General features: G+C 36.6%; 1 protein-coding gene across 4 annotated transcripts; it reads left to right on the forward strand.

Moving 5' to 3' along the window:
- Positions 1–24,646: 24,646 nt before the first annotated feature.
- On the forward strand, positions 24,647–53,037 carry LOC144366911 (uncharacterized). Of its 4 annotated transcripts, XR_013426088.1 has the most exons (5): positions 24,647–28,052; positions 28,152–28,586; positions 35,294–42,363; positions 47,858–48,013; positions 52,256–53,037. XR_013426088.1 is itself a non-coding variant. In XM_078021980.1 (3 exons), exons 1-3 carry the CDS (start codon positions 27,892–27,894, stop codon positions 35,455–35,457), a joined length of 408 nt encoding a protein of 135 aa, XP_077878106.1. In that variant the 5' UTR covers positions 24,647–27,891; the 3' UTR covers positions 35,458–42,122. The 4 variants fall into 4 exon arrangements, 2 of the variants coding, with proteins under 2 accessions (XP_077878106.1, XP_077878107.1); XR_013426089.1 differs by lacking the exons at positions 35,294–42,363; positions 47,858–48,013; positions 52,256–53,037 and adding an exon at positions 32,513–33,166; XM_078021980.1 differs by lacking the exons at positions 47,858–48,013; positions 52,256–53,037 and having other exon boundaries at positions 28,504–28,586; positions 35,294–42,122.
- Positions 53,038–72,089: the final 19,052 nt, after the last annotated feature.

A 72,089-nucleotide genomic window follows, 5' to 3' on the forward strand; every position in this document is an offset into this window, starting at 1 on the left:
GTCATCAAACTATGGCTTGGTCCAAAAGTGTCCAGCTACCTTTTGTTTGTGATCAGAGCATTGTTGGAACACAGCTGCCCCCCTTTGCTTGCTGTGCTCACAGGCTGCTTTTTCTCTGCAGTAGCAGAGTTGAGAAGTTGCAGCAGGAACCTGCTGGCGAGTGAAGCCAAAAACATTACCTGACTGGACAGTTCACCTACTGATTTCTGATCTAAATCAAAGTTGCTGACATTTGGCAAACAAACTGGTTTCCAAATGCCAGCAATTACCCAAATAAATGTTTCCAGCTATGAGTTAAAAGAGTTGAGGGACTTTAAATACAAGAAGCTGTTTCTCATTACAATCACCTTTCTCTCTTTCTGACATATCTCAACAATTTGGATTTCCCCAATCATTTACGGACTTCAGTTGAAATTGAAATAAGCCAGAATTCTAAACTAAATGATCTCTTGAAGTCCCATCTTAACTTACATTATGATTCAGAATTCTCCACATCCCATCTTATTTTGCATTTAGTTATACATTCTATTATGCTATATTGGGGGGGGGGGCTTACGTGTCCTTGGTATCCTCTTCCTGCTTAAAAACAGTCCCCTTGATGTTCTCTGAAAGGTATTGTCAGACTTTATTATACTATATTTATTCTTCAATAATTTTCTTAAAGGAAGATGTAATTTTCCTTAACATTTAATTCTAGATGTAAAATTAGTATACCTTATTTAGCAACATCATTGTTAACCTAATAGCTGCATTATAATTAATGATAGAGAAAGGCAGATTAAGATGACAGATTTATCATTATGCTTAGCAAAACATATAATACCAAAGCTTTTAAGGGAATGCATTTAGGTACTATTTTAAATAACATTTAACAGAATATAGTCAAAGGACTTTTCTTAACAAAAATGAAAGTCAACCAGAGGCAAGTACTTGTATAATTTAAATAAAACTAATCTTTCCTTAATTCTGTAGATATTATTTAGATTATTTTTACATGTGTGATGTGTGAATGTATATGGTTTATATATATGTATGCAAAAAAAATAGATGATTGATAGATGAATAGGAGGTAGAGACAGAGAGAGAGAGAGAGAGAGAGAGAGAGAGAGAGAGAGAGAGAGAGAGAGAGAGAGAGAGAGGGGGAGCGTACAGAGTATTTACCTGGAGGATGAACTATAGCAAGTATTCAATTGATAAAGCATTGTACATTCTTTTTTTCTTGTACATTGTTTGCCTTACCTACAGATATCCGATGTTGAGAAGATCTTTAGAAAATTCTTACTAGTATAATTGATGAAAATATACAAATAGGGTAAATATGACCTTAAAGATTTTATGTTAGATCAGAATTATACAGATTTTTATATGAACCACGCAACCTGACAAATCACCTACTTCATTTGGAATTCTAGAAACACAGGCTTAAAACAATATATTTTAGGGCCAATGAAGCCTGAGAACATTGCTGTATTCTTGTCATAAATACCATTTTTCATATTATTAACATATTAAAGGACATGTACATCAGATTCATAACAAACAGTTATTTAGCGCCTAGCAATATCAGATGCTCTCATTAATGTGTTAGTAGAATTAAAATGCAACAATGTATCTATTTTATTGTTATTAAGCATGTCAATAACATGAATATGTTATTAAATTCCCTTTGAACAAAATAAGGCCAAAATGGTTTCGTAGAGTGTGAGTTTCTAAAGAAAAGAAATATTGTATGTTACAACATGTTTCTCCAATATTTACCACAATGCATAAGATATAACAAATAATACATTTTTATTGCATCAGTGGGTGTAGCTGGAACAGATATTGAGAAGCTGATGTGACTCCATTTTTGAGAAACCAGCCTCTACTTCAGAGCAAAGCCTGTCCAAGGAAGAGGGAAACCCACAGAGCTTTCTAGGCAGATAGCCACCCTGCTGAGTTGTTTGTCTGCAAATAACAGGAGAGATCTGCAGTGCCAGGTGTCCCTGACTCAGTTAGGCTAAGTGAGGAACCATAGCAAACCCCTAGCAACCACCAATCAGCATGAGACAGGGAAAATACCTGGAATGCCAGATGACCCCCCAGTAGTTTATGGTGGTTGATAACATGTTGGGAAACCATGTAGTTTAGCATGTACACCCCTCGTAGCTTAAACCAATCAGTTCAAAGGAATCCCCCTATTGTACTAATCAATCACTCTTACCCAACTTGTCCCCACCAGTGAATGTGCCGGTATGGAATGATTTGCTGCGTGATGTTGTGATGCCTAGAGTATTCCCCAAAACCTATAAAAACAAAGGACAGGGACTCACTCCCTGGGAACAATTGTGAGTCCAGGCTCAAGCTTGCAATAAATACTCTTGTGTGATTGCTTCGGAATCGGCTCCCATGAATCTGGCATTACAATATAAACAGTAAAAAGAAGAACCTAGATTTGAAAGTCGTCTCTTGATTTCAGAGCAAGTATTTTTTTTTCTAGGATAAATAGGAGTATTCTTGCCAAGGTTAAAGGAAAAAATAATATATATATTATTATAAAACTAATATTTCATACCTCAAATATTTGTTGAGTCGATAGAGGTCACCAGGTCAGTGACAATAGACAAAATTTAGCATCTTAAAATAAAAGAAAGTACTAATGAATGGTTCAGACTGAAGTCAGAGCTACCTGTAGAAAATCATATGACAAGGATAAAGAAGTTTCTGGAAATAACATGGGACGCTTATATTTAAGGAAAAGTTGTTGCTGCAAAAAGTATGAGAGTTCTTGGCTTGACTGTTCTGAGACCATTAGTCAAATTGCTGGATATTACAAGGTTGTGCAATCAGGAAAATTCCCCTGTGCTGCAAGACACTGGGATGTTATATGGTACAGACCTGAGCTGTGCAGAAGGAACAAATAGAACTGAAGAGGAGGCTGAAATGAAAAGAAGTGGACCTAGGGAGTACTTGACATGTACCTCCTTTAGGCTTTGTCCATTATTTTGAATTTACTTGTGGGTTCTTTGAATTCATCCTGGCTTCCTGCCCATTGCCAGAGCAAATGATGTGGTTTTCCCAGCCCCAGGATGTGCTCAGAAAGCTCTTTCTGAAGCCAGAATTAGACAGGCAGTCAGTGTTAGATAAATCGAGTCAGGTGGGATTTAGGAGGCCAATTTTTAGTGAGTCTGGGAAGTTGGAGACTGTCCCCTGAGGGATCTTATCAAGAACCTGCCCCTGCTCCAATCTGTTGCCAAAGTAACCTGTCCCAGGAATTTCCCTTCCCTACAGGGAGCTAATAAGGAGATTAATGTGTCCTTGGCTACTCCACCCTGCCCTTCCCTTTTCAGCCCACCCATTTCCCACCTTTTGGCCCTCCAAGGGAGCATTCTTGGGCCCAGTCCTGTAGGCAGGAAGGAGAAAGATAAGGGGAGAAAGGCAGGAGAACAAAGGAATCCTAGGACATATAAAAAGGGCAGAACACCTCGCTTCTTGTGGGATACCATGATACCAGCTATGGCCCCCTTCTCCCTCCTGGGAGAAGTCTGTTACCTCTTTTTAAATAAACCCTGCTTCATATGCTTGCCTTGGTGTGCTTCTCTAATGTTCAAACTTCAACGTGTGCGGAAGCAGGACTCCTCACAGATAGCTGGCAGTATCATTTCTTTTTGTCCTGTTAACATGGTTTATTCCCACACTCCTTCAGTTCTCAACTTCTGGGTGATCATCTTCAACTCCTAAAATGTATCTGTTCCCCCAAATTGCACTTCTATGCCATTTTTTTCTCTTTTAGTTATACTCATTTTTAGCAATAGGATAAGCTCCATATTTATTGTCAAATTCACTTTAAATACAATATTTACACTGCACTGTGGCACAGGTTAAAGTCTTAATAAATACATGACAAATGAAAAAAGAAGATATCAAGTGAGAGTGCTGTGTAAGTTAATTTTAATTTCATTTCATGTGAGATGGGTGTGTGTGTGTGTGTGTGTGTGTGTGTGTGTGTGTGTGTGGTTGCTGTGGGGATTGGAGGCAGGGATTTGCACATGCTAGGCAAGTGCTCTACACGGAGTCACACCCCAGCCCCCATGTTTGGTATGTCCATTTAGGTTAACTGAGAAGCAAACACTAAGGTAGGATTAGGAATGAAAGAGAGTTTGGGAAAAAGGGAGCAAGATAAAGAGGGAAGTACTTTCAAAGTATGATAAGTTCTGACTTTTATTAGAAGAGAGAAAGAAGAGACAAGTATTGGGTAGAAAGAATGGTATAAAACAGTGTAGCTCCAAAGCATGCTTGACCAGGTCAGTGGGGAGTCCTTGAGTCAATGTGCCCACTGGGCAAAACCTGTATCTTACCAAAGCAGGTGTGCCAGATGACTCCCACCACAGCACACTTAGTCATTGTCTAGGAACAGTCATGGTAGCAGATCCAGAGAGACAGCAACTGGGCCAACAATCAATTATAGTTTTTGCAGGAGGAGACCAGGACAGCACATTTGGATGGCTGCCACACATGGTGAGATGGAGATCTCTGACCAAGCTGTCATTTAGGATATGCATTTATACAAAGTTTCTGAAAATATATGTGAATATAGTAAAAGTAGTCTAAGATTTATTTGCTATTCTAAGGCAAGATATTAATCATTATGTCTAATTTAAGCATTGGTATCTCTAATCTAGTGGTGATAAAGCTTTACTTCTTGTTTTTGTTTATTCAAAATCAAAATAAAATATTAAACTCTTTCTACAAGATATGGGAAAAAAAGGTCAAAATAGTATTCATAAATAATAGCTTTGGAAACTTTTCCAGAACTAGCCTGTGTTATCCATTTACTTAAGTTCCATCAGTAGAGCAGGGATTTTTATTTTCTCATTAATAATCTATGATGTACAGTTGATAAATTCACATAAAAGACAAGTTAGGACAGAAAAGTCTTCACAATACCTTTATAGTCAGTGTGCCCAGGGTATCTGGGATACCCTTCAGTCCTTGAGCATAGTTGCTGGTCCTTTAACAAACTAGATCATTTGAAACAAGACAATGCATTGCCTGTATAACTAGGTTTATTTATCCAGAAAGTGAAAATGATTGGAACCAGTGTATCATCTCCGCTCATTCATTCTGTGACCTTCAGTAAGAGGGGAATGTCCCTGCAGAAGACACCTGAAGTTGTTCTCGTGACAGTTACCAAGCGGATAAGTCTAATTTCCAAGAAGTATTTATAAGTCTACTTGGCCACACATTCACAACTATACTCTACATTCAGCTTTATCAGTAATGATCCTGGGGTACTGATCTTTGTATTTGTAGTTGTAGTTTCTGATCATATCTTTTGCTGACTTGACTGACACAACCTTCCAAGAAGACAAAAAGAAAGATAATAAATACACTGCCTTTAAGATCTTGTGAGGACTAGTAAGCCATAGGCTGACAAGGCTTCATGTAGGGATCATTGCTTTACTCCACAAGGCTTTTTAAATTCTGGCAGTCAGCAGTGACCTTGAGGAATTTCTCTCTCTTATTCTTTACCACCAAACTATATTCTCAGCCCTTTTTTATTTTGAGACAGCCTTGCTAAGTTGCTTAGGGCATCTCTACGTTACTAAAGCTGGTCTTGAACTTGTGATCCTCCTGCCTCAGTGTCCAGAGTCACTGGGATTACAGGCATGAGCCACTGTGCCCAGCTAGGAAATTCTCTATCTTATTCAGAGTGTGTTAATTACGATGATGTGGGCCTTTGTAGATGCAGCTAAATTCAAAATGCTGGATTCACTGAAAAGATTTCACATCACACTAACATGATTTGAAATTACTGCAGATTCCTTTTTTTATAGTAATTGCATGCCTGACTTTTAAATAGTCACCAAAGAAACCAAGTTCTTCTGGAAGCTTCTACTTTATTCAAGTTACAACAAGACCATGTGTACAGCGACTAATGCCTATGAATTCAAACAAAAAAAATATTAAATTTGAATATTTGATTATTTTCTTCTTAGGGAAAAAGGATATTTACAAAAATAGATATGCAAATATGATTCTGAAAGATAAGGTACATAAAAGCATCATTCTCAGCACCACTTAAGAGTATTTTTGAATTATTGCAAAGTTTGAAAAACTGAAGTATAAACAAACAAGATGCAAATTTTAATGTATTTATGACCAATGTCTATAGTTCTTGATAGCTCTATTTGCCACCCTCTTCCTTGATTGTGATTCCATGACTCCATTAGTCATTTTTTTCTTTAACTGAACACATATTTATGAATGCCAACTATGCGCTAAATACTATTGTCTGAGATGAGGATATAGTTAGGAAAAAGAACATATTCCCTTTTAGAGCTTAAATGTAGGGAATGAATATAGCCAGTACTCAAACATATAAGAAAAGAAATCATATGCCTACTGTTATTAAGGGTTCTGGAAAAAATAAAGAATGTTAGGGACCAGGGGAGGGACAGCATGGATGTTCTTGACATCCATGTTCATGACAAGAGTCACTGTGAACAGGTGCAGTCATTGTAACATTTGTGCAGAGACCTGAATTAGGCAAAAGAGAAAGATACTCATATACTAGAGAAAAGAGTGCCGAAGAAAAGGAAATGTTATACTCAAAAGCCTGGATCTAACAAGTCAGGAAATATGGAGGAGGTCAATGTGGCTAAAGGGAAGTGAACAAAAAGAATAGTGATAAAGATAAACTTTTATAATGGAGGTGAATGTGATTTATGCAATAAAATTGCTAGACCCTCCCAGTTTTACAGAACTTATGGGTTAGAGTAAGAAATCTGACAATAATTTGTTTGTTTGTTTTTGGTACCAAGGATTGAGCCCAGGAGTGCTTAACTACTAAACCACATTACTGGCCCTTTTATCTATCTATCTATCTATCTATCTATCTATCTATCTATCTATCTATCTATCTATCTATCTATTTACTTGGGGCAGGGTCTTGCTAATTGCTTAGGACCTTGCTAAATTGCTGAGGCTGGGTTTGAACTTTTGATCCTCCTTCCTCAGCCTCACAAAGTGCTGGGATTACAGGCATAGACCACCAAGCCCAGTTCTGAACATGGTATTTCAGAAAAAAGTTGAAACATAGCCTATACTACAGATAGGAAGGTGAAGATTTAGAAACTAATGAAACAAAAGCATGAGATTGAACTCCAGCTCCTGAGGTTGGTCATTCGTAGGTCCTACTTGAGGTGCCTCCCCAACATGGCTTGGTTGAAGAATTTCTCCTCCGACATTTGGTATTGCCCATTCTGGTCACTGTTGGAGTTATCATGGCATAGTGTTGCCTGATCTCTGAAAAGTTCTAAGACTATCTGCATCTAAAACAGGACCCTCTTGAGAGTGAAAGAGGCTGCAACTAAAAATTATGTCAGAGTAGCACAAAATAAGTCGTGACAGTTTCAGGAAAATGTACATCGTGGTCATTCTACTTAAGTCTAGAAAATCAATCTTTCAGGGCAGCTTGAGTTCTGGATTCTGCTGAAGCTCTGAATTCTGAGCTGAGTGCAAGACTTGTCAGAGGTACCACTCAGTCATTTCTCCAGGTTTCACTACTCTGATCAGGTGCAATAAAGGACCAGTGTACAGATCAACAGTACTAAACATCTTGTGAACTTTGCCTCTGTCCCAGACAAAAGGAACCTCATTATTCATCTCTGGCCTTGAGCTTTGCCATCTTCAAACTAGTAGGATTCTTTTATCCCTTCTTATATCCTCAAGCATTCAGACTGTCAAGGAGGGCATCATGGGGAACACCTGTAATCCCTATGACTATGAAGACTGAGGCAAGAGGATTGCAAGTTTCAGGCCAGTCTCAGCAACTTAGAGAGATCTTGAGATGTAGCTCAGTGGTAGATATTTACAAACCATACAGGGTTCAATCCTGTATGGTTTGATAGGACAGAACTGAGGTGGGGTTAGGGAGAGTTCAGGCTTTCAGAAAACAAAAGCTAGAAAGAAGAAAATGTCTTTAGATATATTTACTTTTGGCTTCATAACATAGTTTAGCTCTTTTGTGGGAGAGGCAAATTCTTCCTTTCTTCTCCTTATTTTGGAGCCATCTGAGATGTGATCAGAAACTACAAATACAAAGATCAGTACCCCCAGGATCATTACTGATACAGCTGACTGTAGAGTATGGTTGTGAATGTGTGGCCAAGTAGACTTATAAATACTTTACTTCCTAGAAACTAGACTTATCTGCTTGGTAACTGTCATGATGAACAACTTCAGGTGTCTTCTGCAGGGACATTCCCCTCTCACGGAAGGTCACAGAATGAGTGAGCAGAGATGATAAACTGGTTCCAAATGACAGAGCCTAGAAAATATTCCAATCTTACCCTGCAGATGAATTACTTCTTTTATGATGAGTGCTATGGTTTGGATGTATGTGCACTTCTATAATTCATAAGTTGGAACTTAAACCCCAACATTAGCTATGTCATGAAGGCTTTGCATGAATGGACCAGGTGAGAAAATAACAAGGGGTCCCATCTTTGAATCTGAAAGAGGCATCCTCACCAGACACCAAATATGCTAGTACCTTGCTTTTAGACTTCCCAGTCTCCCTGACTATTAAAAAAATACAATTTTGTTGTTTATTAATTACCCAGCCTATGGTATTTTTAATAGCAGCATGAATAAAATAAGACAGCTGTAATAATTCTAGTGTGGAAGGAAACAAAGTATCCCTGAGGCTCAAGTTCCTTAATATGAGCAGATGGTAAGAGAGACCTCTCTGTAGGAACACTCAGTCTATGCTTGGTTGTCAGTGGCAAAACCAAAACACAAGTTAATATCTCAGTGCATAATTTTGCCTAAAGTGCAGGATTTATCTGTACAAAGACTTAAGAAAGAATTATCTAATGTAGCTACTTCTCCGTACGTTTTTAATAAATATTAACTCTTTATGCTTTCATAGATAGATGAATTATGATTGCTTCATCATTATTTCTCTGCCCATTTTTCTGAGTGTACATGTTGCAGAGTCATATTGGTCATACAGTCACGAATATACATAAAGTAATAATATCTGTTTAGTTCTACTATCCTTCCTTTCCCCACATCCCCTCCTCACCCCTCCCTTTACTTCTCTCTACCTAATCTAAGGTAACAGTATTCTTCCCTAGTGCCCTCCCCCCGCCAATTTGCAGTTCCACCAGCAATGTATGAGACTACTCTTTTCCCCACATCCTCGCCAACGCTTATTATTGCTTGTACTCTTGATAATTGTCATTCTGACGGGAGTGAGATGAAATCTTGGAAAAGTTTTGGTTTACATTTCTCTAATTGCTAAAGATGATGTTTGTTGATTGATTGTATTTCTTCTTCTATGAAGTGTCTGTTCACTTCCTTAGCCTTGATAAAATGGATTATTTGTTTTTTTTTAGTGTTAAGATTTTGCATTCTTTATATATCATAGAGATTAATGCTTTATCTGAGGTGTATGTTGTAAAGATTTTCTCCCGATCTGTAGGCTCTTTCTTCACATTATTGTTTCTTCTTTTGAGAAGAAGCTTTTAAGTTTGTATCCATCCCAGTTATTGATTATTGATTTTACTTCTTTTGCATTAGAAGTCATTTTAAAATACTTTTTAGTTGTAGATGGACAGAATACATTTATTTATTTATCTTTATGTGGTGCTGAGGAGAGAACCCAGGGCATCACACAGGCTAGGTGAGTGCTCTATCACTGAGCCACAATCCCAGCCCCAGGAGTCTTATTAAAGAAGTAAGATCCTATGCCAACATGGTGAAGATTTGGGCCTACTTTTTCTTCTAACAGATGCAGAGTCTCTTTTCTAGTGTTTAAGTCTTTGATCCACTTTGAGTTGAATTTTGTGCAGGGTAAGAGATAAGGGTCTAATTTCATTTTGTTACACATGGCTTTCTAATTTTCCAAGCACCATTTGTTGAAGAGGCTATCTTTTTGCCAACGTATGTTTTCGGTACCTTTCTCTAGTATGAGGTAACTGTTTTTATGTGGGTTTGTCCCTGTGACTTATATTCTGTACCATTAGTCTACATATCTGTTTTGGTGCCAATACCATGCCATTTTTGTTACTATGGCTCTGTAGTATAGTTTAAGGTCTGATATTATGGTTCCTCCTGCCTCACTCTTCTTGTTGAGGTTGGCTTTGGCTATCCTGTATCTCTTAGTTTTCCAAATAAATTTCATGATTGCTTTTTCTACTTTTATAAAGAACATCACTGGGATTTTTAATATGAATTTCATTAAAACTTTTGGTACTGTGGTCATTTTGACAACATCAATTATGCCTAATTATGAGCATGGGAGGTCTTTCTATCTTCTAAGGTCTTCTTCAATTTCTTCCTTAGTGTTATGCAGTTTTCACTGTAGAGGTCTTTCACCTCTTTTGTTAGATTAATTCCTAAGTATTTCATTTTGTGTTTTGAGGCTATTGTGAATGGGATAGTTTTCCTATTTTCTCTTTCGGTAGATTTATCACTGAGGTATAGGGACACATTTGACTTATGGCTGTTGATTTTATATCCTGCTACTTTGCTGAATTCATTTATGACTTCTAGAATTTTTGATTCTATATTTAGATGATCAAAAAAAATCCACCAGAAAACTTCTAGAACTCATAAATATTTCCTTGTATTGTTGTGGGATTTTTCACTTGTATATTTCTGTTCTTTAAAAGGAATAAGATTCTTAAGGATAAGAAACATACCTACATTTTTCCTGCTTGCTATTGTGCTTACAAATGAATTGAGCAGATAATAGCTGCTAAGTACGTGTCCTGGGATATTGTTAAATAAACAAAAGCCTGATGTGTTGTATCATTTCCTGCCTGTGCTCTTCAGTGTAGTGGCCAGATGCAATTCCTTGGTAGCAATTTGTGTTTCTGAGTCAAGTCATATTGTAATCAAACATCATTCAAACTAAATCAGAATTTAAACTCCACTACTGTCTTCCCCTTTTCAAAGCACAAATGATTGTTTTTCTAAGGCAGTTCTGAGAAATTGCCCTTTATCAAAATTAGGATATAATTCCATCTCAATTTAGTTGTGCACATTATGTGATAGTTCTCCCTGATTTGACTTTTAAGTCATACCATACAGCATAAATTTTTATATTTTTTGAGGACACCATAATGGTGGAATATCACTTCTAAAAGTTTATAACATTTTGGTTAGTAAGTTTTGTTTCCTCATCTAAGAAAATGTTCAGAATTATATACATGATTTAGCTGAGGATTTTTTTTATTATGGCATTATCTGTAAGAATGGATATGTCAAGAAATAGGAGTTGATAAAATAAAATTCTGATACATGTATTATGTGTGTATGTGCATTATGCATAAAGGTAACTATGAAAACATGTAAAATAATTTTAACTACATGAGCTATGTTATCATTAAAAAAATGGTTAATGAACACCATGGATAACAAACCACATTAAAAATGTAAAGCAAGTAAACATAAACTAACAAATAAAATTTTAAAAAAGGTCTACACATTCAAACAAAAGTAAAATTGGTCTTTACCACTGAATGGGTGGAGCAATACATGTTTTACTTTTTAGTTACTATTATCTTATAAGGATAATCTTGGTTAGCTTGTGTTGCTTTGGAAATAAGTAAAGGTAGAAGCCGTTTTAGATTTATTTTTTTTTTTATTTTTTTTTTTTTTATTTTTTTATTTATTTATTTTTTTTAATTTTTTTATTGTTGGTCGTTCAAAACCTTACACAGTTCTTAATACATCATATTTCACAGTTTGATTCAAGCGGGTTATGAACTCCCAACTTTACCCCGTATACAGATTGCTGTAACCCATCAGTTACCCTTCCATTGATTGACATATTGCCTTTCTAGTGTCTGATGTATTCTTCTGTCAGTCCTATTCTCTACTATCCCCCCTCCCCTCCCCTCCCCTCCCCTTTTCTCTCTACCCCTTCTACTGTAAATCATTTCTTCCATTTGTATTATCTTGTCTTACCCCTCCATTACATAGTTCTTGATATATCATATTTCACATTTTGATTCAAGTGGCTTATGCACTCCCATATTGCCCCTTATACAGCTTGCAGAATCACATCAGTTTCACTTCCATTGCTTTACATATTGCCATCCTAGTGTCTGTTGTATTCTGCTGCCTTTCCTATCCTCTACTATCCCCCCTCCCCTCCCCCCCCTCCCCTCTTCTCTCTCTACCCCCACTACTGCAATTCATTCCTCCCCCTTGTATTATTTTTCCCTTTCCCCTCACTTCCTCTTGTATGTAATTTTGTATAAACCTAAGGGTCTCGTTCCATTTCCATGCTATTTCCCTTCTCTCTCCCTTTCCCTCCCACCTCTCAACCCTGTTTAATGATGGTCTTCTTCTTGTGCTCTTCTTCCCTAGTCTGTTCTTAATTACTCTCCTTATATCAAGGAAGACATTTGGCATTTGTTTTTTAGGGCTTGGCTAGCTTCGCTTAGCATAATCTGCTCTAATGCCATCCATTTCCCTCCAAATTCTATGATTTTGTCATTTCTTAATGCAGAGTAATACTCCATTGTGTATAAATGCCACATTTTTTTTATCCATTCATCTATTGAAGGGCATCTAGGTTGGTTCCACAGTCTTCCTATTGTGAATTGTGCTGCTATGAACATCGATGTAGCAGTGTCCCTGTAGCATGCTCTTTTTAGGTCTTAAAAGTTAACTCAAAATGGATCAAGGAGCTTGATATCAAATCAGAGACACGGCATCTGATAGAAGAGAAAGTTGGCTACGACCTACATGCTGTGGGGTCGGGCTCCAAATTCCTCAATAGGACACCCATAGCACAAGAGTTAACATCTAGAATCAACAAATGGGACTTACTCAAACTTAAAAGTTTTTTCTCAGCAAAAGAAACAATAAGAGAGGTAAATAGGGAGCCTACATCATGGGAACAAATCTTTACTCCTCACACTTCAGATAGAGCCCTAATATCCAGAGTATATAAAGAACTCAGAAAATTAGACAATAAGATAACAAATAATCCCATCAACAAATGGGCCAAGGACTTGAACAGACACTTCTCAGAGGAGGACATACAATCAATCAACAAGTACATGAAAAAATGCTCACCATCTCTAGCAGTCAGAGAAATGCAAATCAAAACCACCCTAAGATACCATCTCACTCCAGTAAGATTGGCAGCCATTACGAAGTCAAACAACAATAAGTGCTGGCGAGGATGTGGGGAAAAGGGTACACTTGTACATTGTTGGTGGGACTGCAAATTGGTGCAGCCAATTTGGAAAGCAGTATGGAGATTTCTCGGAAAGCTGGGAATGGAACCACCATTTGACCCAGCTATCCCCCTTCTGGGTCTATTCCCTAAAGACCTAAAAAGAGCACGTTTTAGATTTAAAGCATAGATATAAAAGCTTTTATTGTCATAAGAATTTGAAAAAGATCTGTATACTCAATAAGCTTAAGTCTGCTTCTGAATATGCAACTTACTGTGGTGGTAGAGTGTGAAATGAGGCAGATATGCTTAGCAAGTAAACTTGAGGTCATAAAATTATCAAGGTTTAAAAATTATTCTCCGCCTGTGTTTACTGGTGGTAAAAAAGAAAGCACTTCTTTTTTCTAGAAGCTGATGGACTCTACACAGTAATCTGCTACAGTGGTCTGCACAAATTTATTTGCTTCCTTGCATACTAATTTGTAATGAGAATTCCCTTCTGCATTTTAGAGGTCAAAGTGTTAATGATAGAGGCAGTTCTTCTTTCTTTGTACAAACAATGATAAACTCTCATGTTTTGCTTATTATAAATAACTTTGAAAATAACAATGAAAAATAAATATTTTAACAAAAGAAAATTAAGGCATTAAAAGGAAGAAACTGAATAGTATGTTTATATAAGCAGCCTGTGGATTTTATAAAAATAATGGTTATTATTTTCATAGTACCTTTTGTACTGGCTTCCTAAGAATATTTTAAACAGTAATTAATTAAGATTTGTGAGTGAATTTAAAGCATCGCGTATGACAATTTCATTCTTTAGTGCCTGGGCCATTAATTTATTCATGTTATACATATTTTTGCATATATTTTTGAGTACCTGCTGTGTATTTCCAACACTTTGCTAAGGTTTAGTGGAGATCAGTTACCCCCCTTCAGGAACTCAGTCTAATTAAGAAATGAATGAATCTCGATTTGCAGTCTATATGTTTTTCACTGTTAACTAGCATTCTTGTTTCCTATACTATTCCTGTAATGTTTGCAAGGGTTCTTTTGGTTAAAAGAAAAACTTTAGATCAATTAAATTTAACAGAGTTTATTTAAGCAAAGAATAATTCATGAATTGGAGCCCTTAAAGCCAGACGAGGTTGAAAGCCCCGTTTGCACCTGGGGTGAAGTATTTATATGGAATACTGACTGTGACTGACGGGGACACAGCTGTTACCAAAAATGCATTCCTTAATTAGGTCTGATTTATTTAATTATTAAGTTAGGTCATAGTTCTTTTCCTAAGAACTGAAATTATAGAGACAGCCACAGACTGATGTCCTTCTGCTTATTTAATTGAACTCTTTGGAAAGAAATAAAATACTATAGGACTCCCCTGGTTTGCATTTTATCATCAGAGAAAGGTCTCTAAGACCAGGCCTTTATAAATCTGAGCCCCCTGAGCATACACAGAAAGATTCTTAGAACTCAGGCTTCTGAGAAACCCTAGATTTAGCCAGTTAAACTGCTATGTCTTATTGCTTTTCCCCACATTCTGCCCAATATCCAAGCTCTTTAAGACATATTCCAATCCAGCTTCATGCTCTAGTTCTTTTGACCTAACATCCCACTCCTTTGTCCCCTCATATCCCATCTCCAGGTGTTCTCTCCAGCTCCTGTTCATTAACTCCAAGTCAGTGAGTATGGCAGGCCTTTCCTATAGTCATCAGCATCGACTCAATGCCTCAGCTTATCCACACCCCCAAACTCACTGTGGACACCCGGCTTCAATCCCCACTGCTCCCCTGCCAAAGACCTGAAGAGTCACCAAATCTAATGAGCATTTTTGATAAATTCTCTTTCACAACCCCTGAATAGCATCTGTGCTTTGCAGAACACTCTGGGCTTCAATGGGTCATGAACCATATTTCCCTTCCCCCTTGTTGTGTTTCTCTTTCCCTAATTCATTTTTGTCTCAGAAATAGGGATGCATTACTGAAAGGGTAAAGTTTCTAAGCTGGAAAGCTTGAATGTAAAAGATCAGGTATTATTAAATTCCTCTGTTACACCCAGATTCCTGAGATAGTTAAAACAACGCCCTACTGGCCATTTAGCCTAGGGCCCTGTGCAGTTCATCACAAGGCCCGAACCAATCAGTTTGAATGTGTAGCCCGCTTACGAATGACCAATCACCCCCACCCGACCTGTTCTCACCAATGAATGTGCCAATCACGTCTCAGAGTTGTTGTTCAATTTCCCCGCGCCTCATGATGATTTGTTCTGATGTATGCAAAGCCCACCGCCCTCTCCAAAAAGTGTACTTAAGCTCTGCTTAACCTTGGCTCTGGGCTCTGGGCTGCTCTCCCTCCTTGAGTGACCACAGAGTCCCAGCGCCCTGGAATGGATCCCCAATAAATATCCCCTTTTGCCAATTGCATGGAGTCAGTCTCTTGGGTGGTCTCTCCCTCCGACGTTTCGCCAGACCCTTACATTGCATTTTGCATTGAAGATCCTCTTTTTCTCTTACACTATCTTTTTCTGGATGATTTCATTTATTGCGTGGTATCCATTTCTACCTATGAAGATATCAAATCTCTTTTTAGATTATCTCTTATCTGTTACCTCTCTCTAACATCTCATTGAAATCCCATTGAAAATCCCCAATGAATAGAGTATGTATAGTACATTCTTTCTGTACTAAGTGGAATTCAGGATCTTTTCTCTAAATCTGCTTCCCTTTCATAAATCCCCATGTCAGTAAATGGTATCACAATCCATCCTGTTCCAGAAAGCATGGAATAGTATTTGATTTCTTGCTCACCCACATACTCCATCTACACTCATCACAGGTCTTATCAACATTTTCTTGTCTCTAGAATCTGTCCATTTCTCCTTGTCATCCCTATTAGACCTGGTGCAAACCATATGAGTTATTGAAACTGCTGTGAGTCCTTAGTTCTAAACGAACTCCCTTCCATTTCATCTTTATAAATTATAAATTGGATCATTTTATTTCTGTTTTAAATTCTTCAATGGTGTTCATTAACCTGTAATAAAATAATATCCTAAGGATTATAAAGTATGATAGTGGCTCCCTATCTTTCTTACTTCCTGGTTTTCACAGATTTGCACAAGTTCCTCCCATTGAGCTTGGGTGGGGCATATGTCTAACTTCTAAGTCCCAGAAATGGCAAATGTAATTTGTTTCTGTCTTGCTAGCAGACTCCCTATAGAGACTCTCCTTGCTAAACTGATGACTCAGTGGCCAATGTGGGGGAGTTGCATGTGGAAAAGAATTGCAAGCAACTTTCAGAAATTATATGACCTCTAAGAGTTGAAGGTGGCATCTGGTTGCTGTAACCAGCAAAAAAACCCAGTCCCTTAGGCCTATAGTTGCAAGGAATTGTGTCAACAGCCTGAGTGAATTGAAAGTGAATTCTTTCCCTATTGAGCTGCCATATGAGAACTCCTCTCGACTTGCAAGATCTTTGGGGCAAAGAACCTAGGAAAACCTGCTGGGCTCTGATTCCCGACTTACAGAAACTGTGAGACAAAAAATATGTTGCTTCATGTTATTGTGTTTGTGGGTATTTGTTATAACAGCAATAGATAACTAATACTGAGCTTCTGGTTTTTAAAAAGCAGATGGCCTTTTTTCTTCATAAGTGCTGCCCTTGAACTCTGATTTCCTGAAGCATTGTTCCAAGTGTCATAGAATTGCTTCATTGTCCTGAACCAGTCCTCTATTCCAGCCCTACCCCTCCTTCATCTCTCACCTCTCTCTTCACGTTATCCCTACTCCTCAGGTCTCAGTTTAAATGTTAATTCCTAGTGAGGGCTTCCTAGATCCTAGAGAAGTTAGAACCTTCTGATGTGTGCTCCATAGTACCCTGAACTTCCTGTGATAAAACATAGCCATTTTAAAATAATTAATTTTGAAATATCCGCTTTCTATGTTTTTTATATCAGTTCTACAAAAACGGAAACTGGAACTGCTTTGTTCAGTTTTGTGTGTCTAGTATAGTAGTCAGCAAAGATTTAGTACTTTGAGAATGTATTTAAACCAAATGAACAAAAGCAAAGCAAGAAAAACAACAAAATTATTAGAATCAAGCAGATGATGCTGATTTTCTTCGTTTATATCACTTATTGTATCAGATAATAGTGGGACCTTACTATACAAATATATATAGTCATCAGCAAAATGGTTGATAACTTTTACAACACGTATTTAGTAGACATAGAATCAGAAATTTAAGATAGTACTGACAAGACAACAATAGTAGTGAACCACCAAGTAAAAATGAGTCAAGGTAAAGGGCATGTTCACTTCACGTACGCTCACAGAACACCCCACACACACTCACACACTATGGAGTATCATTTGGCCACAAAAAAAAAAAAAAAAGAGTGCTATTCTGTCATTTGCAACAAAATGGATGGAACTGGAGAATGTCAAGTTTTAAAATAAGACAAACACAGAAAGACAACTACCATGTGTTTTCACTCACAGGTGGGAGGTTTAAGAAGTTGACTTGAAAGTAGAATAATGTTTGTTAGATATTGGGAAAGGTGGAGAGTAAAAAAAAAAGGAAGGAAGTTGGACTTAATCAATAAATGCTTATGTCTTTATAGTAGTATCACAATGAACCCCAATACTATGTAACATTAATACTTGTCAATTTTTTTAAAAAATTAAAATGTGCATTATTATATGTTTTAAACAACAACAATAGGATGACAATAAAATGCAACTTGGTCAGGTTCTAGGCTGGGTGCTTTAGTACAGAGTTGGATGAGATGCCCACACTGCCTTCACAGGGTCTCATTCAGGAAGTAAGAAAGGAAGTCATGAGACTCAAAAAATAATTGGATTATTACTTTACACTTAACAAGGTTATTGGAGATAGGACACATGGCAATCATAATAATTTACAATTATGGTTGTAAGTGTGAGAGGAGAAAATTATAGGAGTCCACAAGGGGACCCACAAAGATTCTTCTACGGAGGTTGAATCTCAAAGAGTGAAGACATTCACTAGGTATGATGGATGTTCTGCGAACAATAAAGTGGATGGACTAAACATTTTAAACTTTTGTATGAGAATAAAACATAAAACAGTAAAAAAATCAAAGCATTTTTAGAGAGAAAGCAGTAACAAAATTCTTGTTGGTATTTTGATGATAAAATATGTTATTACTTTTTAAAATTAGCATTTTGTCACTTGATTTGCATAGTGATCTTCTGCAGGAAGTAAAGCAATAGCATTCAACTCACACCTTTGTAAGTGGGAGTATAGAGAGGTTAAATACCTGGTTCAAAGTCACATGGTGGCAGGTGGTCTTTGAAAGGATCTGTTAACTTCATACCAAAATTCTTTCTAATGGATCATATGCAAACAATTAGTAAGAAAAAAATCTTTTAGCATGCTGTGTGGACAGAAGTTTTAAAGAAAATTTTGTTTATTGGGGCACTTTCTTCCTAAGTGAGTAAAAGAAATGCTTGAGTATTTACATTTAACCTATGGATCTTAGTCAAACAGATATTCAACAACCCTCGATTTCAGGAAATGCTACTTTTAATCTTATTATGTATATCAACTGTTCATGAATTAAGAAGCACAGTCACTTTTATAAAATTTCTTTTGATGTGATTTAAAGAAATTTTCATATTTTATGTCCTTGAAGAATCAAAGAAAGAATGCATTTACAAAAAGTTACAATTATCTGGTTACTTGTCAAAACTATGTCACCTTTGTCATATGCCAGACACTCTATAACTCTCATCCTTCTTTTGGATTTATGATCCTAACAAGTGAAATAGGGTTATTGGCAATACTGCTAATATTTTCCATTGACAACAAAGTGTAAAACATGAGCTGTCATATGTCCAGTGTGTGTCCAACCATGTGTAGGGGTTCATCCTCACTATTTCATTTTATCCTGGTGATAGTTTTATTGTTATAGTTTGGATATGAAATGTCACCAAAGGCCATGGGTCAATGGCTGAGTTAACAGACTATGGTACCATTGGACGGTGGTAGAATTTTTGGCAGTTGGGGTCTATTAGGAGGAAGTTAGGTCTTTGGGAGTGAGCCCTTGAAAGGGTTGTTAGGACCTTGGTATCTTTCTCTCTCTCTCTCTTTTCACTTCCATGCCACCAAAAGACGAATAGCTCCCTCCACTGTGTGCTTCTACCATGACGTGCTGCCTTGACACAGACCTAAAGCATCAGAGCCAGGGACCATGGACAGAAACCTCTGAAAAAGTGAACCAAAATAAACCTTTCCTCCTTAGAAGCTGACTATCTCAGGTGTTTTGTCACAGTGATAGAAAGATGTGGAAATGGGGTGATTTTTTTAAAAAAGAAAAAAAAATCATCATGTTTCAGTTAAAGAGAAAAAGGGACTGGAGTAGCATTAGAATGTGGTCAAATCTGCAACCATTCCAGAAATAACCTCTGAGTCTCTCTCTCTCTGGTCCTGCAGAACCTGCCCCTTATAGTGAGTGTTTCTCTTTGCATGGTGTTTAAATTCTTTTCTTTCTGAATGGCCGTTCCTATGTGTAGGTTCCAGTTCCAATTTCCAGAGGGAACTCCTACAATGAAATCCAAATGCAGAATCACAGCCCACAGGTGCTGTCTGGTGAGGATTATTCCCACTCACTGGAATTCCACCTCCTTACTATCCCCTGATTCTGCCACCATTTTCAGGCTTCCAACATTCCACCCTATTTCCCAAATTAGCCTCTTCTTGCCTGGCTCCCAGGGGATCTCAGCTTAAATGCTTCTTCTTCAAGAGGATTTCTGTAACCCCATTACTTACATTAAATCTACCCTTGGTATTTTCTACCTAACTACTACTATCCTTCTCTTTTTGATTCCTTCAAAGCAATAACCTCAGCCTATAATTATCTTTTTTGTTTCATGTTTACTTATGTCTTCTATATCATGTCCATTGGACTAGACTATAAATTTCATCAGGACAGAAGTTAGGTAAACCTTTAGTACAAAATTCCTAGAGCTGCGAATAGTTCACAGAACATATAAGAGACACTCTTTTTTGAAATTAAAAAAAAATGAAACAATTAATTGACTACTACCACCTTCCTTCATCCGAGAGCTTTATAGAATACTCCACTGGATTACTGGCAAAACCTTGATTGGGTCCCTCCTAGAACCCATGACAACTGACTTCTGCAAGAGAAGAGACTTTTTTCCATATAAAGAATATCTAAGTGGTGCTTTCTTGAGAGGTGAACTGTGAGTGGGGCAGTTCCACTTAGAATACTGTGAACATGTTACTGAAATGTTAAGATTTGGTTTTAAAGCAAGCTCTCTTCAGAGAGCTTAATGATCTTTTCCAAGGTCAGTATTTGAATTTGGATTTGTCTGATATTGAAGTTCAGACTGTGTCCATTCCAAACAAGCCCTGACTGATGTAATGAAATTGACTTTCTTATCTGCCAACTCCAATCCCAATTGACATTGTATTTTGCACCCCTGGAAGAATTAAAAAAAAAAAAAGGAGGAGAATGGTTGCTAGGCAACCAAGGCACCAGGATGTCCTGATTGCAGCATAATCAGTTAGGATCTGGCAAATTTCCCAGGCTTGGAGAACCAGCAAAAAATTATTTATCTGGCCTGTAATATCATACCAGGGGTTGCCACGAATCTAATCTCTCATACTAAAATTATAAACATTATTTCCAATTTCACATCATCTAACCATGTCATTATGTTCTTTAAGATAATTTAGCTAATGATTCAATCTATTGACAAATTTATCCAAAATTATAGTATCAGCCCTGAGAGAAATTCTGTATAAGCCACTAGTTTTTCAAAGGGAGATTTTTTTTTCTGTTATTAAGGCAGTTATATTTTACCTGAGTGAACTCATATATGTAAACAATTAAATTATCTGAACATAATAAATAATTCAGATTTGTCTTAATGACAGACTTCAGGTGACAGCCATTAACCAGTCTCTCATTCCCAAGGAAGATATTAGGGCAGGGGCTGGGGTCGTGGCTCAGTGGTGGAGCACTCACCTGGCATGTGGGAGGCCCTGGATTCGATCCTCAGCACCACATATAAATAAATAAATAAAATAAAGGTGTTGTGTCCAACTACAACTAAAAAAATAAATATTAAAAAAAGCTATTAGGGCAGCCATGAAGAACAAACAGAAAAGTTTAAAAAAATACTACTGTGTAACCCATGGGCACTCACAGAAAGTACAAAAGATTTGAAACTAAAGTAGTTGGAATAGTTGAAACTGGGCAAAGATTAGGAGAGAGAGTGCAGTATACCCCCATCCCCCATCCCACACCATCATGACCACAGGAATAAAGAACCTTGTTTACCTCAAAACTAGTGAGGAGCTTGAATTCACCACCATAAGAACTGGCTATGTGGCCCCTGCATTAAAAAGATGAAGTGAATGAATATCTTATAACTGAGAAATATCAGCTGTGAGAAGCTTCCTCAAGTGACTTTTTATAACAAAGTTGGGGTTGTGCTTTGGAAAGAGACTGCTCTGCCACTAACTACACTTTTCAGGTATGTTTCTTGTGGACCTACAAATGGAAGATCTCATTTCAAACCTTGTATTGAAAGATCTCAAGAAAGATATCAGTAATGCTCAAACTTAATCAGAGGGACTAAGCAAGGAGTCATAATGTGACCATCTGGAAATTGAAGTTCTCTTCTTGGTCATTGGCAATCAGAGGAGATGTCTCCAAAGAAACTCAGTAGGGCTTCTGTGTCAGAAAATGCTGGTATCAAAATGAGTCACAAAAGAAGTAGACAACTCACCCCTTTACCCCTGCAGGAAGCTGGATGATGCCCAAGTTGTGGAGAAGGGGACTTTAACGGTCAATCACATTCAGAGATGAGATTGTCACATTGGACAACATGTTATTTTAGCAAATAGAGTCTGTTTCAGAGAACAAAATAGCTGAAGATCTCAGCAGTAGGAAAATGTTCAGAAAACCAATAAAGCTTGCTTTAGAGTGGAGAAGAACTGAGAGAAAGACCATCCCTGGGGCAATATTCTGAACAATGATTATAAATAATAAAGCAGTTCTCTTTGTTCTCAGAATTTCTGGTTCTTAAAGACTGTGGATGTTTTCCTAGTGGGAATGCTCCACTTGGGATTGTTAAAATTTGTGACATAATTTTTCCACACTTGATAATTGCATTTCCTATCCCAAGGAAATAAAAACTGCATGGTAAGGAGCTGGATGAAGAGTTAAGTCAAAATGAAAAACAGTGATAAAAATAGCACCATTAAGCCTCTGTAATATTCATGCACTTTCATCAAATACAGTAAACTCTCATTAATTTGAGTTAACCAAGTGGAACTAACATGGTGTCCTCTGTGTGCCAGGCACTCTGGCAAACACTGACACTGCATGTGACTTCCTCAGGCCAGAGCTCCTCCATAGGGTGCTGGGAATAGGTTTCCAGAGGGCCAAGATATTGACAGGCAGAGGGACCTGAGGGTGAGGTAGCCTTGCCTGGTCACCCCAGTGAGCTGCTCAGGTAAGACTGCCCTCTACACTTGTCCTAACTTGAAAGAGGTTGAGAAAGAGTCCTCCAGGCAATTCTGTGAACTAGATATTAACAGTCTCATAAAACAGGAAATGGAAGTTTATAGAGATGCTAATGAAATTTGTAGGGAAGAACTAATTTTCAATCTAACAAACTATTTACTACATGATACTTTCTTCCAAATTAACAGCAAATTAGGAGAATCGAGTTTTTCTTTTCATGATAACTTATGAGAATTTGTTTTGTGGGTAAGGTTTTAAGAGTACAATTTAATTCCTTGAATAAAGTTTCTGAACAGTTTAATTGTCATCTATTTACACAGATAGTGATACATATACTCATTGTAAATGATTGATAATACTATACTATACGCAGGACTATTCTGAGTATATGTATGCATTTATTTACTCATACAAAAATTAGTCACAGATACCATTTTAATCCCTATTTACAGAGAAGAAAATTGATGCAAGGAGAGTATACATAACTTATATAACACATCATGGCATCTAAGCTAAGAGGATTTAGGCTCAGCCAGTCTGATCTCAAAGCCAGTGCACTTAATGATAGGACATTGTCTTTTTTATTGAAAATCTTGAATGGACACATAAACGAGGGAAGTCATGAAGAAATGAATAAAAGTTAATAGTCATGGCATATAAATCGTTTTAAGAATGTTTGATGCAAATTAAAATTCATTTGAACTAATTTTAAAAAATCTTTGAAAGCAGATTTGGTTGACCAGTCATCAAGTAGTGAGACAATATCATCACTCAAATGACACTTATCTATGATGTGTTCAAATGTCCACCTATTCCTAGATGTCCCTGAGACAATTCATCATTTGCACGTTTCAGTTCATTTATGTAAAACTGGTACTTACAATGTCCCTGTGAGTGTCGAATGAGGTTATGTACATTAAGTGCTTACCATAGCATTTGCTGTACAGTAAACACTCAAAAGTAGCTATAATCACTATGTCCAAAATTTTTAAAATGCTATAAATATTAATAACAATATGTTGCATTTTGAAATATCATCAAGCGCGCTGGGGATGTGGCTCAAGCGGTAGCGCGGTCACCTGGCATTCTTGCAGCCCAGGTTCCATCCTCGGCACCACATACAAACAAAGATGTTGTGTCCATCGAAAACTAAAAAGTAAATATTAAAAAATTCTCTCTTTCTCTCTCTTTAAAAAAAAAGGAAATATCATCAAGCTAAATTGGTATAAGATGATAATTAGCATATTAAAACAAAAATCCACACATCAGAATTATTTTTGTCCTTTTACCAATGACAATAAAGGCAAAAAAAAAAAGAAAAGAGAAATATCAGAAGCTGACTGTGACATAGAGCAATTGAAAATCTGTGAATTTAAGTGGAAAAATGTTCATTGTTACTAGAAAAAAATACTTTTATAAGAAAATAGAAATGAGACTACAAAGGTTAATTTTTTTGTAAACTCTAAAAGAATAAGGAAATATACAAACTGTCTTTATAAAAATGTGTGTCATAATGAGAATTCCTAAGACTATTCTAGAATTATGTGTTTTTCAGATAATCACTGTTTTCAATATGAATAAAAATGTTCAATTATGAATTTTCACTCTTGCTCACTTTAGTCTTAAAATAGCATTTATTTGAAAAAGACATGTATATAAGAGAAAAGTATGTACTTATTACATCTTTAAAATCTCAGTACTTTTATAGAGAGATCGTATTTTCTTAATCTGGATCTTATTTTTTTGCAGGATTGGGTACCAGGGATTGAACTAAGGGGCACTACCACTGAGCCATATCCCAGCCCTATTTTGTATTTTATTTAGAGACAGGGTCTCACTGAGCTGCTTAGCACCTCACCATTCCTGGGGCTGACTTGTGTGTGTGTGTGTGTGTGTGTGTGTGTGTGTGTGTGTGTGTGTGTGTGTGTTTTGGTAGGAGGGTTACTGGGAATTGAACTCAGGGGCACTGAGCCACATCCCCCGCCCTTTTTTTATATTTTATTTAGAAACAAGGTCTCACTGAGTTGCTTAGCCCTCAACATTGCTGAGGTTGACTTTGAACTTGTGATCCTCCTGCCTCAGCCTCCAGAGCCTCTGGGATCACAGGCATGCGCCACCACATCCAGCCTATTCTAGATCTTATACTGAAATGGTGACCTCTTGTCAAACATTAAGATGCATGTTTTTTCAGTTATAAGTAAGATGGTCTCGCGTAAATTTAATAAGTGATTTAATCTTCCTATCCTTTCCCTGACACTTTTATATTCTGAGGATTAGAATTTCATTATTTTCTACTTTACATACATATTTCCTCTGAAGAATGAAATAATTTGTCTGAAGATGAGTTGATCCCCTTACAATGTTGGTGATGTTTTATGGTTTTAGATAGCTTTGGCTCTTTCCTATGCCCTGAGAAATATGCATTGACCAATCCACCAATTCAGTTCAATCTACATTTATTGAGTCCTTATAATGAACCTATTGGTAAGATTCAGTCACTCTATTACTATATCTATCTGTAATTTCTACCCTATACTAGTCCTCTTAGCCAACTTTTTTCACTCTATTTACAATCTAGGAGCTATAGAAGCAAGAGACAGAGGTGTCATGGCTGGGAATCTGGGAGAAAGTGTAGCATGTCATTTACTGTGTGTGCATCCTCAGGAGATGAATCTGTCATAACGATGAAGTGAGCAGCTGTCGATGAGTGTCAGTGTTTATGAGATGAGGTCCTTGGTGTGCCACTAAATCCTTACAATGGACTTTGGTGGGGAGGGCTGGTAGGAGTCTTTGCCAATCCCCTTGGTCTCAGTTCTTCCACCCTTGATTGATTTCAAGCTACCAGTGTGATGTTGCTAATAGGAAATTGGAAATATATGACCCATTTGAGTGAGTGCAACCCATGTCCAGCTAAAAATACTACATCAGGGGCATGATGCTCAGAAGGAAAAACTGACTGCCCTTGTCATATCCAAGTATTGTCACTTAATTGCTTGGCATCTTGTCATATCCATAAAAGAACCACTAGCAAGACTTGCCTTGTAGATAGAAATTATAAGAATCAAAACCATCCATTCTATCTTACCACCCTGAAACTGAAATCTCCGAAAGCCATAATTTGAAGCTTTTTGCTCCCAAGATTTATCCTCTAATTTAGGAAAATCACAGTTACATGAAGTCTGCTCTGGCTCTTGCAGGAACCAGCAACAATACACTTAGTTTGTATCGCCTTTTCTTTACTCAGCAATTTCTTTGCCACTTTTTGTGTTTTAAGGACATAACTGTTATTATATTCACTTCTTTTCCCACTGGAATGTAATTATTTTCGCTGAATATAAATATAATGTTTTCCTGACTTTTTGAATGTAGGGTTGGGCCAAGAAATATAAAGCTTTGGCTGAAGTTAGCTTTTCTTAACACAGGACTGTTAGGTACAGTATGTTACTTGCACAACCAATGAGTTTGGTCACTGTGACATTGTAATATATATGTTCACAAAACTTCCTGGCCACACCTATGAGTTTTGGCAGAGAAAGGGAGATACAAATTTCTGACTGGTCATCCCAATCGGGAGAAAAATATCAAAAGATTAATTCTGTGGAGAGTCCTAAACCAGAATATTCCCTTTATAATATTATTTCATCTAGGATAGTTGTCATAGATAAATACAATAGAACAATTAACTTTCCAAAGTCACACTGCCAGTGTGTGGCACTGTTGATCTCCCAGCTCTCAGTCCTATGCTGTTGTGCTCTAGAGCACAGTCTCCCATAGGAGACACCAATTGGGGTTCTGTCTTTGAAGCTTGTGCCAACTAAGGCATAACTAATCTGACTCAAGGAGTTTACCTCTCAAATAGACTAAATTGAATTAATAGGCCATTCATTTCTTGCTTTAAACAAGGAGTAATGTAGGCATCTGATACCTCAGAAAGGCTGGGTGGTTTCTCATGATGGCTCTGTCTCTTATCACCCTGAAGTGGTTCATTCAGACAAGGTAGTGGCAGATGCAGAGACACAGGAAGGGTGGAAAGTGGTCTGAAATTCTTCCAAGAAGAGCATTCCACGGGAGAGAGAACAGAGGTAAAGATCAGACATGGCTTTGCAAGGAATAGAAAAGTAGGGCTCTGTCTTCTGATCCTGATATCTATAAAATTATAGAATGAAAGTAAATCAAATAACAAAAATAGGTGAAAGCAAACAAACAATCCTTACTTGAAGTAGGAGAGAATTATTTCCTCCTTTCCTCCTGAAGGCACAATACCTCGTATTCATAAAGATCACGGTATTGAGCATGAAGACACTGAAAGAGTAAGAGATGACCTTATCAGCTGACACCCAAAGGGGACACTGAACTTTTTCAGTGTTTTTTCCAGAGAGCAGTTCCCAATCCTTCCCAGAGAGTCCCTCAAATATAGGGGCCCAGCTTGTTGTTCATCCATCAATCAATATTTACTAATTCATCTTAAATAGGCATGTTAAATATGACATCACTTATGAGAATGGTTAAAAAAATAACCTTTATGGATTAAGAAAGCTTTGTTGTAAAACTACCTTTCTGACAAGAAGATGCTAAGCAATTAAACGACAATACTTGCTGTGACACGGGCTCACAAAGAGGTAGAAGAGAGGTTGGTGCTTAGGTAGTGCAAAACAAAGTAAATGCCAATAAAGATCCAAAGCCTCACCTCATCTACTGAGTCACAATGGGCCACAGTGGCAGATGACAGGATTTTGACATCTGAAAGAACTAAAAGTAATTTTCTCTTGACAGTAATATGAAATTCTCCTCCAAGACAGGCTGACAGAGATTGTAAGGAAAAATGAGAAGTCACAAATTTGGAAATCCCAAGGTCAAAACCGAGCAGAATGTCACTTAATGAAATCATTAAATGCCACTTTAACTTTGGTTGATGGAAATGAAATAAACTGACAGCATCAACAATGAGTTTGCCTCCCAAAAGTCAAGAGTAGAGAGACAGTCAGGCATCTCACAGTTATCCAAGACTTGGAGATAGAGACTTTACTTTCCAGGACTCTCCATGCCAATCTTTTCAAAGATACAGTAATAAAGCTTTTATTTACTTTATATGCAGCTTCACTGTGTTCAATTTAAAAGAATTGGGGATTGGGTTATGGCTCAGTAATAGAGCACATTTTGAACATATGCAAGGCCCTGGGTTCAAGGTCCAGAACCTCCACCAAAAAAGGAAAAGAAAAGGAGAAGGAGAAGAAGAAGAAGAAGAAGAAGAAGAAGAAGAAGAAGAAGAAGAAGAAGAAGAAGAAGAAGAAGAAGAAGAAGAAGAATCATCCTTTGAGCAACATAAGTATGTAGCATTTGACTTTTTTAAAAGTCAAATCTTTGCCTCATAATAATTTTTCATGAGATGTAAACATTCACTTATCTCCTCTCTTGTCCCATATAGATCCTTCAGAAACCACTATTGATTTCTTCCTGCAGAATACATCCAAATTCCAACCACTCTCACCATCCCTGGTGTTACAGTGCTCATGGGAGCCACCAGCATCTCCTCTTTAGAGACTCACCTCTTAGTTTATCTCTCAGTTTCTTTCACCTTTGGTTACTCCTATGCTGCCTTTTCAATACAGCGAACCCTCTGGTCCTTTTAAAATCTAAAAATGCATTTTAAAAAAGAAAGAAAAAGCAAGTTAAATAATGACAATTTCATGGTCAAACATGAATTCTTCTCCAGGACCTACGAACTGGCTCCTCTCCACCTCTACCTTCTCCTTGTTCACTCTGCTTTGACCCTCTAGGAGGCTCCGCCAGCCTTGGGCTTTTGCAGTGACTGCTCCCCTTTCTAGGAATATTCTTCCCTCTTCCCTCAGCAACGGCATAGGTAAGTCTGTAACCTTCAAGGGTCAAATATCACTTTATAAATAAGAACTACCCCACTCACTTTAGATTGCCCTCAACCTGTTCTGTTTATTTCCTGTAGCTCTTATATACAGTAATTATCTCTCTAAGTTCTACAAGGACTGGTGTTTGTGTTTTTCACTATTATATCTGGGTACCTGTAATGGCCTGATACTCTTTGTTATTACTAAAGAAATAAAAGTATTAATACATGAATTTTAAGTGATGGCATTAAGGCTTATATCACTAGCAGGGCTCTGGAAAATTTTAATTCTAAAAGCTTACTTTGGAAGACATAAGAAAATAGTTTGCATCATAGTGATATTTGTTTGTTTACTTGTTTTTGTTTGTTTGTTTTTGTTTTTGTTTTGTTTTGTTCTACTGAGGATTGAACCTAGTCACATTTTGCCATTGAGCTACATCCCTAGCCCTTATAATTTTTGCTTTGGGGACAGGGTCTTGCTAAGTTGCTGAGAATGGCTTTGAACTTGTGATCCTCCTATCTCAGCCTCCAGAGTCACTGGGATTACAAGCGTGCACCACTGTACCTGGCTTCATACTGATGTTTTGAGTAACTACTTTATACACATAATCTAGTGGTTATAAACAATGGCAAACACACTTTTACTGGATTGCACAAATTAGGATGTGATAAAGAATAATGATCAATCTACTTAAATTTTTTAAACTTATATTTTCAATAAAATTAATATAATCAATAACATTTAAACAGCAGTCGTACTTTGCAAAGTCCATATTCTTGAAAGTGCTATTAGTTAATGGGTTGACACTTTCTCAGGCTCATACTTTCTCTAGACCCAAACTAACCAAAAGTTTAGTGTGAGATTTGTGTTGTACAAATGAGAAAATTAAGTCTGATGAATTTTGAGGAGAATTACACAAGCTTACCCAGTTAATTTAAGACTTTTTTACTGTGACATCTTTCCTGATGATGATGATGTCATGGTAGAGTTGGTGATACTGTCTTCTATGCTCAAGTAGCTTCTCCAACATTCATGTAGCAGCGAGTCCCTCAATGCTTCTGTGGCTTATTTAATTACAATTATCTATCCCTATCCTAGAAGTTTTCTTTTTAAATTTGCATTTATTTCCACCTAGCTAAAGAAGTTCAGGAATACTATTTAATATCTTGCAGATCTACAATCATTCTGCAGATATTTTGCTAATTATTTTGTCATTTTTGATATTATATAATTGTTTTAAAAGTCTGTACATGTTTAGTGCAGACACATTTTTTAAAAGAGAGAGAGAGAGAGAAAGAGAGAGAGAGAGAGAGAATTTTTTTTTAATATTTATTTTTAGTTTTCGGCGGACACAACATCTTTGTTTGTATGTGGTGCTGAGAATCGAACCCTGGGCCGCATGCATGCCAGGCGAGCACACTACTGCTTGAGTCACATCCCCAGCCCAATATTATATAATTTGATTATTTTATTTGCACTTAGTAATTCACACTGAAAAGGAAAAATTATGGGTCCCAAGATATGACAAACCTAATTAGATGAGGCATGCAAAGTTCAGAGACATTAAAATATGGTTTTATCTTTGCAGTCCAGCTGCAGCAAAATAACAGGGGTGGGGGGAGACAAGCAACTTGTGTAGATTGATACTGCAGGAGTGGGAGCCGTTTATTGTAGGACAGGAGCGGTATATAAACATTCCACACAGCTTATCTTAATTAACATAAACTAGATACAGCAGTCAACCAATAAGGAATCTCCACACTTAATGGCTCGCTGGCACTTCACAAACCACTCTCTCTGGCAAAATGCCAGGCGCCATCCTGACTTGTTTACAAACTTTAACAGAAATTGAACCCAGAGCCTCAAGCCTGCAGAGTACATGATCTACCAGAGACACAACAACACCCTTGAATGTAGCTTTTTGACATCTATTCTAATCAATTTCAACATGATCTAGGCACAGGAATTCTTTTGGTTATTTGTTAGATTTTTTTCTTTTTCAAGTATATCAAGTCTATATCTAAGAAAGCCTCATTAACATACCATGGATTCTTTGATTTTACAATGATAAAAACAGAATAAACAAACCACACAAAGAGAACATATTATTTTCTACTGGTTTCAATGAAAGCTGTCCTTAGCAAAACATTAGACTGCAAACAGAACAAATGTTTACTTTTCATAGAAGCTGAAACAATATTGATGTGACTATCATTGTATGAAATTTATGGCACGTATTGTTAAGTGTATGCCTTGCTGAATTTTCACAAACTAAACCCACCTGTGTAAATGGCATCCAAATAAAGACACCAATGAACAGAATTAAAGTTTCCCTATGTTTCCTGCCAGCCACTACACTCCTACCTCCATGTGCTAGGTGAAATTTCTGATTCTTCATTTTTGTGTGATATTTCTAAGCCCCTGGAAAGGAAACTCTCTTGGAGCAATAGTTGAAGCTGCCACCCTTTAAAGGGATAAGTAAAAGCTGTTGAGCTGGCATATCATAAGTACTTGCTGGAAAGCATGACAAAACCACACTTCTGCCTGCAAGGTCTGTGCATTCTAAACAATAGGATTCAAGATGTATAGGTTAAGCTTTCTTTTAATTAATTTTATTTTCACTTGTCCATAAAAACTAAACCATATTAATGGGGTACCATGTGATATTGCAATACACACAGATACTGTGTAATATTTAAATCAGGATTTGGTTTTAGTCAGCTTTTTGGCTGCTGTGACAGAAGCCCCAACCAGAATAATTTTAGAAAGGAGAAAAGTGTATTTGGGGGCTCATGGTTTCAGAGGTCTTCGTCCATAGAAGGCTGGCTCCATTCCTTGAGCTCAAGGTGAGGCAGAACAACATGGAGGAAGTGTGGCAGAGGGAAGCAGCTCAAGTGGTAATCAGCAAGCAGAGAAAGGGACTCCACTTTACAGATAACAAAATATATACTCCAAAGCCACAGCCCCAATTACCTACTTCCCCCAGCCACAGCCTACCAGCCTCCAGCTACCACCCAGTTAATCCCATCAGGGATTAATTCACTGATTAAGTTTAAGGCTATAATCTATTCATTTCTCCTCTGAACCTTCTCACATTGTCTCATACATGAGCTTTTGGGGAACACCACATCTAAACCCACATCTAAACCATAATAGACGTTATGGACATTATGGTTTAGATATAAGGGGTTGCACAAAAACTCATGTGTGAGACAATGCAAGAACATTCAAAGGTGAAATAATTGTATTGTAAGTGTTATGATCTAATCAGTGGATTCATCCACTGATATGAATTAACTGGGTGGTAACTGGGTGTGTGGTTGAGGAGGTGTGTCACTGAGGGTATGACTTTGGGGGTTTTTTTTAGAGAGAGAGAATTTTTAATATTTATTTTTTAGTTTTCGGCGGACACAACATCTTTGATTGTTTGTGGTTCTGAGGATTGAACCTGGGTCGTCGCATGCATGCCAGGCAAGCGCGCTACTGCTTGAGCCACATCCCCAGCCAGACTTTGGGGTTTCTATTTTGTCCCTGGTAGGTGGAGCTCTCTCTGCTTCCTGACTGCCAGGTCTTAATGATTTCCTCTGCCACACCTTTACATCATGATGTTCTCCCTTACTGTGGACCCAAAGCTCTGGTGTCAGCCCACTATGGACTGAACCTCTAAATCTATGAGATAAAATGAACTTTTCCTCCTCTATGTTGTTCTTGTCAGGTCTTTTGGTCACAGTGATGAAAAATGGTAAACATATCAACATCATTTCTTTATGGTAAACAGGTTCAAACTCCTTTCTTCCCGGTTTTTGAAATGTATAGCACATTATGTTATCTATAATCTCTCTACTGTGCACACCAGAAGTCTTACTTGTTTCTGGCCACAGCTTCATGCCCACTGATCAACATTTTCCCATCTCATCCTTTCTAGCCTGGTAATCCTACATCTTACTGCTCATCTGAATTTCCTGGATTGTGGATGGTATTAAAAATGGCTGGAAGGAGAACTTAAGAACTCTTCATTTTATATTCTCATAAATAATGAAACAAATTATTACAGACACATAATTATGTAATCTAAAAAAATCTCTTTTAGAGAGGAATTTTAGGTCAGTAAAGAATATAATACCAAGTATTTAATTTAATCCCATTTGGGGGGATTAAATAACTTAGCAATGTTTTAAGTTCATTTTCGTGTGTAATTTCCTAATCTTTTTTACACAATGTCTTTAGCAATATTGTTATTAATTAATTTTAAAAATGTCTAAATCCTGTTAATATTTTGTTCTAGGAGGGACATAGTAGTGTTTATGACTGTGGTTAAAGTCTCTTAAGGAAAAACTACACTGAGAATGATATTTTGTTGAAACTAATATGTTTAGTGGCATGAAGAAAGAGCTTTTAAGTTGCAACATCTATTTGACCTTCACATTAAAAATGCAAATACCATGATCTGGGAAATTTGCTACCAAAATTTCATGAGCTTTGTTCTTGGTCTAATCAGAAAAAACACATATTTATATGTGTATTTTTATATTATATATATATATATATATATATATACACACATACACACACAAACACACACACACACACACATATATGTGTTATTTCTAATATTAAGGATAGAATTCTATAAAGTAGATAAAAGAAAAAATTCATAAAAAATCTACATTAAGATTAAACAAATCTTAACTCATTTTTTCCTTCACTCTGCACACGATATGATTTTTTCAAATTTAGTCTTTATTCTATTTCTAAAATAATTTAGCTGTGGCAAAACAGTGAAAATGTTGTTTTGTTTCAAAATTATTATCGAGTTAAAAAGAACACTTATTGGATGGTGCATTCTTTCCCCACTGATTTAAAGTGAACTATCAAATAAGGAAATTCTTGTTTATACTTTGAAATCTTTCTGGGCTTTACTCTGTTTATTTAATTTGGTGTTTTTGTCATTATCATACTGCCTTTTCCTCTTTAAATTTTAAATTTTTACAATGGATTTTAATTGCTGATAGTGTGTCATCTTGCTTCATTTACATAATTTTATACTATGTTGTTAATATTAAGGAATCCTTATATCACTAAGCTTCCATTTATTTCCTGTCAGCCTGTGTCCTGTACTAGCATGTAGTTTATTTCTATTTATTGTAAACTCTACTATGTCTGTTACTAATTTCACTTTAAACAACTATTATGTTTAAAGAGATTTTTAAAATACATGTTACATTTATACACACATTTGCCATTTCTGTAGCTCTTCAATCCTTTGTGTAGATATAGATTTCCATCTGCTATTATTTTTATTCTGTGTAAAAGATCGACTTTAGCAAATTTTGCAAATTTGTTAATCATATATATATATGTAAATTTTATACACACACACACACACACACACACACACACATATAAATACCCTAAAGAGTTTTATTTGACCTTCAACTTTGAAAGATCGTACTGTGTATAGAATTCTAGACTGACATTTGTTTTCATTATCTTTATATACAGTAAAAGTTGTTCCACTGTATTCTGGCTTGCATAGTTTCCAACAGAAAGTATCCTATCATTCTTATCTTTGCTCTTCTGTACTTAGGTGTTTCTGCTTCTCACATGCTTGAAAGATTTTTCTTTGCATTTCTGGTTTTAAGCATTTGATTATAATGTGATTTAATGAACATTTCTTCATGACTAGGTTTATGACCTAGGTACTTGGTTTTCTTTGAACTCCTTCTGCCATAATCTTCATAATTTTAATTAAATTATGAAAGTTTCGATGCATTATTTTTTCAACTACATTTTCTTGCTTCCCCATGCCTTTGGCAATTACACTTACAATTGTATTGGACTGCTCTAAATTGTGCCAAGCTCCTTTATGCTGGTTATTTTTGTTTTCCATCGTTTATCTCTTTGTTTTACTTGATAATTTCTATTCCTATTATTTCTACATTAAGTTCATTACTTTTTCTTTCTGTGGCATCTCATCTTATGGTAATCCCCTCCACTGTGTTTTTCATTTTAGATATAACTTTTATCTCTAGAAATCTTTTTTATATCTTCCAATTATCTGCCCATTCTGTTCATGTTTCCATCCCTTCTTTAACATATTCATATTTTAACCATTGTGTTAATAATTTGGTAATTTTTATCCTATGTTAATCTATTATTTTATTCCTATTGATTGATATTTCTCCAGATTATGGATATTATCTGGATTTTTTCCATGTCTGATAATTATTATCAGAAATTTAGCAAATGAAAAACAAGATTCCAGGTAAATTTCAATTTGGGATAAAGAAGTATAGTGGACTAATGTTCATACTTTCCCCAGATTCATATGTTGATATCTTCATGAGTAATGTAATGGTAACAGGACATGAGGTCTTTGAAAGGTGCTTATGTCATGAGTATAGGACAATCATGAATGATATTAGAGATTGTTATGGGTTAGAGATGAGACATCCCCCAAAAGCTCAGGTGTGAGAAAATGCAAAAATATTCAGAGGTGAAACAGTGAGATTATGAGAGTTTTAACTTAATTGGTCAATTAATCCACTGGTATGGTTTAACCAGGTGTTAACTGTAGGTAGATAGGGTGTGGCTGGAGGAGGTTGGTCACTGGAGGCATGTCTTTGGTATTTATATGTTGTCATATATGTTTGTATGGTTATATGTTTATATAATTAGAAGAGCTCTCTCTTCTTCTGTATGGTAGGAGCCATCTCCACTCTGACCAAAGGGAACAAGCTTCTTTGCTGTCATGAATTGAGCACTTTCCTTCACTATTGCCCTTCTACCATGATCTTCTTGTTCACTTTGGGCCCAGAGCAATGGAGTCAACCAGTCATGGACAAAATCTCTGAAACTCATCCAACATAAACTTTTTTGTCTGCTAAGTTCTTTTCAGGTCTTTTGGCCACAGGGATGCAAAGTTGACTAAAACAATGACCTTATAAGAGGTACACTGCTAGCCCTTTTTCTGTTATATGAGGATATAAAGAGAAGTTAAAAGCCTTTGGACCAGAATTGGTCCCTCATCAGAACCCCACATGCTAGTACCCCAAACTCAAACTTCTAAGCTACAAAACTATAAGATATACATTACTGTTTTTTCAGACTATCATATTATTCTATTAAAAGTTTGAACTGAGACAATAATACAGTATTTTAGTATGGGTATGTTACATGCAATATCATGGACACACTAAAGTGTATAAATTATTTTTCAGAAATCCAAATGTACCTAGACATTCTGTTACATGTCTGGTAATGATTCTGGTAAAAAAAAATATGTGAGATTGTGAATTTGACACTATTTTGTACTGTTTGTTTGTATTATTTTAAATACGTTGAACTATTTTCTGAAAGGCAGTGAGCCTACTCAGAATCAGTTAGATCACTTTAGGGGTTTACTTTTCAAGTATCGTTAAAGTAGATCAGACACAGTTACTAATCTAAGGCTAATTTCAACCCAGTTCTGGAAAAAAAAATACCTCTGCCATGCCCTGTGTGGTAGGAGCCATCTCCACTCTGACCAAAAGGAACAAACTTTCTCCAACTCTTCATCACAACTCCACATGGCTTCTTTTGTTTCCTCATATGCATGAATTGATCAATCCTCCTCAAAGGTACAAGAGGACTTGACTTCTCTGTGGATATCTGGAACTCATACCTTCCTCTGCGGTATTCAACCACTCAAATTTTCAATACCCTGGACTCTATGAGCTTCAAAATCTGTCTCCTTATTTACCAGTGATATTAGGCTGTTTGGGGGTCCAACTCCTTATGCTGCAGCCTGAAAACACTCTCTAGGAGGTGAATTGGGGGCACTTATTAGATTCACCTTATTTGTTGGCTTTCTTGTGCTGCAAGTTGTCCAGTGCTCTAAGATTGTTATTTTGTATTTTTTTGTTCATTTTTTTTCAATATGGTTAAGGAAGGAATGTAAACTAAATGTTATCACATCATGATGAATCTAAGAAGTTTATTTATTAAATTTTGTCATAAAATACACTAGATCATAATTTTAGGAAAATTTTAAAAGGGAGTATGAAGACTTTACAATTAGTAACATGTTAAAGAGCTCTGTTTGTTTAAGATTTTTATTTTTACTTAAGTTAAACACTGACCTTCTTGTAGATCTTGCATATTTCAAGTTGATGATTCCAAAGTCCTTAATGTTTTTTGTCATTGTTGTTGTTTGTTTGTTTTCACAGTTAACAAACTCTTTTAAATTCATGTTTCAAGTAAGTTATTGTGGTCATATTGGAAAACCATTGATGTATATATTTTGTTACTTGACAATTTAAAAAATGTGTTTCCATTTTCAATGGCTTTATGACTTTTTAAAAAAATTGAAAACAGAACAAATTCTGTCATTGATACTTGTATTAGTTTTTAACTGCTACTCTTCTTGCTCATTGAGTATTTATCATGAGCCAGATACTGAAGTATGCTCAGTTTTTTTCCTAATTCATTCATAATATGACTTTATGAACTAGTCATGATTATTATTTTAAAGTTAATTAAGGTTCAAAGACTCATTATGTGGCAAAATATAGACCAATAATGAAACACACTAATTTACCTTAAATTGTTGGATGTGTCACTCTGCTTTTCATCGATATTACCTATAATGACTGATTTGTTAAAAAAGGTTTATTTGGTCACATAGTTTAGAGACTTCCCATGAATGTTCAGGTAGACTGATTGCTTTTAATTCTCTGGTGGAGATGAAAGATGACAATGGTGGGAAGCAAGTGGATGAGAAAAACTGCTCACCTCATGCCCAGAAGCAAAAATGAGAGCAAAAACCAAACCATAGGACTGGATCCTATGATAGTATTTGAGGACATGCCCCCCATGATCTAAGACATACCACCAAGCCCCACCTTATAAAATTTCCACTACTTCCCTACAGTGCTGAGCTGGTGATCAAACCTTTAACATGTGGGCCTTGGGGGAAAATTTACCATCCAAATGACAGCTCTAGATTTAAGGAGTGTACTCTTTTCTATTTATAATAGCAGCTATTTATAATTTGTTTTCTTTCTTTTCCATATTTAAACCCTTTATTTTTTTCTATTTTATGAGATTCATGTAAAAATTAATGCAGTTTCGGTAGAAGACACTATTATCATCTTGAGTCTAATGAGAATGCTAATAACGATAGTACTAACAATTAACATTATGATAAAGATATTGTTACTTCAAAATATTACTCTGATCAAAACAAAGAATGGTAGAGTAAAAAGAATTGGATTTCAAGTTGAGAAAAACATGGGTTTTTATTCTAGTTTTCTAGCATATTGGAAAGTAAGTGAGGTGTAATTTTTTATCTAGTGACTATATGCTGGGACTATGACATGACATAATCAAAATCCTGCAAAGTGCTTCTATAATGGTCTTGATGTCTTAGGCCTCTATCACTATCATAGAACATGACTCAATAGTGTTCTTTTTAAGGAGACTGAGAAATATGTGAAGCAGACCAGACCCCCATATTCCCAGCATGAGTAGAGTTACCAGGCCATTGCAGATTGATATAGAACTCTGACCAACAGCTCACATATATGTGAAAATAAATGAGTGTCAGTTTACACTATAGAGTTTTCAGATGGTTTGCTATACAGGATGATAGGAATAGCTAATGAATATAAGGATCTTCTTCCATGATTGTATTGCTCATTCTTTCATGAAATAAATATTAACCATCTACTCTACCATATAGTGAATATAGTGACAAAAGGTTGTAAGTTTTCAGTAGTGAACAAGATAAAAATATCAACTGTTATGACCTTTATATTCTATGTGAGATTTGTATTAAATGTAATTCTTAACATAAAAGAAAACAGGAAACCTCATTAAGAAAATCTTCCCTTGTCAGTATTGTCAGACTTTTAAATGGGCTGGGAAATTTTAGAATTTAAATATGTGCATAATCTTAAGGAAGTGCAAGTATTCAGAGGAAAATGGTTGAAAATATTGGAAATCAATTTTATAAGAAAATTCATTTTTATATTTAAATAACATTAGTTTTGATTAGAGAGTAAGAAAATTAATTTAGATAATACTCACGTGACTGTTTTATGAAACCTTATGTACATGTGTGTTATGGTTTGCATATGAGGTGTCCCTGTAGTGATGCAGGAATGTTTGGAGGTGAAATTATTGGATTATGAGAGGTATTAACTAATCAAACCATTCTAGTTTGAATGAATCAACTAGATGGTAACTAAAGGTAGGTGGAGTATGGCTGTGAGGTGGATCACTGAGAGCATATCCTGATAGGGTTTATCTTTCCTGTGCCCCCTCCTCATTTTCTCATCCTCTCTGCTTCCTGGATACTATGAGGTGAGCAACTTCCTTCCATCCTACCCTTCTACCATGATGTTCTGCTTCACCTTAGGTCCACAGCAACAGAGTTGGACATTCATGGACTAAATCTCTGAAACCAGGAGCCAAAATAAACTTTCCTCCCTGTAATTTGTTCTTGTCAGGTATTTTAACCACAGTGACATAAAACTGATGAATACAGGCATTCATACCTAGAAGTGGGATCCTGGCTTTGACTCTATGACTAACCTCACTATGTGGTGCAGACGTCTTTGGGATTAATTTATAGTAGGAACTTGGAAAAATTGGGGGATGCTCACTGGAGAAGACTTAGAATTTTGTAAGCAGAGTTTAAAGGAAGAGTCTGGTAGGATCTCAGAAGACTAGAATGTCAAAAGGAATATAGAGAGTAAACACTATGTCTCTGAGGTTTCAAGGGTAACAGGGACTCTGTCCTGAGTCCATGTAAGACTGAATTTAAAAGTGATGGCAGAGAAAATTTAAGCAGTACATCATCATTCAGGAAGTAGCATGGATTTTTTTTTTTTTTGTTCAATTACGTTTATTAACTTTTAGGGATCAAGCCATTTTTTATAGTGATAACATCATGGAGAACATTAGTTACACAGGGTACATGGAGACACAAGTCTACAAAGACTGAACAACTTCAAAACAAGATTATTGCAGTTACTAGCAAATATTACTAAGTAAACTAGTAATAGGGTAGTCGTTGGTGGATGACAAGATGCTGGTTGAGATGAATGACCAAACAAGTCTTCACTAAGGTGGTAATACTTGTGCTAGAGTGTGAACAGAGTGAAAGAGACTATCATGTGAACAACGGGCCTAGTTTAAAAGATGAAGTTACCAAATTAGGTCAGGTCAAATTATGTCTTGTTTAAGTTTAAGCAATTGGTAGATTATAATTGACTGGGTGAATGATGCAGTCACCTACCTGAAGTACTGGTTGCCTGCCTGCAACTGTGGTTTTGTATGGTCTGGCAAGAGCCTTTACTTGTGATATAAGAAAACACATAGTTATTAAATTAATAGATTACAGGGGAGTTCATAGTGCAGTTATATGTTGATCATCAAAAAATAAGACATTGGGTTTTCATGGATTTTGATGGCAGCTTTTAGCCAGGTTCACTGTGAGAATCAGGAGCAGAAAGAAAAAAAAAATAAAGAGAGAGAGACAGACAGACAGACACGGAGGGGGGGGATAATAATAACTTTTAAAACTTGGAGTTCACCCATAAAAGTTCTTGTAAAACTGTGGCCAAGGAAGCTGTGGTTTTTAAAGAGATTATAGCCACTGAAGGGTTGCAAAGTATTTTGCATAGAGACAATAAGAATGATGGATTGAGGGCATCTCAAGAATTTGCAAGACTACACACACTGCAAGTTCAAGGATTTAGAAGGAAAAATTCATTTGAAAAGAGACCCTGGGGCAGCCTGATTTCACATGGGTACCTACGAAGCTGTTTCATGGTACACAGCTGCCCAGGCACTCAGAAGATACTGCAGACATGATTTCATGATTTTCATGTGTGAGCTACTAGGAAATCTGACAGCAGACAGACCTTGGCATCATCCATGTGGGACTCATTCTGCAGGAATTCTGGATGCTAGAGTTAAGGATTCATGGAAGTTTCCACCAATATCTCAAAGGCCTTGTAGACCAGGCAATGTGTAGTAGGGTTGGAATCTCTGTGGGTTGCCCTGAGAGGGTGATGCTGGATGGTAAAACCAGAAATTCAGAGAGATATCAGTAAATATGGACTATCTCCCAAGAAAAGCTGCAGGCTGCAGAGAAAGTCTGGCTAAAAGAGAGTCCATGTGTGCTAAAACAGGAAAGGCTAAAGGGGCAGGACTGCTCAAACCCTTTGGATAGCACATTCCTGCACAGTGTGTTCTGAATGCTGTACTCAGAGTTATATCACCTGTTTGCTGTGCTTGGATTTTGGTATTTTTTTTTTCCTACCTCTTCTTTATATGTTCATATTCCTCCCTTTTGGAATGGGAATATTTAGTCTGTGTCTTTGTATATTGGATATGGGTAATGCTGAGACTTTGAGTCTCAGATGAAACTTGGGACTTGGAATTTTGGCAATACTGGAACCATTAAGGCTATGGGATTCTTTAACTAAATGCTTTTTGCATTATGAGATGGACATGAACTTTTGGTGGCTACGGGCAGAATGCTATGGTTTGGATATGAGATGTCCCCCTGCCCCGCCCCGCCCCCAAATCTCCTGTGTCAAGACAGGAATGTTTAGAGGCGAATAATTGGATGTGTTTTGTTTATCCTAGTTTAAATGAACCAACAGTTGGTAACAGTAAGCACGTGGGTGTTTCTGAAAGAGGCAGGTTCCTTGAGGTGTCTCCTAGAAGGTTTAATCTTCCCTGTTGCCCTTTCCACATTTTTCTCTCTGCTGCCTGGATGACATGAGGTGAGCAGCTTCCCTCTGCCCTGCTCTTCTGCTGTGATGTTCGGCCTCAATGTGGACCCAGAGCGATGGAGTCAGCCTATCATGAACTGAATCTACTAAAACCAAAATAAATTTCCTCTCCCTAATCTGTTCTCATCAGGTGTTTTTGTCAGAGCAGCACAAAGTGGATCAATACAATGTATAGTATGTAAAATAGATGTACATAAATGCATATAACATGTAGTACATCATTTTAAAAATATAATAAGGAAATAATATATGTTGAGGAAAAATGTTCTCAATAATATAAATGAGCATGCCTCCATATTGTCTGTTTCCCAGAATTTCTTACGATATCATTATGACAGTCCTGTGATATGTTCTTTCATTAAGATTGCATTTGAGATGATGTTTGCCAAATTAATAGCTAAATATAATTAAAGAAAGCTGTCTCTCCTCTCTCTCTCTCTCTCTCATACAAATCTGTAGAATTCTATAGATTTGATGCCTATGGTTTGTTAATATTCTTAATTCCATCAAAACATCACACCATAAAAAACCTGTTTAGACATAAGGGACAAATCTTACCCTTTACCTCATCTGAAATGCAAGACAACACCTTTTATCTTTTATAATCATGCTTGACCAAATGATAGTACTTGCAGAAGATATTTTCTGTGATCTGGTACCACAATTCTATTGTCCAGAGCCCACAAAAAAAAAAGGTGGGCTCCGTGTTCAAAAAGTTAAATAAAAAGTGCTTTCCTTTCTTCTGTACTCCTTAGGTATCATTGGACCTGTTATTGTGGTTTTTATTTTCTATTTAATGCTATGCTTGCTTGGTCATGGGGAGATCACCAGATAAATACAGACTATTGCAGTCTCCTGGATCTGCCTTACACCTGATTCTAAATGTCCCTGTACCCGAGCTCAAGTTCTACTGGAAGTGGAAGGAAGCAGCATTTTCTGGGAAGCAAGTCTCCAAAATCCTAGAGAGACTGAAAGCCAGCAGTTGACTGTAAGTAGGAGGTAGGATGCTCTATGAGTAGAGGTTTAAGTCCCTTGCCAAATGCTTCCTTGTCCCATAAACTGTCACTTACTGTTGAGAGCCACAGCCAAAGGGGCCCCAGCAAACTTCCAGCTGCCAGCAAACTTCCAGCTGCCGGCTGATGATTGGCTCACAGCGGCCCCAGCAACATCTAGCTGATTGGCTCCTCTGTGGAGCTGCTCATTGGGGTACTTCTTTGGCTCCGCCCATGCAACCCAGCCAATCGGCCTCAAGAGTAGGAGGATTGTGGGAGGTGGAGAGGCTGGTGTGGGGGTGAGAGGCTTGTGGGAAGCCGGTGGTGGCAGTTGGGCTCTGAAGGTTTTTTTTCCTGAGGAGCTGTTTTGTTTGGCGTTTGTAGTTCTAAAAATAAAGTTAGTTTCTTTTGACAAGTGGCTCCTGAATTGTGCCCAGCCAGACTGTGGCAACTTACAAAGCACAAATGGAAAGAATTAATAAGAATTTCAAGAATGAGGCAAAAAGACGCTAAACCCAAAGAAGGGGTCACTTCTTTTTTAAGGGGCAGAAATATTTGAAAAAATTACAGTTTGGCCAGAATAGTGCTAGTAAAACTGGGGCTGCAGAAGTACTGGCTGTTAAAGAGATGAAGCCACTAAGAAGATGCTATGTACTTTACCCAAAGGAACCTAGGGTCTTTTACCAGGATAATTAAACATTGAAGAAGAGGCAATGATCAAGTATTTCAGGGAAAACTGACCATCTGTTCTGAACTAATGTTGATTCCAAGAGATCCAGAACTTCACTGTGGCCCTCCTATCAAAGTAGAGGTTTATGGAGGTCAGATGATTAATTCCCAGTAGGTCCAGTGGTTTTTCAGACTCATCTTGTGGTTATTTATTTCCCCAGTTCCAGAATGCATAATTGAGATAGATATATTTATCACTCAGAAGAATTCCCACATTTGATAAAGATCTCTGGGAATTGAGTAATGACACAGCTGGAAAGTTGATCTACCTTTGAAGGTGCATTGTTGGCCTTACCAGCTAAATGTAAATTACTTCTGGTAGGCCTTATTTATAGGTAGGGAGAAAGAGACATTTTCCAGATAAATAGCTGCATAATAGGTCAAAGGAATTATGGTAATCAGCTCAAGCAAAAAAAAAAAAAAAAACACAACACACATCTGGTACAGCAGCTGCAATTGGAGTCACTGCCTGATTAAGCTTATGATAATCAACCGTCATTCTCCAAGATCCATCCATCTTCTTAATAGACCTAATAAGAGAGTTAAATGGACATATGGTGGGAAGCACCACCCTGAATCTTTCAATTCCTTGATAGTGGCACTAATCACTGCAGTCTCTCCAGGGAAGTGATATTGGTTTTGATTTACTGTTTCCATATAGAAGTAGCTTTATTGGCTTCCATTTGGCCTTTCCTTAAACAATAGCCCTCATTTTACAAGCTAAGAAACCTTTGGGATTCCATTTCAGCTATGGTACCAGATAAGGTTTCTTTGCTTAAACAGATTTCCAAGTTTTCTGGGACATGTTATGCAGCTATTGATCTGGCAAATTCCTTCTCCACAACTATCCTAAGGCCTACCAGAAGCAATTTTCTTTCAGCTGGCAAGGTCATTGATAAACCTTAAGGAATTATTTATTTGTTTATTTATTTATTTATTTTTGCTCAAGGGAGAAATTACAGGACTCTGGTGAAATCTTATCACAAGCTACTGTTTTTAAAAAGATATAAATGGATATGTTTATGTCATGACTATGAAGACATTAATATAAAAACAAGGGATCAGAAAATCTAAAGTATCATTGGGCAAGATATTCTTGAATGTTACTTATTTCTTGAGTGAATATATGCACTCGGTTTTTCTGCTTTGCTTTCTGCTCCTTATTATCAAAGTAAACTGAAATAAAAGTTGCCAGTTATATCCATGCCAATGACTTAATGCTGTGCTGTCTTGAAACTTTTTCTGCCAGACTAACTAGTTCATCATCTTTAAATTCAGCTTCCCAAAAAGTCTTGGGTCATGGGCAAAATATAGACAAGTTCTTTGCCAGGATTTAACATGAATGACCCTAGTCCAATTTATAATAAAATATTCCTTCCCTTCTGAAACTTCATAAGCCCAATTTCATGACCTGATCTTCTGAATTCCCAACAGAATTGCTCATTAAGCTCCATTTGCAACTTTCTAAAGCTTTTCAGTCTTCTTGTCCAAAGTTTTTCAAAGTCCTCTAGCAAATGAGTTCCTGATGCTTCTCAACCGCTTGGTCAGCTTAGCCACAGCAACAACCCCACTCTCAGTTCCAATTTTCTGTCTTTGATAGTTTTCCCTCACTGTTACCAAAAGACCTGACAAGAACAACTTAGCAGATAAGGAGTTTATTTGGGCTCATGGCTTCAAAATTTCAGTCCATGGTTGACTTATTCTATAGCTCTGTGCACAAGGTCAGTGTTATGGTTTGGATATGAGGTGTCCTCCAAAAGCTCACATACTAGACAATGCAAGAAGGTTCAGAGGAAAAATGATGGGTTGTAAATTAATCCTCAATGGGATTAACTGAGTGGTAACTGGAGGCTGGTAGGGTGTGGGTAGAAGAAGTTGTTAATTGGAGGCATGGCTTTGGGGTATATATTTTGTATCTGGAGAGTGGAGTCTCTCTGTTTTCTGATTACCATGATGTGAGCTGCTTCTCTCTGCCACACTCTCCTGCCATGATGTTCAGCCTCACCGAGAGTCTAAGGAATGGAGCTGGCCATCTATGCACTAAGACCTCTGAAACTGTGAGCCCTCAAATAAACTTTTCCTTCTTTAAAATTGTCCTAATCAGAACTTTTAGTTACAGCACCAAAAACGCTGACTACAACAGTGAGGCAGAACATCATGGTAGGGGGAGTGTGGTGGAGGAAAACAGCTCAGGATATGGCGACAAAGAAGTAGAGGGAGAACACTCCACTCATCAGTGGGATAATATAAACCCTAAAGTTATGACCCCAGAGATCTACTTCTTCTAGCCACACACTACCTACCCACAGTTATCACCTAGTTAACTCATATCAGTAGATTAACACACAGATTAGGCTACTGATCTCATAATCTAATCATCTCACCTCTGAACATTCTTGTATTGTCTCACATATTAGCTCTTTGGGGACATCTCATATCTAAATGATAACACACTGTAAGCTGCTACATTAAATCTATAATCTCTGCTTTATGGGCTTATATCAAAAAAATTAGCCTCCTCTAATTTTATTTTCCTTACCCCATTATCACATGCCTTTAAAATCTATCCCATACATGTTCCCTAGACCTCTGCTTGCATGAATTAGAAAACTCAAGAAGTTTCTTTGGAGTATAGCACACCTCATTTGTGGGTCACACAATGTACCTGATCTCTAGGAGCCTATTTGGCTATAGGTCTAGAAGCAAAAGTGAGCAGTGAGTGTGGATCCAGAGGAATATCAGGATTGTCTTGCTCTGCAACTGAATCATGGAAGAACACTACTGTTTCCATAGACAATGCAGGATTGCTGCAACTTCTATTCAGGAAATGTTGTCTTTAGTTGAATCATTTCACATAGTAAGAACATTATTTAACTGTCTGAGATACTTGAACAAGAAGGATATATTTAATTAGCTACCTGGTATTGCCCTTATTTCACATCAACAATACACTTCTTATCATAAAGATGTTCACCTTTCACAGATTTTCAAGTAATCTTATAGGAAATTCAGTTCAGAATTTTTATCCTGGACCTAGAGAACTTCATTCTAGGATTTTCAGTTTCATGTCTATTATCTGCTGTCCAAAGACCAGGGGCCACATGTAGTGGATAAATAGTAAAAATTTCAAAATAAATGTTTAAAGTGGTTCAAACGTACTAGGCATGATTGTAAGCATTCAACTTTTATATAACTCACTTAATCTTTCTAATAACTCTTATTGAAAAACACTGCTGAAATGTACATATTCAAGTACAACTGCAGCTGTTCTGTTTATGCAGTTTGCCAGAAAAAAATATTTTTATAATATCAGCATATTTTCATTCATACTGTACTTAGCAACAAGTATGAATTCCATGCCCACAGATTTTCTGTAACATTCACATCCCATGTTGGTCCAGACTTGGATTTATTGAAGGATATTCATAAAAAATCTTCTAGTTATTCCAGTGTACAAAAGTTAAGTACAGAAGAAATACTAACCCATGTTAGAACAAAGTAGTTCATGCTGGTATTTACAACAAAGCTGTCTTGTGCATTATAGGAAGGAAGTTCATCATTCCTAGATTCTGCCCACTCAATGTCTGTAGCTTCACTTCTTCCAACACCATTGCAATGCCCTCCCCATCTGCAATCTTTTTCTTCTAAACCACTCCTGGACAAGCATTGGCCATGATTGAGAAGCACTGGTTTGTTGTGTCAACTGACTCCCTTCTGTACATACATTTCTTGCATGACCTTGCTTGAGGATGTTACTATTTGAAGCTCTTCAAAGTGACAATAATTGCAACATATAATTTCAGGTAAACACCGTACATGCAAAATTTTAATCCTCAGTTTTCCAAAGGACCTACATGTCCTTTGTTCCCTATAAAAGTAGAGGAAAAAATACCTACATATTTCTTGTGCCTCTTCCTCCCTCTGCCTGAAGGAAGAAATGTTATGTCACCTGCTCTGGTGACATGGATAACTCAGTGTTTGGAAATTGCACAAGCATGGGGCTTCCAGTAAAACAGTGTCATGTCCTTTAACCTGGGATGACCGATGGCATCTCCAGAGGTAAAAAAGGAATCAATGATTATTTATTTATTTATTTATTTTTAAGGGAGAAATTATAGGACTCTGGTGAAATCCTTACACAAGCTTCTGTTTTTAAGAAGATATAAATGGATATGTGTCTCTCATAACCATGAACACATTAATATGAAAACAAGGGACCAGAAAAACTAAAGTATCATCAGGCAAGATATTCTTGAATGTTACTCATTTCTTGAGTGAAATACACAGTCAATTTTCCATAGTTTGCCATAACTTTGTCAGAATTTGCTTAAGAACAGTGACCATAATTATATTAGTTTGTCAGGCTACTATGACAACATACAACAAACTGGATGACTTAAACACAGAAATTTATCGCCTCATAGCTCTAGAGTCAAGAATTTGGATGCCTCTCCCGTATCTTCCTTTAGCATTGATGTTTCTTTTTCTTTTTTCTTTCTTTCTTTCTTTCTTTTTTTTTTTGTGGCACTACCCTCATCTCCATCTGCCTTTATATTCACATGGAATTCTCCTGGTGTGCATGTCTGTGTCTGTATCCTCCCTTCTTATATAGCTCCCACCATAATGGACTAGTAGCCCACCTATGATTTTATTTCCACACAAGGACACAGTATTAATGCTGGGGGGCTTGACTTCAACATTTGATTTGGGGGAGGCACAAGTAAACCCTAATAACAATCTATTTGGCCTATCTGCTTCCAGGAGAAGATCAATCATTAAAACAGTGGTGCCCATGGCCTTATATCCAGTTTAATAGATTTTCTTATGAATCCACCTTAAATGTTTCCCAGAAGATGTGAAGGTCATTTATTCCACAAGCAGAGGAAACCTCAAACTGCTCCACCTACCAGGATTATGGTAAGGTCCAGCAATAATTGGGAAAAAACTAAAAACAAACAAACTAACAAAAAACACATTTGGGGCCATTACAGAGGACACTGTTTCCTCAAAACAAACTTTGTTCCTCTTTGCTTGAATATTGTATGAATTTTAACCTAAACAACTGCAGAACAACACTCAATTTTAAGTCCCATGTCGTAAATCTTGAAAATTGATCTATTCACTTAGAAGAGGAGGCCGAAGTGTTCTGATTGCTCCAGCAAGATTTCATGGACTTCATCACTTCAACCTTTCTTAGTATGTGTTCCTTATGAATCTGAAAATTAAATTAAAAATTGACTTTTTAGGGATTTAAACTAAAAGAAATAATCTGGAAAAATAAAATGGAAAATGTTTGCACTTAAGGATAAATGGCACAATAAAAATGTTTTAATAATAGCATTATGTTGCAAAAGGAAGAAAGTACAGGAAAGATTAATAATAAGATTAAATAGAGTTCAAGTGTTGGGAGAAATATATTTCATAAGTAAGGAAAGTGCTACTGAGATCACTTTCCAATCAATCTCTGTTCCAGAAATGATGGTTGACTGGACTTATTTAATTCCATATTCACTTTTGAAAAGTAGAATTGATGGGTCAATCTATACAACCATTGATGTAAGAGGAACTGGGAGAGAAAGAGCTTAATGCACTGTCAGAATTTTTGAACAGCTTTGTAATAATGACTGGAACATGCACAGAGAAATAGATGCATCTTTCATGCTAGGGAAAGAGCTATAGAACTAAAAATCAAGTGTACATATTCACCTGCATCCAGGCGCTTTTGTAATATCTGTTTATCAGATGATCATTCTGGCAAGTTCAGAATACCATAAAAAGTTCATTTTATGTGAAGACCAGTTCTCAAACTCAGAGAGTACACCTTGAGAAAACATAGGGGACATCAAGAACAGGGTGCAGGTCCTTGGGAACTGACAACCATTAATCAAAAGTCTTCAGTCTTCTGATGACTCAGTACAATGCAGGGTTGGACAGCTCTGGATTCCTATACCTCAGTGAAAGCTGAAGAGGACAATGCAAAAAGATTGGGAAGCATTTACAAGAGTAGGAATTGAGAGGACTTCTGGCAAAAAATCAACTGGAGTCTTAGAGATTCACCTTTGGTATAGAATCTTTTCAATCAATATACTATAACTGCTTTTCCAGTCATCCTCCTTTATTGAAGCCTACCTGGCTTTCCCTCCCACCTAGAAAATGCTACACTGTCTATAAACTCCCACATCTCAAGGGGTAATAAAGAAGCCTGAAGCTTAATTTTCTTTAGCTTCACTTAAAAAAAATCTGTCTTCTTAGAATTCAACATAATAGTCATTCAGGGGTTTGGGAACTGGCCGCCATTAGTTAAAGCACAAATGGTCAGATCTTTTACTTAAAAATGGCAGTCAAAAAGGTCCAAGTCTTAGTAACACTATGGAAGTACAGAGGGGAAAACTGGAGACTTGGAAATCATCTAGAGTAAACCTAACATTCTTCACCTCTGTCAACCAAAGTTCAGAGTTAAGGCATTACCAAGGGAGTAAGAACCAGAGCCCTCATCTATTGTCCTCTCTAGGACAGTCCATTCCCACTGCCAGCTCCTCTACTTAAAACTCTTTTCATGACAGACTAAAAGTACAGGAAATATACAGGTTATTCTGCTTTGATCAATGAGTTAAATGAAATTTCCTGAGAGCTGCCTGGATCTCTCCCCACCACACACCTCTCAAGGTGAAAGAAATTCAATAAAAGATTTTTTCATGTTTTAATTTCCTTCCCCCCTGAGCATAATTGTCCAGTTGGGCAGGTCAACAGGCATGAACAACAAATGATTTTAAGTGAGCAAATATGTCACAAAGCTGAGCAGTATCTGTTAGTCACTCATAATATAAATAATATTAGATTCCTCTTTGTAAAATATTAATTCTATTTATACTAATTTCTAGGAATATCAATTTGTTTGTGTGGGTTGCATACTTATACCTAAAAATAGTATGCAACCCACACAAACAAAAGACACGATTTTCATTGTTCTATGTCTCTATCTAAATAGATAACCCAGCTTTATGGTATTACCATACTGTCTCAATATTGCTTTGATTTTCAATCAGCCTGACACTTCTGAGTTTCATCTTCAGGAAGCTGAATTGATTTTCTAAGGTCCCCAAGGAAAATGCTCATATTTCACATTGGTATTACAAGATCTATGGCTCCTCATTCCCCTCACTCCTATCTTCTGCTCATTGCCACAAAATTATTTGCGATCATTAAAAACTTCCCACTGGATTCACATACCCTGATTTCTGGACCTAATCTTATACGTGTTGTTTCAGAACAAAATAATTAAACTCAAATATCTAGGTGATAGAATGATCAGTGTCCCCCAAAGGTTGATACATTGAGAGCTTGGTCTGCAGGATGGCAGTATTGAGAAGTATGGAATCTTTTTGAGAGGTGGACCTGGTCAGTCAGAGGTCCTTAGGTCATTAGAGAATTGCCCTTGAAAGGAATTGTGTAACCCCAGTCTCTCAGTTCCCCAGCTTCCCTGTTCATGATGTGAATGGATTACTCCAACACATGCTCTCTAACACTGCCACACAGAGCCCTAGGCAAAGGAAAACAACAATGGAGCTGTTTAGTCTTGAACTAGGACCTCCAGGACTGTGAGCCAACATAAAATTCTTTTTATTTCTTGAGTAGTCTCTGTCAGGTATTTTGTTACAGTGATAGAAAGCTGATTAAGATACCATATCCTGTGACATTGGGGTCTTTTGTCTATGAATAGGTTAACACTACTACTATTTTGAGGGTAGTGACTACATGGTCCTTGGAGGATGTGAGAAGAGCTATCTTCTTTGATTCTATCGTCACTATCCACTTGTGACTGTACCTTCTACATGTCTTAGCATTTATTCTTAAGCATTTATTCCAGGGTTCCAAAAATGGGAGTCCATGTCTCAACACTAACTCTCCTCACACAGACCCTATCCTGCTCTGGCCTCTTCTCCCACCAAGATGCCATAGTCTGCCTGGTCATGCAGGTGAATTTTAACAGAGAATCTGGGATCATCTTAATCTGTTTATGACATTTCCATTATAGTGCTAAATTATTTACCTGCATTCATTCAGTGAATATTAATTCAGTACCTACTGTGTATTAGGCCTTGAATTAGACAGATATAGTAAAAAAACACTTGTACATAAGTGAGATATATAGATTTATCAAGTATCAGTATGAATTATAAACTAATAAGTACTTGAATAATCACAGTATACTTATGCTCTTATTTTATAAACATGGAATATTTTGGTTGGCTTTTTGTTTTAATTAATGTGCATTTGACAGATGATCTCTTATATTTGGGCTTTTATACTCAATAAATCTGGATCTCTGTAAATTAATGAAAAATTTATTGCACATCTCCCTTTCTGTTTGAAGCATTATTCATCAAAGGAAATCACTGTTCTATAATCTGCCTTGATCGCTCTGTTTCCAAGGAAAGAACAATTTTATCGAGTAAAACATTTTTCTAGAAGAGTAGTTACAGAACCTCATTTTATAGTTAGGAGGCTGAGTTTAATAATGGCAACACAGAAAGAAATTCAATAGTGAAAGACCTAGCATATGTCAGGGTCTAACTCCAAAAACTAGCCCTGAAAAAAAAAAGTTAATTAAAATAAGGGATTACTTTGAAATTCCTCAGGAACTATAAAGTAACTTATGGATTTTTTTTACTTTTACACAAACTCTATCCCAGAAGAATTATGACTAATTGTCAAACATCATGGGAATTATTTCATCTATTTTTACAGAGGTAATGCCACATAACAGCAGAGCACTGCCAATAATCAAGTAAAATAATACAAAATAAACAGTATTTCTGCTCATGGGCCTATAAGTCAGTATATAAAATAAAATATTCCAGATATTAGAAAATGTTATGTCAGAATGTGAAAGAAATGCTGCCAGAATTAAATGGTGTGATCTGCTAGGGGTCGAGGTAGAACTCGTGGTATTTATACCACTTTGCATTAGAGAATGTTATTTTTGTTCAGCACCTTTAAAGGGCCTCTTGGCAGCTCTCTGCAGTGGCAAACTGTGTTCTCAGTTAGCATCTTCTCCCCAGGACAGTGGAAGCTCTGGGCCTCACCTGTCCTGCTTGCCCATTTAGTGTGTACACCTGCCTAGGCTGAATAGCTGAACTACTCATGTGTCTCCCTCAGGCATTGGACTAAGACCCACAGAATTTCAGCCTGAAGCAGCAGTGATCCTTGAAAATAGAAATGTACAGAGATACAGGAATAATGAGATCAACTGAACTTCCATGGGTGATAAAACATAAAGAAATGGCCTGCAGAGGAAAACAGGATGAGCCGAGAGGCAGAGGAAATGCTTTGGCTCTTTTTGGATTACCCCCACACTCTGCCCTCAAGATCGGGGAGATTCTACCAGCCCCACTCCCAGCCTATTAAATCTCCTTCCTACGTTTTGAGAAGTGAAATGATAACTATTGCCTCAAACTCATCGTGTATAATCCAAGAGTTCAAACTTAAAGTGACTAGAAAATAAAATTAGTATTAGTTTTCTGTAAGTACCAGCACTTTTGGAGGGATGATGGACTATGAAATGAATTTAAGAGATACTTGGGCATGTTTTAAGTTATGTCCAAGATATAAAAAGAAATACATGTCCTCCTGATACATGACTGAATTAGAAGTAACTGTGGCCCATCGTGGTGGTGACTGCCTGCTTCCAGAGCACCCTCATCAATGTATTTTCCAGAGCAGCTGGAGGAACAACTGGGACACCAGCAGATTAGTGAATATTCATGAACTTCAGCTGCTGCCAAGGTGAATCTTCCCAAATCCTGATTATGTTTATTTAAATGAAACATCTGCCAATAAAAAAGAGGCATGTTTATAGTACTGTACTGCCTTGGCTTCTGTTCTCTGAATAACAATAATCTGATACTGGCTGTATTGTCCTCGGTGGTGATTTTACTTTGTTACAATTACTGTTAAGTCCTAAACCCTTTGAGAGGCATCTACTGTACCACTGATATTGCCAGTAGCTGTAGCAATAAAAGAGCTGTCTGTAGTCTTTCCTGTTGAAAAAAAAATGGTTGATGGGGGCAAGGGAAGAACTCAGGAAGCAACTCAGTTTGCTAACATAAACTAAGAGAGCATTTCTTTCCAGAGTTTATATAGTAACCTGTGAGAAGCCAGCTGAGAACAATAGGAACACTCTACAAATCCCACAGATAGGAGCCGCCCAAGTGTGAAGTGTTGTGTTTTTTAAATATTCTAGTTAACAGTAAAAAAAAAATTATGCCGTTGGTAACTCTCTGGAGATAGAAGAGATATATAAAGAATTTCAATTTATGCTTCCTGAGTCATATTGTTTTCATGATCCTAAATATAACTTTGTTTGAACAAAATGGACCATAATAAAAAAAATAAAACTGAAGGTCCTTCATGTTTCCATAGGGCCCAATCTGTGAGAGACACTCTTTCTAAAGGTGACTGAGATGAGACAGGCATGATCTCTGGTCTTGGGGAGTTTACAATCTAGAGAGAAAGGAAGATATATATTCACCTACATGTACTGAGCACCCACCTTGTGGAAATCATTGAGCCAGGCAGTGGATATAATAGCGAATATAACAGCACTGTCCCTGCCCACAGGAATGCACTAGTTTCCCAGAGCTCTTAACAAAGTGCCACAAAATACCTACTTTAAATAACAGAAATTGATTCTCACTTAGTTCTGGAGTCTAGAATTTGGAAATCAAGATGGCGGAAGGGTCATGCTTCCTCCAAAGGATGTAGTTGAGGATCTTTTCTTGACCCTACCAAATTCTGGTATCTCTGGGTGGTCCTCGGCTTATATGAGCACCTCCCCATCTCTGAATCTGTCTTTACACAGCCATCTTTCTTCTGCGTCAGCATTTTCTGGTTGACTTCTTATAAGGACACAGGTTATACAGAAAGAGTAGTCTTCCTCAGTCCAGTGTGATCTTATTTGAACTAATTATATCAGCAGTGACTGTAGTTTTAAATAGGGTCAACTTCTGAAGTATTGGCATTTAGGACTTAGAACATCTTTGTGTGTGTGTGTGTGTGTGTGTGTGTGTGTGTGTGTGTGTGTACGTGGTGGGTTGTACATCTCTACCCATAACATGTAGCACTTAGGAAAATACGCTACTTATAAAAGTGGAGCAATCACATACCCGTAGAAAATAATGAGATATAAAGATCAAGAATTAATAATAAATTAAATGACTTCTGCTTGAAGCAGGTAAGGGCAATGACTTGTTTTGAACTTGAGTTAGCCTCTCCTCCCCAACTCTCAAATATTTCTGCATGCTAAACACAATCAATGGGATTTTTTGCCTTTGGATTTCATTGTAATGGGGCTTTGGTTTCTGAGAACCACTATGGGATCTCACAAATTGGGAAGTTTACCTGCTAAAACCCCTGCCAACCCTCTGCTACCAAGATTTCCTAATTTCAGTTGAGACAAGCTGTGACTATGCTCACAGGGACATCAATCCCAGATTCCTTGCTTAGTCCTAGGTCTCTCTGTGTCAATCTTTTCACCTTCCTCCTCTGACAGTGCCCCTGTGCTCAGCTGTTTGCCCCTCTGTGCGGGTCAGCCAGTGCATGACCCTTCCTTCTTGGTGCCAGCAGCAATGAGTAGATGCATGAAAGGGAGCAAGTAAACCAGGAAGAGGCAAGAGTTTGGAAAACACATATTATTGCTATAAGGATAACAATGAATAGTCACTAGAACACAGATGGTATGGTGAGCATTTACTATAATATACTAAGCCTAAGCACAGGTAGGACTGCAGGAAGTGGATTCAATACAGAATAACTTGGAGCTGAAGGTGTTGCAAGGAATCACTATTATCAAAGTGAATCAGTATAAAAGGTGTGGTTACATAGGAAGTTATACTTTTCAAGGAATATGAAACAAATATACAAACAACAGTATCAAATTGTATGGAGAGTATATTCCTGCAGTTCTACCTTTCCCATTTGCAGTGGTAACACATATCACCTATTTAAATGCTCTAAATCAAATGATGTTATATGTTAGAACAACTAGTTAGTTTATTTTGAGAATGTAACACATTACTGAGTTTTAAGTAGAGAATTTATCTAAACAATATTTTCAGGAAATGGTTATACAAAAATACTTCCAATAGCTGGTTGAAGAACAGATATATCCAGTGGTGCTCTTTCATGAATATATACAATACCCATTGAAATACAATGCTCTAAGAAATGGCACATTGCAGAGAGATTTCAATAGCACTAAAGACTCACTGTGACATTACTGGGTAGAAAAATAGCTTTACAAAGCCTATCCACACAGCCTGTTTAAGCAGCTCATGATTGTTACCTCAGATGTATATTTATCAGTCAACACATACATAGAACACACCTAATACCTCTGTCTAGAAATGTTTTGACTCTTTTTGCTTCTGAATAATAATACCCCCAACATCTATCAAGTCTATGTCCAAGATAAATAATTCTCTTGAGTGCAAGAGAATTAACTTTCTTTGATCCAGCAACTTTATATATCTCCCCTTCAACTTTGAAATATTAAGTGACTCTATAAAATGACAAAGAATCTGTTCTATTGTTCTTTCAGATTAAAGAATACTTATGGAAGTATTCAAAATAAAGTTAATCTTCTTCTGGAATTGTTGCATTTCCTAGTAAAAGTTGCATTTATTCTACTATTCCCACATTCTTATACTGTTTTAAAAAGTTTGTTATTTTCAGAGTTCTGCCTTGCTGACCTGCGAGGGAGCTCAGACTCAGTGTAGGTCCAAGTCATCCCGCCCATCTGCAGGCACCCCCTGGAGATCAGGTCTGGCCCAAATCCACCTCGCCAATCTGCATGGGAGTCAGGGCTCAGGGTAGGCATGGATCTGCACCACCATCAACAACAATACCTGGGAGTCCAGGTCTAACACACTTCCATCTTGAGACACTGCAACTATCCCCATAATCTTCCCCATATTCTTCCTCTACCTTGGGACAACAGACAGGGCCTAGAAGCCACTGCATCTTGGAGCAGGTATCCCAAAGCCAGTGAAAGGCCCACCCTTTCAGACCCATCTTTGAAAGTCATTGCATTCATCTTGGGGCACCTCCACTGCTATCTCGAGGTACCTCCTGCTATTGTTGCCACCATGTATAGTTGAAGTAACATCCATCCTGGGCCACAAGCAGGGTCTGGAAGTCCAACACCAAGGTGAGATACAGATAATCTGCACAGATACTACAGGATTATAGGATAGAAATTGTAATACCTTAGATCCACACTATAAAAAAGGCAATTACATAGACAACATGAAAAAACAAGGGAAGAAATTACCCCAAACAAACAAGGATATTATAATAACAGAACCCATGGACAGTGCAGATGAAGAAATGTCAGAGAAGGAATTTAGAATGTTAATAATTAAAATGATATATGAATTAATAAGTGACCTAAATGAGCAAATACAGGCAGAAATTGATCACTCCAACAAAGAAATAAGAGAGCAAACACAGGTAGCAAAAGACTACTTTTAAAAAGAGATACAGATTATGGGAAAAAATAATCAGGAATATTTGAAATCAAGGAAACAATAAACCAAATAAAAAATGCAATAGAAAGCATCACCCACAGACTAGATCACTTGGAAGACAGAACATCAAATAATGAAGACAAAGTATACAATCTGGAAAATAAGGTTGAACACAGTGAAAATGGTGATAAACTATGAGCAGGACATCCAAGAATTATGGGATATCATCAAAAGAACAAATCTAAGAGTTATTGGGATAGAGAAAGGCACAGAGTTTCAAACCAAAGGAATGCACAATCTCTTCAATGAGATAATATCAGAAAATTTCCCAAAGATGAAGAATGAATTGGAAAATCAAATACAAGAGGCTTACAGGACACCAAATGTACAAAATTACAATAGATTCACACCAAGGCACATTGTAATGAAAATGCATAGCATACAAAATTAGGATAGAATTTTAAAGGCCATAAGAGACAGAAATCAGATCACATATAGGGGGAGACCAATTCGTATCTCAGCAGATTTTTCAACCCAGATCCTCAAAGCCAGTAGATCATGTAACAGCATATACCAAACTCTGAAAGGAAATGGATGCCAACCAAGAATTTTATATCCAGCAAAATTAAGCTTTAGATTTGATGATGAAATAAAAACCTTCCATGATAAACAAAAAATAAAAAAATTTACTACTAAAAAAGCCTGCACTACAAAACATTTTCAGCAAAATATTCCATGAAAAGGAATTGAAAAACAACAATGAAAATCAGCAAAGGGAGGTATTACACTAAAAGAAAAATTAATCAAAGGAGAAACCAAGTTAGATGCCAAAAATAAACAAAAATGGCTGGGAATACAAATCACGTCTCAATAATAACCCTGAGTATTAATGGCCTAAACTCACCAATCAAAAGACATAGACAAGCATATTGGATTAAAAAAAAAAAAAGACCCAACAATGTGTTGCCTCCAAGAGACTCATAGGAAGAGATATCCACAGTCTGAAGGTAAAAAGTAGGGAAAAATCATAATTCTTTCATGAACCATGGAAGCAAGCAGTGGTTTCCATCTCATATCAAGTAAAGTAGACTTCAAGCCAAAATTAATCAAAGGGGAAAATAAGGATATTCCGTACTGCTTAAGGGAACCATCCATCAACAAGACACAAAAAATAATAAATATATATGTCCCAAACAATGGAGCATCTATGTTCATCAAACAAACTCTTCTCAAGTTCAAGAGTCAAATAGACCACAACACAATAATTCTGGGTGACTTTAACACACCTCTTTAACCACTGGATAGATTTTTTCAGACAAAAGCTGAACAAAGAAACTATAGAATTCAATAATACAGTCAATAACATAGACTTAACTGACATATATATAGACTACTTCATCCTATAATGAGCGAATACACTTTCTTCTCAGCAGCACATGGATCCTTCTCTAAAATAGACCTATGTTATGCCACAAAACAACTCTTAGCAATTATAAAAAAAATAAAGACCCCACCCTGAATTTTATCATATCATAATGGAATGAAATTTGAAATGAATAATAAAATAAAAAATAAAAGCTATTCCAACATCTGGAGACTGAATCAACAATGGATTACAAAAGACATGAGAAGGAGATTAAAAAATTCTTAGAGGTAAATGAGAACAGAGATTTAACATATCCAAATCTTTGGGACATTATGAAGGTGGTACTAAGAGGAAAGTTTATTGCATGGAGTTCATTTCTTAAAAGAAGAAAAAGTCATCAAATAAATGAGCTCACATTACATTTCAAAGACCCAGAAAAAGAACAAATCAACACCAAAAGCAGTAGAAGACTGGAAATAATTAAAATCAGAGCTGAAATCAATGAAATTGAAGCAAAAGAAACAATTGGTAACATTGACAGAACAAAAAGCTGGTTCTTTGAAAAAGTAAATAAAATTGGTAAACCCTTAGCCATTATAATGAAGAGAAGGAGAGAGAAAATTCAAATTACTAATATATGTGATGAAAAAGAAAATATCATGACAGACACTACAGAAACACAGAGGGCAATTAGAGATTATTTTGAAAACTTATACTACAATAAAATAGAAAATATTGAAGGCATCAACAAATTTCTAGAGTCATATGATTTGCTCAAATTGAATCAGGATGATATACATAATTTAAATAGAACAATTTCAAGCAATGAAATAGAAGATGCCATCAGAAGCCTACCAACCAAGAAAAGCAAAGGACTGGATGGATACACAGCTGAGTTTTACAAGACCTTTAAAGAAGAACTAATACAATAGTCTTCAAATTATTTCATGAAATAGAAAAAAAGGGGAGCACTTCCAAACTCATTCTATGAGACCAATATCATCCTGATTCCAAAATCAGGCAAAGACATTTCAAAGAAAGAAAACTTTAGACCAATAACTCTAATGAACATAAATGCAAACATTCTCAATAAAATTCTGGTAAATTGAATACAAAAACATATCAAAAAGATAGTGCAACAAGATCAAAAGGGATTCATCGCAGGGACTCAATGTTGGTTCAACATACAGAAATCAATAAATGTAATTAATTACATCAATAGACTCAAAGATAAGAACCATACGATCATCTCAATTGATGCAGAAAAGCATTTGACAAAATATACCACCCCTTCATGTTCAAAACACTAGAAAAACTAGAGATAACAGGAACATATCTCAACATTGTAAAGGCTATCTATGCTAAACCCCAAGCCAACACCATTCTAAATGAAAAAAAATTGAAAGCATTCCCTCTAAAACTGGAACAAGACAGGGATGTCCTCTTTCACCACTTCTATTTAACATAGTTCTTGAAACACTGGCCAAAGCAATTAGACAGATGAAAGACATTGAACAGATACAAATAGGAAAAGAAGAACTTAAATTGGCACCATTTGATGAAGATATGATTTTATATGTAGAAGACCCAGAAAATTCCACCAGAAATCTTCTAGAACTAGTAAATGAATTCAGCAAAGTAGCAGAATATAAAATTAACACCCATAAATCAAATGCATTTCTGTATATCAGTGACAAATCCTCTGAAAGGGAAACAAGGAAAACTAGCCCATTTACAATAGTCTCAAAAAAAAAAAAAGAAAACAACTTGGGAGTCAATTGAACAAAAGAAGTGAAAGACCTCTACAAGGAAAATTACAGAACACTACAGAAGAAATCAAAGAAGACCTTAAAAGATGGAAATATCTCCTCTGTTCTTAGATGGGCAGAATTAATGTTGTCAAAATAACCATACTACTAAAAGTACTATACAGATTTAATGCAATTTCAATCAAAATCCCAATGACATTCTTCATAGAAATAGAAAACAGTAGTCTTGAAATTCATCTGGAAAAATAAGAGACCCAGAATAGCTAAAGCAATCCTTAGCAAGAAGAGTGAAGCAGGTGGAATCACTATAACAGATATTAAACTATACTACAGAGCAGTAGTAACAAAAACAGCATGGTATTGGCACCAAAATAGACCTGTAGACCAATGTTACAGAATAGTGGACACAGAAACTAATCCACATAATTACAGTTGCCTTATATTAGACAAAAGTGCCAAAAATGTACATTGGAGAAAAGATAGTCTTCAACAAATGGTGCTGGGAAAACTGGAAAATCATATGCAACAAAATGAAATTAAACCCCTATCTCTCGCCATGCACAAAACTCAACTCAAAGTGGATCAAGGACCTAGGAATTAAACCAGAGACAGTGTGCCTATCAGAATAAAAAGTAGGCCCAAATCTCCATCGTGTCAGATTAGGCTCCAATTTCCTTAATAAGACTCCTATAGTGTAATAATTAATATCAAGAATCAATAAATGGGATGGATTCAAACTAAAAAGCTTCTTCTCAGCAAAAGAAGTAATCAGTGAGGTGAATAGAGAGCCTACAATTTAGGAACAAATTTTTACCCCACACACTTCAGATAGAGCACTAATCTCTAGGATATATAAAGAACTCAAAAATTTTAACACCCCAAAATAATAATAATAATTACCTAATCAATCAATGGACCAAGAAAGTGAACAGACACTTCTCAGAAGAAGATATACAAATCAAATAACAAATATATGAAAAAATGTTCAACATCTCTAGCAATTAGAGACATGCAAATCTTAAGATTTTATCTCATTCCAGTCAGAATGGCAGCTACTAAGAATACAAACAACAATAAGTGTTGGCGAGGATGTAGAGGAAAAGGCACACTCATACATTGCTGGTAGGACTACAAATTGATGCAGCCAGTATAGAAAGCAGTACAGAGAATCCTTAGAAAACTGGGAATAGAACCACCATTTGACTCAGCTATCCCACTTCTTGGCTTATAACCAAAGGACTTAAAAACAGCATACTACAGGGACACAACCAAATCAATGTTTGTATTGGCACTATTTACAATAACTAAACTGTGGAGTCAACCTAGATGCCCTTCAGTAGATGAATGGAAAATGAAAATGTGGTATGTATACACAATGGAATACTATTCATCAGTAAAAGAAAATAAAATTATGGCATTTACAGGTAAATGGATGGAGTTGGAGAATAAAATGCTAAGTGAACTTAGCCAATCCCAAAAACCAACTGCTGAATTTTTCTCTGATTTAAAGATGATGATTAATAATGTGATGGCAGGTTGGTGGGGGGCAGCATGGGAGAATTAGATGAACTCTAGATAGGGCAAAGAGGATGGTGGAGAAGGGAAGGGGTATGGGGGTAGGAAAGATGGTGGAATGAGATGGACATCTTTACCCTAAGTACATGTATGAAGACAGGAATGGTATAACTTTACTTTATATACAACCAGAGATATGAAAAATTGTGCTCTGATGTGTAATATGAATTGCAATGCCTTCTGCTGTCATATATTACAAATTAAAATTTTAATTAATATGGAAAATATTTGTTATGACAGAAAAAAATTCCTTAAACTAAGCAGATATGGCAATGCTTCCCTTCACAGAGTTTTCTAATAGTCTTCCTGGAAAAGATAAACTTTACTATGAGAGAAAAAATAAGAACACAGAACTTAGGAGAGTAAAGTAAGAAAAATTGTTATAGATGAGAGAAGCTTGGATGTGAATGACTCCTGAAGGTTACAATAAATCTACTTGGTTGGAGACCAAAATACTAAGAAAAATCTAGGAATAAGGGCATTTTTAGCAGAATCTGAAAGTACTACCTGATATTCCTTGAAAGGTTGCAATATGCCAAATCCTGTACTTAAATCACTTGATTTAAATTTATGTCCTATTGTATAATAGGAGGGCAATCATTACTTACATGTCATAGCTACAAAACTGATGAATAGGGGCAGGGGTTGTGGCTCAGTGGTAGAGATCTTGCCTAGCATGTGTGAGGCACTGAGGCACTAGATTTGAACCCAGTACCACGTTTAAAAAAAAAAAACTAAGTAAACAAAATAAAGGTACTATGCCATCTACAACTAAAAATATATTTTTAAGAAACTGATGAATAGAATAAATTTCTTGAACTACCACAGCTCAGGAAACCAAAGCTCTACCATCCACCAGCATGACCACTGTGCAATGTTGCCAGCTAGCACAAAGACAGCCAGTACAAGATTCTAAGACCTATAAAACTGTTTAAAGTCTCCACAATTTGAGGTGTGTGGGTGAAATTATGGGTTCATACATGTATTAATAGGTTTTTCTCCCCTTGGAAAAACACAAAGGTAATAAAATTCAATAAATCATCATTACTTTGATTTTCTTTTCAGGTAAGTTGTCTCTGTAAGAAGATGAATTAAGAAAGTTTATAAACAAAATTTCATTTTTTTTCTCAGCTGCATTTAAAGGAAAAAAAAATCAGTTCATGACAAACTAGTGAAGCCAAGCCTTTGTCTTGGAGCATCTGACTGGCTGGCCGGCGAACGATGGGGTGTGAGCCCTGGGCACTGCATGAGGTGCACCACACCTGCCCCAAGACAGCACTGAGGCAAGCCATAGAGTACAGACCTATTACCCCCTGGCCGGCAGGCCCAGGACCAGTGAGTGTGCCACTCCAACCAGCACCAGTACTGCAGTTCTGAATTCCTGAGCATCCATGATCCATTGACTTCAACTTTCAGGAAAGTTGGGATTGCCAGAGAGCAGCAAGAAAGTAGAAGTGGGTTAGACCTGAATAGAAGTTCAGACAAGATAGTTAACCCATAGCATTGTTACTTTTCCAAAACCTAATTATTATAATTTTTAACCAATAACATTAGTACTTTTCTATTCCCCAATTAGTGTGAATCTGGACCAATAGTAGTGACCCAAGTATTATATAAATTCCTAGGATAGCACAGTTGAACAGCATCCCCTCTTGGGTCCCTTCTTGCCCTGTGGGAGTTCTGTTTCTATTCACATTTGCATTCTCCCCTCTTACACTCACTTATCCTCATCTATGGATTTCATGCTTTGAATTCCTGAGATAAGAATCCAGAAAGGAGAAATTGGCAGTGAGCTGTTGGGCTCTGCTGCAATATTAGAGGGTAAAGCTCTCTATTAAGTGCAGCAACACAACTGCTGAGGCCTGCAGCTCATGCAGACCCCACCTGCTAGCAGAAGCAGAGAATCTAGTTTCATCTCAAACTCCATTCTCACTGGTGTCACTGCCCTTTGTAGGGGAACTCTATTTTTATCTTCTACCCCATCACCACACCCATTGTATTTTAGAAGCATTTAATGAATGCTTTAGGGTATGGACATATCCTGAAGATGTGTGCAGAATAGTTTTTTGAACATATTTGTCACTGGGTAGACTCTTTTCATTAAGTGATGTTGGATTGATGTTTGAATCAGTCTGATTTCTTGCCAGAGCATGCATGAGGATTTCCATGTTCTTCTGTTCTTGCCAGATTTTACTAGTATTTAACTTTCAATATTTGCCTAGTCTGATGACTCAAAAAGAAGTATTTCATGGCTTTAATTACTTGTGGGGGTACTGATATTTTTATACACTTGTTAACCCACTCAAACTTCCCCTTTGGATCTATATAGAGAAAATTTACTAATTTTTCTATTCAATATCCTATTTTTCTCAATGATGTATTTCCCAACTATATCATAAATACAACTTTCTGTATTTTATTTTAGTAGCCTTTTAATTTTGACTGCCACACCTGAGTTTTGATTCTTATAGTTTGTCTTTGTTTACATTTTCTGCAATGCAAATTTTTCCATAAACAAAATCTCATAAAGTTATTTGTTTTTGTTTTCTGTCGGAAAACAAAATAACAGATTTTTTTTTTCCTCTCTAGTGTGAATTAACTTTCCATACAAACTATCCTTTATTTGGGCCTCAATATGGCATTACATTGGTCTTTTGTTCCAATGCACTACTTTATTTTGTACTATTTTACTATATTTGGTTATATTTTGTACTATTTTATTTATTTTGTACTATTCATTTATTTTGCACTGTTTTCTTTTATTCTGTTTTATTACAACAGTGTTGTAGAATGTGTTGTGGATAGAGTTTCTCTCCTTGTTCTTCTTATACAGAATCTTTGTTATTCCTAAGCCCTTGTTTTTCTATATGATTTTCCAAAGAGTTTGTTCAGTTTCTCAAAAAATTCTGCTGAAATATTGCCTGGAAATGCCCTGACATCATAAATTAATTAGAGAAGAATGGCACCTTTACAATGTCAGGTGATACCAATCATGAGTATTCATTGAGCTGTTTTATTGCTATTTGGGGGGGGTTTGTTGTTGTTGTTGTTGTTTATACCTTTATTTTATTTATTTTTATGTGGCACTGAGGATCACACCAAAGGCCACACACATGCAAGGCGAGTGCTCTACTGCTGAGCAACAACCCCAGCCCCTATTTTTTGTTTTTTGATAAAATTTTGCACATGGATTTTGCTTATTTGCTTACTATGTAATGTAACATATCAGAGGTGTGTACATCTCTTATGTGTATACTCACTGACTTTTATCAAATCAGTTGCTTCCAAGTAAGTCATGATCTAGATCAAATATAGGAATATTATTAACACTCCAGAAGTTTTTCAACATTCCAAAAATCTTGTTCCCCATAAGCCAATGTTGTTTTGACTAATAATATTCTAGATTAATTTTTTTATTTAAAATTTTAAATAATAGAATCATATAATACCTAATTTCTTGTCTCTTTAATCACATGCCATTGTTTTCATGAAATTTATCTATGCTATTTTTATAAAAGTTGTTCACTGTTTCATAGTATATAATCATGTAATTTTGTCTCAATTTATTTATTTGGATAGTTGTATTATTTCTAGTTTAGGGATATTATGAAGAAAAAAAAAGCTGTTATGTACCTTCTTATCAGATCTTTTGGTGGATATTTGCTGAGATGTGAACATAAGAATTGCTGGGACAAAATAATTTATATGATCAGCTTTAGATACTGCAATACAGTTCTCTAAAGCAATTTTAACAATTTACTATCATACCAACAGAAGGATTCCATCTGCTCTGTGTCCTCACCAGCTCATAGAATGGCCAGGATTTCTTTTTGTTTGTTCTTCTTAATGCATTGTAAGAGAAATATGGTGGTGTTTGAGCCCTTTATTTGGATATGTTAACTTTGTTAACTTGACTTACGTGGTATTGAGGAACATAGATGAGACCTTCTCTATTTCAAATCTTCATCTTTGGTGAGACTGGACAGATTATGTGCCCTTGTCTCAGACCCCACTCCACCTCAATTAGCAGAGCTGAGGTGACCCTAAGGTTTTCCCTTTCATCCCCCTCCTGTTGAGATTATTGGAAGAGCTAACTTCTCCAAAAATGTAAACAGCAAGACACTGGGTTTTTGTTGTTGTTGTTGTTGTTACATTTTTTTTATTAGTTACACATGACAGTACAATGATCTTGACAATTCATACATTTGAATCAAATGGGGTACAATTTCTCATTTTTCGGATTGTACAGGTTGCAGAATCACATTGGTCATACACTTTTTTTTAATACATTGTTTTTTAAATGATTCTTCAATCATTGCAAAGAGCATGTGCAGAGATCCTCAAGTTTGACACAAAGTAACATAAGAAGCAAAAGTCCTTGTTTAAAGGCCTCATACATGCTACTCTCACATCTTATGATTCTTTTTTTTTTATGATTCTGATTTAAAACCTAGGAACAAGCATTTGGCATATGCACAATGAGCATTCTGGGCAACGCAGAGAAATCTGTCAATCACCCCTGTTAGCATAAACTACTCCTAGCAAAAACTCCACCAAAGGTGGACAAGGAACTCAGAAGCGCATATAAGCCAGCTCAGAACCTCTTGGAGTTTGTGTGAATCTGTTTTGATGTGTACTACTATCCCCTCACAGTGTATGTCCTCCAGTGAACTCTCTTAACAGCTCTTCTATGTCTTGATGAATTCATCTCACCGCCCACACACCAACCATCACCCAAATGTTTGGGGCTCAGGGGTGCAAACAACTTTTATGAGAGGGAAAGGGGAACACAGAGACAAAAGACAAGAAATTCGTGGAATCACTCTCTTTTGCCCCCTTTCAAAAGCAACATCTCCTCTGTGTCCAAGTCTCTGTTGTACCCTTACATTATAGGGAACCTTGACCTCCTGGGGTCAGCATCTGCATTTTCTTTTCAGATTAATGAGTTACATTTATTTATTTATTTTTGTGGTACTGGATGTTGAAACTAAAGTCTCTACCATTGAGCTACATCCCCATTTCTTCGGATTTTTATTTTTTATTTTGAGACAGGGACTCACTAAGCTGCTCAGACTGGCCTAGAACTTGTGATCCTCCTGCTCAGCCCAGATAACTGGGATTACAGGTGTGCACCACCACTCCCAGCAACATGCTGCCTTTTGAGCTGATGAGAGGAGAAACATTTGCAGAGGGTTTTTTTTTTTTTTTTTTTTTTTTTGAATTTAAAGTACTGGGGCTGGAACTGTAGCTCAGTGTAGAGTGCCCGCCTTGGCACTGGATTCGAGCCTCAACACCACATAAAAATAAGTAAAGGTATTGTGATCATCTACAACAACAACAAAAAAACCCCTATTTTTAAAAAATTTAAAAAATGATTTAGAAGGAGACTTGAACAATGGTGGGGATGGATTAGGGAAAAGTTTAAGAGGGGAGGAGGAGCAAATGACTTTCAGAAAAACTTCTTCCAAAGGGAACTGGTGTAAATAGAGTTGTTTAAAAAAAAAAAAAATGCTTCTCCAGATTGTTCTATCACACTATCTGCCAAGATTCAACACTTTAAATTTAATAGTTTCCCCTTAATAATAGCAAGTAATCCAGGAGAGATATTTTGAAGCTATGTCAATATCCTGGTCCTCATCAACCTTTCACCCACTGGTTTTAGCATTCCCTGATGGTATTCTGGGCAAGGCAGAGAATTCTACATTATCCTTCTACATTTATGTACCTATATAGTAGGCATTTTCCCTATAAAGTGCACATATTTCCTTTTGGGGTCAGAGATCATATTCTTGAGACTTTGGTCATTTTAAACATACTATAATTGTTTCACAGCCCAATACATGTTCATGTTTTATCTTGGTGAACACTCAATGTGCATTTGAACTTTATATTTTGTACTTCAATGATGTCATTATTTCAGAGACTTCATTAATAATTTTTAAATTTTAAGGAAAGTCAACTTTGATAGGCAATTTAGACTCCTTGAATGATGTATCACTAAAATTAGTTATTAATCGCTTTGTTCCTTTCAATACATTTTAAAGTGGGTCTCAGTGGGTAAATACTTTTATTTTATGACACTTTGAAATCCATGCTGATGACAAAACCACTACACAAAGCCTGCTGGTCTTATGTTGACCCTTACAACTCACCAGAAACGTCTGTGGTTTTTATGGAGGACATAAAAGCTCATCCACATTATGGACTTTATCCTCATCTGTCCCTCTGACTATTTACCATAAAGCAATATTCTTACTTTTTTAAAATAAAACTCCCAGGGTATGTCCTTAAAATTATATATTCATGGCAGCTGCTTTCATACATTCTGATTTTGGGGGCTTTTTGATACGACTGGGAATTTGCATTAAAAAGAGTCCAACAAACAAAACTTCAGAAGATTCTGATGTGGGTGGTTGGGAACCACATTGAGAAACCACCTACATAATGATGTCTAAACTAATACTGGTGTGTCTGTCCTTCTTGGACCTCAAGCCTGTTTGCACAAAGGTATAATAGTGGGTTGCTAGAATAGAAGTACATTGACTCATGATAGCACCTACACCTACTTTATTGAAATCCTAAATTGTAAAGTTTGAAATTAAATGCACATAGATATTTGCCTTGACTTGAGCCGAAATATAATAAATGGATAGATTGTTTAACAGTCAGAAATTGCAAAGCACATTGCTCACACAGCAATGAATCATTTAGTGAAAGGAAGATGTACAAGAGCAAGGAAGAGTTAAGAGTATTGTAAAGCTGAACGCCTAATCATATAGTGTTCATCTTTTTTTCTCTTGCCTATAGGGTATAAATAAATATAGGGAAGTTTCAAATTTATTCTTTTCCCTCTGAAGCTTTAATAATTGTAGATTATGAAATAAAACAATAATATATAACAGGGAAATAATATAAAATATATTGCATGCCAACCATAAGCATATCAGACTCAAAGAGGGGTGAGAGAGTTAGGCCTTATACCAAGCTTAAAGGGACAGGGGCTTGGACTTCTGGGGTGAAGAGAAGTGGCACAGGCTACAGAAGGCAGATGGGAGGATGTGCACAGTAAGCCAGATTACCTTCTATGCAGACCAAGTCTTCCAGGTAACAGTCATCTGTGATCATCCCTGTTAGGGCCAACTGCCAGACCCCCAACCTCTTTTTGTGAAAAGTTCCCTCCTGAAATAAACAATGGTTAAGTATAGGAGGGAGTGGAGGTAGAATTTTTCAGATAGAAATGCCCCTATATGCATCTGCTCTTTACTTTACTAATGTAAGTTAGATGTAGACTTCTTTGCACAAAAGGGCAGCTTTTCAAAGCCTTTTCTGTATCTACAAAAGTCTGCAGTTTCTCTGAATAACCACCCAAAATATGCCTACATACATATACATATGTATAAGCATACTTTATATATAGGTATTTTATATAAATATATATTAATATATAGTAAATGCATTTATATAATATATATAAAATATGCCTATACACATAAATAGACATATAAACTTTAAAATATGCCTATACACATATATGGGGGCATATATATATATATATATATATAGCCATTTTATATAAATATATCTCTATATAATATATTAAACGTAAGTGATTAAATGTAACTTTTGCATGAACAGATAACTCTATGTATGTGTGTGTGTGTGTGTGTGTGTGTGTGTGTGTGTGTGTATAAATAAATATTTTGGGAATGGGATATTTTCCTCTTTGCCATAACCAAAATGCAGAAGTGAACTCAGGGCGTTGCCTACTGAACCATCTTTCCTGCATTACAAATTTAGAACCTACGCAGAAGGCACCTGTCCCTCTCTGCCTGGGCTTTAATGTTCTCACCACAGCTGAATGATGTACTTTCTCATTTTCTCATAAAACCTTAAACTTTTCACCCAACTCTTTCAGTTGCTGCAAAAACTTGTGTCTCTGTTATAAATTGTTCAGGCCTTTAAAGTATAAGCCTTTTCCTTTCCCACACAGAGTACTATTAATAGTTCTATTTTAATTGGATAGAACTTTCATTTTCATTTTTTCTTTTGAGAAAACCAATCTGTGCTAGTTGTGGAAACAATTATCCAACATGCAGCTTAAAAAACCTATTAGAACAATCTCTGAGGAAAGTCAAAAGCCAGGCAGGATTAGCGTTCCAAGAGGATTGTTGTTTATACTCAAACCTCCTGCAATCCAGCAAATCTGTTAGATTTATTTTTAGTATAAATTCAACGATTTCATTTTCCTCTACAACAGAAAACATTAAAATGATGAACATGATTTTAAATCATTCCCAACTTTGTGCTAGAAAGTCAGGAATTACACCATGTACAAAAGGGAACAGAGAAAAGCTGTGAAAATTCTAATTTCACCTCATCTTTCTTGTAGTATTTATCTAGATACTTTTTTCCTGTAATATTTTATATGCTTCAATAGTAAAAAATAGAGTGGACAGTTTCAGAGGAAAGAAAAATCAATGCTGCCTTCTAATAAATCAGTTTGAAGGCTTATCTCTTTAAATTCTTAATCATAATAATTGTAAATGTAACAACAACAACAATAGTAAATAACTAACAAAATTCTAAAATCATTTACTCACAAGGGGCTAGATGATTAAAGAAACTTAAAAAGTATTCTGAATATTCCTCCCTTGGGAACTAACTTGGAGACCAGTTAACCCCTAGGAATATAGTTTACTTACTGATAAATGTAAGCAATTAAATGTAATGCTATCATATATGTATTGATCAATAAAGAAGTGGAAATATTCAGCCAAGTACAATAGAACACACCTATAATCCTAGCTGCTCGGGAGGCTGAGGCATGAGGATTGTGAATTCAAAACTAGCCTCAGCAACTTAGCAACAGCCTAAGCAACTTAAAGAGAACTTGTCTCAAAATATTTACAAAAAAAGGGCTGGGGATGTGGATTAGTGATTAAGCATTCCTGGGTTCAGTCCCTGGTATAAAAAAAAAGTTAGAAATATTCAAACATACAATAAAAAGAAGTGGAAATATTCAAACATACTTTTAAAAATAGTGACAATCTATTATAGTAAAGAAATATATGTCAGTTGTTACCAGACAAGGTTTCCTTGGTTATCATCTTCCTGGTAGAAAGAACTCAGTGGGGAGACACAAGGAAAGCATATAGGGTTTATTTAGTGAGATGGAAATATGCCCCAATACAGACCTGACTACTTCAAGAGAGGAGACCGCCCAGAGTTGGGGAATTTTTATATTTGGTCTGAGAACATCCCTCCTCAGTGTTATGAATTCAGAATGGTTACTGAGCTCACAGGACTTGGTACGCCCGCCTATGCTGGTTTCTTAATGTTGGAAAGTCCACATTAACATCTGACCAAAACCTATGGAGTTTGAAAGTCGTGATGTCAATTAAAATCATAATGTCAATTACAAAAAAAACGGGGTCCCCAGACAACAGTACCTCAGAGCTCTGCGCATGTTTGAAGTTGGAAAATCTCTTAAGCTGGCTATACCAGTTCTGGTTTAAGAAGGTAATATCTGGCAGTGAAGGAGTTGAGTTTGTGGGCAGGGATTTTGTCACCTGAGGTGGAGTGATCTTTTGTCACTCAACATGGAATGAAACCAATTTTCCCTCCTTCATCCCCTTCAAGTCTGGCTACTCTAAGTCAGTGAATAAATTAGGCCTAGGGATTTCTAGGCCTAAATAACTAGGATATTAAGTAAATCAGTTTGCCTTTAAGGCTTTTTAGATTCCATGTAATTAAAATGAAAAGAATGGAACTTGGGCTGGGGATGTGGCTTAGGTGGTAGCGCGCTCGCCTGGCATGCGTGCGGCCCAGGTTCGATCCTCAGCACCACATACAAACAAAGATGTTGTGTCCGCCGAAAACTAAAAAATAAATAAATATTAAAAATTCTCTCTCTCTCTCTCTCTCTCTTAAAAAAAAAAAATAGAACTAAATAATGTGTTCCTGGGCTGAGGATGTCACTCAGTGAGACTCATGTGCAAAGCCTTGGGTTCCATTCCTAGCACAAAAAATAAATGAACAAAATTTAAAAATACATCAAATACTTCTTACTTGGGTTATTATTTTTATTTATTTTTGCCTCAGAGGAACAAAGAAAACTTGACAAAAAATGAAAAATTCTAAATGCACGTACACTCTCCAGTAAGAGTGTACCTTTCTTGTCAAAAAGATCCGAACCTTGGAACACATTAGATGACTCGGATGCCCCATCTGCTCTGACATCCTAAGGTTTGTCATACTTTCTGTAAGCACATGGCCTACAAATGACAGTCAGGAGACAGGACGCAAACCTCAGATTGGCAAGCTTCCCTTTATTCTGTAGCAAAGTCAGTCCATCAGGCATGGGAAGGCTCATTTTCAGGATATGGAGATGCCCCCCGGGTTACAGAAGGAGTCTGGGTTTTATAGTTTACCATGAGGGTGAATTAATCACTGGAGTCTGTGGACGTGCCCTTTGGATGGTCAGGGACGGAGTTGTGCAGGTTAAAATTTTAAGTCAGGAAGGAAGTTGTAAAAAGTGTGAAACTCATTGTCACAACTTGGTGTCCACAGGTTATTTCCCTTCCTCTGGGACCCACTGTTACCTAGAGCTTCACTACCTGCTTTTCTCCTACCTGGATTCATCTGCAATGGGAAAGGGTAAAAGTCCAGGGCCCAACATTTCAGTATTCGCCTCTTCCCTTAGGACCCATTGTAGTTGGGAAGACATAAATGTTTGCTTTGGTGGAGATTCTGGGGAT

The sequence above is a fragment of the Ictidomys tridecemlineatus genome, chromosome 9 (genome assembly GCF_052094955.1).
Source record: "Ictidomys tridecemlineatus isolate mIctTri1 chromosome 9, mIctTri1.hap1, whole genome shotgun sequence".
Taxonomy (NCBI): Eukaryota; Metazoa; Chordata; class Mammalia; order Rodentia; family Sciuridae; genus Ictidomys; species Ictidomys tridecemlineatus.

Excerpts from the sequence above, each read along its gene's own strand:
- LOC144366911 (XM_078021980.1), top strand. The coding sequence starts at position 27,892 with ATGCAAGGCCCTGGGTTCAAGGTCCAGAACCTCCACCAAAAAAGGAAA. Across the intron at positions 28,053-28,503 it reads TCATCCTTTGAGCAACATAA|GAGGCTCCGCCAGCCTTGGG; the intron begins GTATGTAGCATT and ends TTGACCCTCTAG. Across the intron at positions 28,587-35,293 it reads TTCCCTCAGCAACGGCATAG|GAGCCATCTCCACTCTGACC; the intron begins GTAAGTCTGTAA and ends TCTGTATGGTAG.